At 39.7% G+C, this 72,089-nt stretch overlaps 3 non-coding genes across 3 annotated transcripts; 1 reads left to right on the top strand and 2 right to left on the bottom strand.

Moving 5' to 3' along the window:
• The first annotated feature begins 30,601 nt into the window (after nt 1-30,601).
• On the top strand, nt 30,602-30,707 carry LOC141635906 (small nucleolar RNA R71). The gene has a single exon (XR_012540560.1). It is a non-coding gene; the product is annotated as a small nucleolar RNA R71 (small nucleolar RNA).
• A 29,201-nt stretch (nt 30,708-59,908) lies between these two features.
• On the bottom strand, nt 59,909-60,016 carry LOC141634722 (small nucleolar RNA R71). The gene has a single exon (XR_012539447.1). It is a non-coding gene; the product is annotated as a small nucleolar RNA R71 (small nucleolar RNA).
• A 6,348-nt stretch (nt 60,017-66,364) lies between these two features.
• LOC141637077 (small nucleolar RNA R71) lies at nt 66,365-66,472 on the bottom strand. Its single transcript, XR_012541639.1, has one exon. It is a non-coding gene; the product is annotated as a small nucleolar RNA R71 (small nucleolar RNA).
• Nucleotides 66,473-72,089: the final 5,617 nt, after the last annotated feature.

Genomic DNA, 72,089 nt, shown 5'->3' with positions numbered 1-72,089 from the left:
GAGAGTCACTGGATAGCTGTCAAGAACATCCTTAAGTACTTGAGAAGAACTAAGGATTCTATCTTAGTGTTTTGAGGAGACACTGATCTACGTGTTAACGCATACACGGAGTCGAGTTTTCAAACGGATGGAGATGAGATGAAATCACAAGCTGGTTTCGTTTTCATGCTCAATGGTGGTGCCATTAGCTGGAGAAGCTTCAAGAAAGCTGTGACTGCGGATTCAACAACGGAGGCTGAGTACATTGCGGATCATCGTAGTCATCAAGGAAGTCGTGTGGATCGTGCAATTCACGGAAGGTCTAAGAGTAGTACCTACCGCCAATGATCCCATCACTCTCTATTGTGATAATAGTGGGACGATCTTCCAAGCTAAAGAGCCTAAGTCTAGTAATAGATCTAGACATGTACTTAGAAAATATCATGTAATTAGAGATTTCATTGAAAGAAAGGAAATTGCGATATGTAAGGTTGGGACGGATGACAACATAGCCGATCCGCTCACCAAGCCTTTATCGCAGGCCAAGCATGATGGACATGTTGCGTCCATGGGACTTAAACGTGTACCAAGTTTTTGTTAGATTTTGAAATGAAATAAAAGGGTTGTTTTTGTTCATGTTCATAATCACATTTGTCTTTTATCTTTTCTTTATACATTGTTAAATCCAAAAGGGTTCTAGTGACAAATTGAACCCCGTTAAAGTGAACACGGATTAACATAGTATTCGCCCATAGTCACTTACATGAGGTGACGTCTCGAAGTGACTAAAGTGTGATGCGATTGATGGCAAGTTCAAGTGCCATGAAGTCATGTGAGATGATTAGTCGATCACATAGGCATACTGTTAGGAACACTTTGTCGGGCCTTATGACCGCTTATAGAGTTCTGGCAAATTTATATAGCCTGGTCGTGGCGAGAGCTACTATAGTATTCTAATGAGTCGATTCTTTTGACTAAAGAATGTTCGCCTAAGATGGCACAGTTTCAGATTAACTTTGATTTGTGTTACTACGACCTTCGTAAATGGGGTCAAATGGGCATATTTTGGGTTATGATGGCTGTGGCTAGTCGAAGGGAATGAGTGCGATAGAAATTGTCCACCCCTAGTCAGGGTTATAACAATATCTCAGGGCCACTCGAGGAGTAATGATCTGGAAATGCGTGGCCACGCTCGAAAGGTATTCATGGTAGATGATTCCGGCCAATCAGTTGTTCTCCAGATCGAGGAAACCACTCTCGATATGATCACTTGCAAGTACGACCTGAAAGACACCTTGCATTGAGTGGGAGATAGTAATAGGACAACAGAATTGGTGACGCACACTTGTCGAGGACAAGTGGGAGATTGTTGGAATATGTGTCCTCCGACAATAATGCGATCACAACTGTCGATCATGATGATCACATGTTTAAGTCTCATTTTAAGAATACATGTGGGATGTAATTTTTACAGTCAACTGGTCCACACATATCGGTAATGATTGGCTGACTAGAGTTTGACATTACTGTCATGCGACGGTGGTGATCAGTTGATCCCCTTAGGTTATACCTAAAGGGTAACACTCTTAATTGAATATTTAATTGGTCTTATGACAATACGAGTCAATTAAATTGCTTAAAATTGACGGACGATTTTGGGAGTAATATTTACGTGTCTCGTTGTAATTTGAATAAATTAGACACGGTCTAAGTAATCGAATTGTTTTATTGCTTAGATGAAATTATTGTTTACGGAAACATTTAAACTGAATGAATAATTTATTATAAATACAAGATGTTGTAATTTATAATTGGTAAAGTGTTTTGGTACAAGTAATTGTGAATTACTAAGTCGATTTTGTACATGACGTATTTTATTAATACGTTGATTTTTAATACGTTAAAAATACATGACAATTTTACATGACTTGTGACATGTGACAAATTGACAAATTGACAAAGATAAAATGGAATCCATTTTATCCAATATAGACTGAAATATGAGAGGGAGTATAATCTTTAATTTGTGTTAAATAATTAAGTGGAGAGCATAATGATGATAACTAGCTTATAGCCATGCAAGCCTATGTTTTCTTGGATAGAAAAACTTGCCCATGCATTGGCTCTCCTACTCCCAACCCACCGGTTTTCTAAGACCAATTTAGAGAGTTTTTCCTTTCTAATTTTCATTCATACTTCACACAATTATTTCTATAGTAAGAAATAAAATTTCCTCTCTACATCTCATAAAATTAGAGAGATAAAAACTCCAAAATTCCTTCCTCTATTTACCGAAATAATAGAGTACAAAATAAATATTTTGAGTCAATTTTAGTAAGATTATTATTATTCTAGATCAACTATTATTAATCTATTAAGGGGTTATCTTGGGTATTCATCTTTGGGAGAGATTCTACCTTTGAATCTTTGTTCATCCATATAAGGAAAGCTCAAGAACAAGTAAGAAGGAGATCTTACTTGTGCCCTTTGATCCGAATCTTTAATGTGAGGAAAACGATTTCTTCCCTTTATTTATTTATGTTTGCATGCATAAGATCAATATTTAATTTTATGACTAAATTAATTCATCACATATATGAATATGTAAAGTAATGAGATATAGATTTCTAATAAAGACTACATCCTAGACTCCAACCTCCTGGTAGGACGGCGATCATATCGCAACTAGAGGGCTTATAGCTCACCTCTAGTATTCGATAGGACCAGGACTCAGAGACGGGATTATTAATGTCACATTCATACTTATGGCTTGCGTCTCACCATAAGTACGGATGGGAACATCAATCCCGACGATCATATCGTAACTAGATGGCCTATGGCTCAGTCCTAGTGTCCGATAGGACCAAGACTCGCACAACCGAACAATACTAGACATTATTAAGAATACGACTCACTACAAGTAACTATTTATAATAAATATCTCATACTTGCATTATGTTAATAAATATTTCATTTTATAATTTAACATGCCGGTTAAATACAATATAATAAGCGATAATGACTAATTTACGTTAAGTGAAATCTACAGGATAAATGTGACCAACTCAAGCGACTCATTTATGAGCCCATTAAACAAGTCATAAAAACGCAATACTTGAAGTCACAAGAAATCCATCAAGTTAATCATGCAAAGTCCAACCATGTAATCATGTGAAGTCCAACATTTAAAATATAACAAGCTCAAAAGAAGGAAGTATGTAAATTCCCCATATAAATTATTGTGAACCCAATCTATAAAATATAATGAGCGGTAATGAATAAACGTTTCATTTCTCATTTATCTGTTATTTGAACAAAGTATAAATAACCGATAACAAATGAATTAACTAATACGGAACACGAGGCAAAACGTAAACAAGCCAAAATCCGAACCACCCATAAGCATATACGAGTCAACAAGGGAAAACTTTGGTCATGATACGAATAAAAAGCATAAACAACCATCATACACAAAAGATATATATATTTATAGAACTTGAAACGGTAAAACGGGCGCCATTTACTCATACGGACTCCGAATCGAGTGATTCAAGTGGCTGAACCACCTAATTTTTCGACGCTGGTCCATCTGTCATATTTTCAGTGGCATTGGAAGTCGCACCGATCAGATACGATGGGTTCCAGGCCACCACGAGTCACCCAAAATAGTCTCAAAAATGCAACTTTAGCAAACTAAATGGAACCGTCTCAAAACTGAAACTTTAAGCAAGTAATGATACTAGTGACATATAACAACAACCATATCTAATTACCCGTCTCGTAAGAAAGCCAAAGATACCATCTTTACTCAATTTAAGCAAGTAAAACCTTGTATAAATCCATCTTAAACAACTACACATATAATCTCATAAGAATCACAATTACTGGCTTATAACAACGAAACATAACATATAAACATACAAATGACATAATACCGAGTAACCCATCACCGTTACCTCATTATTTCTTCAAAATGGTAGATTCCGACTCAAAACCATGCTGGTTGCCCAAAAGGAAGCTCAAGAACCGAGTTCCCAAGTAAGACCTCGAAAATCATGTCACAAAAGTCACGGCCAGCAGCAAAGGTGAGGGAAAGTCAAGATCTTTCTTACCTAGGAAGATGGAGGGCGAGGAGAGGAAGAGATAGGCGCAAAAAATCGTTGAAAACCGATAAGAAACGAAGGTTTTATGGCCATTTTAGTGAAGGAGGTGGAAGTTGTGTAACAATGGTGTTGTAGTTGTGTGTTTGTTGCTGAAAAATGAATGGTGGAGGGAGAAGATAGGGTTTAAGCTCTTATATGGGTGGAGGGAAAAGTGTAGGATGAAGGCCCAAAGTTATCTTAGGCTCAAACTATCATTTTAAGTCGATTTTACCCTAAAATACAACCCGGACCTACTACAAACTTAAGACGGATATTTTTTTTATCAACATTAATATTATTTTACATGTAAAGCCGCATTTTTATAAAAATGGTTTTAAAATACAAATAAAATAATAAAATGGCTAAGTAAATTATAAATGCCAACACGAAAAATTCGTGGGTGTTACAACATCCCACCTTTTAAAAAGTTTCGTCCTCGAAACTTGAAAGGTGAAAAAGTAAGACCGCAATGTAGTCAAATATTTCAAAGTCGACCATCCAAAACATTTACAAGATTTTATGACATAAAAATTTAGTGTTTCTTAAAATGGTCTCCTAAAGAATTTTCTAAAAGCCCAAGTTTCTCGTCAAAGGAACGGGAGAGTTCTCGTTGCGCATTCAAAAACATCATCATTCCAAATCGAAGACAAGGTAAAAGACAAAATCGTACGTCGATAAGCGTAGAACCCATTATTAGACGTCTCTAACAACAAGTCCTAACATCCGATCAAACGTTAAAATAAATTAAAAAGATAATCCACTTCAAAGTTTCTAAAGACGTGACAAATTAAAAGCGAACTTTCGTTTCCAAACCCTTAAAATGACTAAAGTTTGCAATAGTAATGTGAGATTTAAACAGAGAATTTCAAACGGGTAACTTAAAACGGGTTGAAGTTGCACAAGATGGAAAACAAGTTCGGCATCATAATCATTAAGTACGATAACGGGGTTCAAACCCAACAGACCAAAAGACTAAGTCGAACTTCTACGGGTAGGAATCTGAGGAAAAAGTCAACGAGGAGGAAAAAGGGTATAGATTTTCATGAGTCACTAGCTTCAAGTCCAAAGGAGAAGCACAGGGAAAAGCGTAAGAGGGGGCACGAACGGTAAGGCTTATGGACAAGGCAGAGAAGAAAATTATGGAGCTTAGAACTGCCACAAACACTTTAGAAATAGTTGCACCCTCATCCAAAATTGTCAAGTCAACAAGTCTCTCTATTATTTCTCCCACAACGGATTCCCAAAGGCAAAATTACACTTAATTGAAACATCATTTCATTACCTCGACTACTCCAACAACTTCAAAGTTTCGAAACCACAGGATCATTAAAGACTTCTCTATACTAAATTTCTCTCAACTCAAAACTCCTAGGAACCAATTCAACAAATTTCAAGTCTTATCCTCAAACTATTTATGGTTATCAACATTCCCCAAAGTGTTTCTTTCAAATTCCACATCTTAGGACATTACTTACCATCAAGCTCTCAAGAATTCAAGGCTTTAGTTGTAACAACACTTCATCATCACTTCATATCTCTATACTCTAATACCACAAGGTGAAACCATATTCACCACTTAATAATTGGTGTCAACTATACCATTACCTCTTATGACTTCCAAAACAAGCGCTAAGACTCTCCAATAACGCAACTTAGTCTCACTCTCATCTCATACCTAGAGTAGTATTCAAATTTACTCACTTACACCGACTAATAATCCAACAACTCCTCTAAGTCGCTAGAAGAGGCTCTACGGTACTCAATTAAGGTGGCCGATGCTCATGAAAGTCCTTCGTAATATAAACGGTTTATAGTTTTGTTTACAAGTAGTATGAGTAAAGTCATTTCCCAATAATGGTATCAACAAAAGTTTTAGCAATAAAATTTCATTCATAGTATTTGTATTATAATCAAAATATTATAATTTAGAGGTAATTGGAAATTATACAACTTGATAAAAAGATTTATTTTGATGAAAACGGAAACTTTAATGGAAAGATAAAATATACCAAATTACATTTTAATTACCAATTTCTTATATAGTTAACACACTTAAGTGTCAATAATTTTCTTACTTAAAAAGATGAAATTTTGTAGGGAAAACTTAGTTTGCTAGTCTATTATTTTAGAAGATAGGGAATTACTCACAAGGTAGTTCTCTCCCAATTACACTCTCAAATCCATGTATGGTCCATAACGTCAACCACAACTTCAAAACTCTAGTCTCACATATAACTCAAACTTTACGCAATCGAATGTTTAGATAAATCACACATAATTTCAAATTAAGCATCTAAACTCTAAAATACCCAAGAACGCCAACTCACTTCCAAGAAGTTAACCGCTCAACATAGGGGTTGGGGTTCAAAACAAAATGCTTTCCTCAAAACACAACTCGACCAAGGTGAACATCTCACAAAGGAAAAAGGGAAGTGCCTTCAAAAGGGTATGATAAGAGGGGGAGATACAAATGGTAAGTTGGAAGGAAAGATACAAAAGTCATTAACAAGGGGCGAGAGCCGAGGTAAGGCCAACAACGATGTCAAAGATAGAGTTTTATAGGTTACCATAATCAAATTTAAAGAAGGAGCACGACGAAGTGAGGAAGAGAGGTATGAACGGTAACACTTATGGTCAAAGAAAAAGGGAAATTATACAACAAGGAAACGTCGGATGCTCAAAACTCAAATAACAACATCATCCTAAACAGTTCCTACAACTTCCTAATAAAATCAATCTTACAATCACATTACCTACAAGGATTCCTCAAGATAACTTACGCTACTTTAAATCTAAGCTAATCTATGAAACAAAGTACTTCACCACACTTGTGATTCAACAATTCCCAATCACTAAACATTCGCAACGACTTCCACAAAACAAGGTCAAAACTATTAACAAGGCTATACTCATACCTGACAAATGTCAAAAGGCAACAACAATCTATGTATGGCTATCAACATCCTAATGGTATCTCTTTCCAAACTCAAATCATAAACATTACTCCATGTTTACTCCTAAAGTAACAGCGCTCAACCTACTAAGCTTTAAAATATCAAACATAAACAACAAAGCCAAGTTCTATAACCTTAGTATCATAGGCAACTCGCACTTAACACACAGAATCCACCAATCAATTAAACTCACTTTATCAAGGAACCAGGTATAAGAATCACTAAGTATGTCTCATCACACCACCAAAGTCCTTCTAAAATCACAACCCCTAAACCAAGGTTATGGGTCGAATACAAACAAACTCCACAAAGCCAAAGTATCCAACCAAGATTAACATCCCACAAAAGAAAGATAACTATCTAAAAGGCGTCAAGGGAGGACAAGCAAGGAACAAAGGACAAGTTAGGAGGGTACATGAGTAGCTTCCAAGGGAAAAAAAGAGTTTAGAAGAAAGATAGGTACCAAGAGGTAAAGAATTAGGCAAGGAACACAAAGAAGGAGGAATATCTTCGAGAAAGAAGAAGCATTCTTTAAAGGTTAAACAAACCTTCAGTTTCCGGCACTAGGCACCAAGTCTTGATCTCCACATAGGTAAGTTCACGGTCATTGATCAAAGGGCACAACAATTATTAAATGACAATGAACAACCATGTTAGAACCTAACAAAGAGCAAACACACTACAGACTACCACCTTTGGTCCTTAAGTCTACCCATCTCCCATTCATTATTCAAGGTCAAATTCAAGTTTAAATTTGGGGTACACGTGTGTGCGTCGGGAGCAACAAAGGCTCTGATACCAACTGTGAACCCCCATTATAACGCGGAAAATATAACTTATAAATTCAAGCGGAAATTAGGAATTTTTTTGAAACTTTTAAAGTTTAAAGCGCGGGTTCATTAAAACCTAAAACATAACTAGAGAATGCGAAAATAAATTTTTAAATTATACAAACGTGGTAGTCAAGGTGAGGGAAAATATATCCCTCGAATGACAAATGATAAAAGGTGAGTATAAGCAATTCTACTAAACTGACTACAAGTCCAAGGTGCTCGCTAGCTCACACGTCTAATGATACGTCTGTCGTGTTCCTATCAAAAATAAACTAACTAAACTAAATATATAGCTAGGGAAGTCAGGTCGATCTCCTCAGGGAGGCAAGATATCTGTAGAAGTCCGTCTATTTGGTCACAAATGGGGGGGGGGGGTGGTTAAATTGGTTTTCTAAACTAAAAGGTTTAAAGGAAAGAGAAGCAAAGATAAGAGCAATAATAACAGGAAAATAGAATTAAACTATCAGATAGAGAAGGGTCATGTCAGGATTTCGGTTTACTACGGTAGTCCAGTGACTCAACTGTAAACAATTTAGACAAATTAATGCGAGACAGATATGGAAAGGTCCTTCCGGTCCACTTTCTACCCTAAACTTCCACTAACTTAACTTCCGTCCTCGTCAGGGTAGTCTACTGTTCATAGCAGGCCTATTTAGTCCAATATTCCGATCCAGGATTAAATTTAGCCAGATTAAAGGGTGACTCAGAAGCGTGCACTCAACTAAGTCGGTAAAATACAGTTAAATTGCTATAGTGACAGAATCTCACAATTAATTCATCTAAACGGCTTACTACATCGTCACATTTCTACCGTAGATCCCCTAATCCCAACATGAATTAGATTTCGCTATTCATATCGCTATTTATACTATCAAAACTAACAGCAGATAAATGACCAGCATTCAACATATTAAAACGATAATTAAATTGCATAAAAGTAAATTAGGGCAGAAATTAAATAAAGTAAAACAAAGTATTAAAGTAAACAAAAGAACGATTATTATTAAGAAAGGATAAAGATATTACAATCGTGCGAATCCGGCTTAAAGAACGACAAAATCCAAGCGAATTAACCCCGAAAGCAAAGTTACAGTGAAGAATGAAAATGATAGATGAAAAACTGAGTAAAAGTGTCGATGATAATAGAATCGATAGATAGCTAATGATCTAGTAACGTAATGCTTAAATAGAAAATAAACTAAGTCCAAAAGCTAAAACAAGCTTACAGGCTAATTAAAGCCCACGCCAGCAGAAACATCTCGATCGAGTAGAATAAATCCACTCGATCGAGCAAAACACCAGAAAATCTACTCGATCGAGTAGATTAGTTACTCGATCGAGTAACCTCTCTTTTCAGCACTTCTTGATCGAGTAAATAACTACTCGATCGATCAACTGAGACCATAAAAACCACTCGATCGAGTAATAAAACCACTCGATCGAGTCTTCTTCCTTCAAATCAACCCAATCTCATCACCGAATGCCTCGTAAACCGTGCCTTCACGCATTCCAATGCAGTATCTCACTCTGGAAAATCCCGTCTCCTCTAAATGCATGCAAAAAGGACGAAAAATGGTACGATTCCACTACTTTCGCGTTCATTTCTACAAAACGAACAAAACGAACCAAAGTAGCTAATTCGGGGCATAATACTATATAAACAGTACAAAAAATGCATGGAAATACGTGCTAAAATAGGCTAAAAAGACTATACAATATGCACGTATCAAATCTCTCCAAACCGAACCTTTACTCGTCATCGAGTAAACTAAAATGCAACTAATGGAACGGAAATGAAAACTCAGAGCTAGCTTAACTTGTCTACTTGAACCAATTTAATGCAACAAAAACTAACAGTTATAACTAAGCAGTCAATACGCAAACGAGTTATAAGCTGTTCAGAAATATAGCCAACCTATCGACCTTGCAAGACCAACAAAATCGGACTCTCTCGTGGTTACTCTTCTCTCATGAAACAAAGGGTGAATGTTATTTGTAAAAGAGAGAAAGAAAGACAGTCACTCACCTAACTACGACCTACATAGCATGGATGCAACAAAAATGAAAGACAATTCAAGTACTAATGCACACACTCCAACCAATAATGTCCGTCACAGCCGAGGGCTTACAAATAATATGGGAATAGTGAGGTTCAGGTGAGAAAAGGCAAAACAAGTTATGGTAATGTGGAGGTAAAAGCGTCAAGCTAGTTCCTAACAGGACCATAATAAACCATTCGAATCTCAACTGACTAAGAAATAAACACAAGTGCCCTTCATTTGGCACACAACTCACTAATCTCATACACAATCTCCTCAAAAATATGGAATAAGAATGGAGGAGTCAGACGGTCACAAACTTTCCTTTTTAACACCGTCTAAATGAATCAAAAGAAACAAATCAAACTTTTCAAACTTTTTTTTCTTTTCTTCGCATCTTTTACTCTTTTTTTTTTCATTTTTTTTTTCTTTCACGTTTTTTTTTTCTTTCTTTTTCTCCTTCCTCTATTTACACCAACTCCATACAAATAAATACGGGCCAAACTGCAGACGAAAAATCATACAACAAAAGACATACTAAACTAGCTTGACTACGCAGGCTCAGTTTGGGATGTAGCTAATGGGTCAAAAAGGCAAGTTTTGGCTTATGTGGAGCTAAATGGGTGAAAAATATAAGGAAAAGGGGTAAATTTGCAAGTACCTCCCTGCATGTGACACCAACCACAAACCCGAATGTGTGCATTTGACAAGAAATTGAATGTCATAAGTGCAAAAATGATGAACATGCTATGCAAGGAGTACTACTCTCGATTCCTAATGAACTGATCATGAATGTCACCAGGTATGGGCTCTAAAACTCATAATTTATGGAGTAGTTTGCCAATTTATCAGGTCAAGTCTAAACAGTCAGCTATATTTGAACAGAAACTCGTAGACTAAGCGTATGACAAAGCTAATAACTATCAACAAAGTGCAAGGCTCAAGTAAAAATGACAAGTTATAGTGCAGTTTCATCACGAAAATCTACCATTCCGACTCAACCTATATGCAAAGATAAACGTGAATATTTTTGAAAATTTGAAATTTTCTAATTTTTTTGGTTTTTTTTTTGATTTTTTTTAATGAAATAAACAAACAATGCAAGCTGAAATAAATAAACGTGAATGCAAAACAAATGCAAATGCAGACTCAAAAGGATGCAATACCCTCCCCAAACCAAAACGGACAACGCCCTCGTTGTCCTCCAAAGATACACCAAAGAGATATATACAGGGGAACGGGAATATACAACAAATAAAGAATAAAAAGCAATAAAATAAAAAGGAGACAAAAATAAAAGAGTAAGATGTACATACAAAATACGAACTTCCCCAAACCAGCCAGAAAAGTGGGGAAGTGAGTAGACCAGTAGCTACTCATCAGCCTCTGATTCCTGTCGTTGTGTGCACCAAAAATAATATTTATAATACCTATTAAAACTAACAGAAGTTAGTGGTAACAGGGTCGAACCACAGAGAGGCGGGGGAGTTTATAGTTGCTTTCAATTTTAGTCAAAGGGTAACAGTTGGGGGGTTTTGATATGATTAATAACTAAACTAAATGCAAATAAAAATAAATAAGACAATAAAAATAAGCAATAAAAATAAAGATGTGAACAAACAATGAAAAGGTGCTAGGATGGTCGGGTCGCTACAGCTACGATGGCTCATAAGTCTAGGTAAGTCTCGAAATACGGTCGCGAAGGATGGGGAATACAAGTCCTCTCGGTCCGTGTTAAATAGTAACTACCTCTCGGCCTATGCTACTAATCCCTAAGTCTCATTAATACAAACTCTCGTTCTTGATTAATGATTCCTAATGCAAACTAAATTACATTATCTTTCGATCCAGCAATCTAGCCGTCTTAAATCGTTAATCTAAGTCCTTCCCGATCTTTCGATCTACGGGTTGGTCAAAACTAAGCATCTAACAAGTCTCCGCTAGGTCTCATTGATAGATATTGCACTTAACGATTCAAACGAAGAAAATCAAACACGAAGTCAGTCGATCGACCAGCTACCCCAGTCGATCGGCCAACCGACTCAATCGACCGACCAGATAAGCCAGTCGGTCGACTAAGCCCTAATCCGAGGGTACCTATTCTAATGCCATCTATGCTAATAGCTCGCCTACATCCTAGCAAGGGTGATTTACCTACACATACTAACAACGATAACAACAATGTAATTTGCGATTAAAGGAATAGAATTCATAATTAAACTAGAAGAACAATTAAATTGCATAAAGCGTTAATGACGGCTTCAGGATCTCTATACTAGCAATTCTAAACTAAAAGGTAAATAAAGTAAACTGTAAATTAAAAGGAATAATAATACCGAAATAGCAAGGCAGATGAAGATCCGAAGCAAAGATTTATTGAGAAATAAAGAATGAATAACAATCTAATGTATTGAATTATTGTAAGCTAATGATAACCTAATAGAAACTGAATCCCGAATACAGGAGAGGAGTATTACGTTATATAGCAAAGTCACGTATTACTCTCCCAAAACCTAATTACATATGGGCTTTAATCACGTCTTTTAAATTGCGCATCAGCATCGTGGAGTGGTCGATCGACCATAGCAGGCAGTCGATCGACCAAGAGTGCTGTACAGTAATGCATTCTGACGATTCCTGCAGCGCGCACCGATCTTAAAACAGCTTCCATTTCTTCGTTACTTGGTCAAATCAGGCGTTCTACGCGGCGTTGGAAAGCCAAGAGGATAAGCTTTCACCTACAATTGGAATAACTCGATTAGCCGCTCTAGAACTCGAGATATTGCCATCTGAAGCAGGCTGCAATATCGTGAAGTGCTTCTTTGCTCGTTAAACTCGTACACACCCATGTTTTTGCTATCTTTAGGCCTTGAAACGTGCACCAAGCTCATTCCTCGAGTCAATACTTCATGTCAAATGCAATGCGAAGTACTTAGGGACGGATTTGGTCCATTTTCCGCCATATTCTTCACATTACTACTCAATTGAGCTCTGAAATGCATGTGAAATGAGGTGCAAAACATCATATATTAGACACGCATCAAGCTTCCCCAAACCAAACTCTTGCTTGTCCCCAAGCAAGAACTAGACTCGATCTTATAACCTAATGGAACGAGTTCAATCTCAGAGCGAAATGCAAACCGTAAAGCCTAAACCAGTTTAATGCTACAAATCAACAATCAATTAGCAACATGAATCATGCAAACGAGTTATGTAGTCGTTAAAAAAAACTACTGGACCGTCAACTATAGAGACTTATCAAATTGGACTCTCACGGGTCGCTCAAATCACTCAAATAAGCACGGGTGAATATATGTAAAGATAGAAAGAAGTAATTTTGTAATGACACTCACCTAACTACGACCTATAAGAACATGTCTGCAATCTAATATGAAAGTGATCTCTACAACCGCACATATGCATTCCAACCAAACAGATGACCATGACACATGCCGAGGTAAATATGGGATATGAGAGGTAATGGGTAAGAAGGGCAAAATAATTATGAGAATTTGGAGGTATAGGCGGCCAAGCTAGTACCCCAAACAAAACCATATGACAACATCCACTTCCTTACTCAAAATCTTCAACAATAAACGGTGCTATAGCAAGCACAAATCTCACAATCTCCATGATAAAGTCAACTCCCCAAATGATAATAACAAAGCATGGGAGCAAAAATCGCCATTTGATAAATACTTTGAATTATGCGATTTTGATTTTTTTTCTTTTCTTTTCTTTTCTTCCTTCTTTTCATTTTTTTTTTCGTTTTTTTTTTCAATTCTATTTTCTCTTCCTTTCTTTCCACCTTTCAACATTCCACCAACCTTCTCGTACAGAGCGATATAACCAAGATGCAATAAACACATTCCCACAACTACCAATACTAGCTCGGACAGGGTAGGCTAAATAAAGGTATGTAGCTTATGGGACGAAAAGGCAAATTTGGCTATGTGAGGCTTATGGGTAAAATGAGAAAAGGGGACCTCTACCACATGTGTCAACAAACCACAAACCGAATGCATACGGGTATTAAGCAGATTAAGTTTATATTTATGCATATTGATGTAACATGTGTTATAAGGAGTAACTACTCACATCCTAAATAAACTGGTCATAAATGTCACCAGTTATGAGCTCTAAATCTCAGAATATAATGTAGTTTGCCAAAATTTTAAGTCAAGTCTAAGGCTCAGCAAGAAATTTAACGAAAACTCGTAGACTATGCATATATGATTCTACTAATAACATGTCAATTAGCAAGGCTTAGGCAAAAACAGATGCAAATGCAATGTCATCATTGAAATACTACCGTTCCGACTCAACCTATATGCTAAAATAAACGGGCAAATTTTTGAATTTTTGAAATTTTTGAATTTTTTTGAATTTCCTGTATAAATAAGAGAAAATAAACAACAATGCAAGACAAAATGTAAACGTGAATGCAAGCAAATGAAATGCAACGCAAAACCCTTCCCCAAACCAAATCGCACAATGTCCCCATTGTGCAAAATCATGTGATGAAATAAAAGGAAAAACGGGAATTTGCGTGAAATTAACTAAACAAAACATGAAGTAAGAACTAAGAAACTCACAAGACTTTAAGCGCAGCAAAAGGAAACCTCCCCAAACCAGCGTGAGCTAGGTGGTTTCAGTAGCCTGCAGTGCAACCAAAGGTACCTAAAAAGACAAACAATACCACGCGTAAAACGAGAAAACAATTATAAAACGCAAAATTATGTGCAGAAATGAGAATAAAGTGAAGGGAATACTCCCTTAACTCTGCAAATCGACCAAACACAGCAGGGGAATGATCGAAAACAGGTACAACAGCATAAGGCGGTCGATTGACCATAGAAGGCACTCGATCGACCAAGTTGACACGAACAAAAGCTCCTGTAACTGTAGCAGTCAGTCGATCGACCAAGTAGGCCAGTCGATCGACTGAAAATCCTGCTGTAAGTTCTGATTTCATCGAATTAGCTCAATAAATTGAGCTAATATGGTCTATAAACCTGCGAATGCACATACGCAAAAAAATTGCGCAAACCCAAAAACATAGTCTAAAGTTTATAAAAATCCTAAGCAAACCAAACTAAGCGAAGTCTCGCGCACACGAAAAACGTAAAATAGTCTAAAAAGCAATAAATTGTCTTAAAAAGGTCTAAGAAACGAATCAACGGAAACTGCGGAAAATCTCCGACCAAGGCTTCTGTCTACATGAAGTAGCGTCCGCAGTGCTCATCTCAGAAGCTGGACTCCACTCTACTCCGACTGGGATGCTCAATGGATCATCCCTAGCATCTTCCTAAGCATGGCCATCATCTTCTAGCTCCTCACACTCGAGATCCGACTCCGAAATTTTGACTGGCTCCTTCTTATTGGGCTCCTCATCTAGCTCCTCGTCAGTGCCATAGCTAAGACATCCAAAACCGCCTCTTTGAACAATGGGCTCCTTCACAGCTGGAGCATTGAGCGGCTCCTCCTTCCCCAAACCATTTCCTGCAATATTCAAAACAATAGAATTGTCCTCCATATTGCTCCCAATTTGGGGCGGAGGTGTCATAACCGGAATAGGTACAGGTAAGGAAGTGGGAATGTCAGAAAGCACAAAATAGGATTTCTTTTCAGAAATCATATTACAGGTCATGGGCCATATGGTGTCTTTCTTCCTAGGGGACTGGGCAAACATAATAGAGTGCTTCCCTACCTTAAATCTCAAAGTTCTTTCCCCTACATCAATTATTGCACCAGCAGTGTGCAAAAACGGTCTTCCTAAAATGATTGGGGTGTTGACATCTTCAGGAATATCCAAAACAACAAAGTCAACAGGAAAAAAGAACTTTTCAATTTGAACAGGCACATTCTCTAAGACTCCTACTGGCTGACTGCAGAACGGTCAGCCATTTGCACAGTCATGTCAGTAATGGCAAATCTAGTCAATCCCAACTTCTTAGCCAGACTCAAAGGCATAACACTGACACTAGCCCCTAAATCACATAATGTCTTCTCGATTGAGAAGGTACCAATATTGCAGGGGACCGAGAAACTACCTGGGTCAGACAGTTTATGAGTAGCAGTGTGAGTTAAGTACGAACTAGACTCTTCAGTTACATGCACTGACTCCACAACATTCAAAGACCTCTTCTTAGCTAGCAATTGTCTCATAAACTTCATATATACAGGTATTTGATTAACTAGCTCTAAGAAAGGAATTTGCACGTTAAGACTACGCACGACATCTTTAAATTTATCGAATGTTACCTCATCTTTGGTCGGCACTAGTCTTTCTGGATAAGGGGCTGTCAGAAGTAGCTTTGTCCTCTCCTCTAGGTCTCTCATACCGGCATCGGTGGACTTAGGCTGAAAATCCACTACTTTGTCTTTGTTGTAACTTGACCCTTCTTCAGACCGTCTTAGATATGAAACATTAATCGACATCGGGTCATACTTCGGAACCGAGACTGACCCATCAGCACTCGGGTCTTGCCTCAATATTGTCGGAGTTGTCGTACCCTGAAACAAGTAATCCCTCAAATTATTGGGCATTGGAGGATGAAATTGTGCATTATCAGCAGCGGCCTCAGTCGATCGACCATGTTGGTCAGTCGATCGACTGTTTTCAATAGTATCAGAAGCTATGTCATTTCGCGGACTGGTCGATCGACTTGGTGATGTGGTCGATCGACCGTGATTACTGTTCATCGTCTTTTTCTCGCCCTTTTTCTTCTTCCCTTTTTCAGCGGCCTTCTCGGGTCCATCGAGAGCAGACCCGCTCCTCAGCGTCATTGCATGTACGGTCTCAATACGCTGATTCAGAGAGTGAAATTGACTCGGTATCTCAGCTGCATTCTTGTCTAATGTAGCAATTTGAGATATCAGCTTCGTGATTAAGGCCTGATTCGCCGCATTGCTTTTCTGTACCTCCACCATAAGCAACTGCACTGGACTCGTCAACTCTACAACTTCGTTTTTCAACTCTTGCTGTGACGGAGTGGAAGGTGGTGGGGCTTCATAAGGAGGCACATATGGTTGATGCAGTGAAGTAGGAGCGTAATTATATGAATTGTCGAGCTGAAGTTGATGAAAAGCAAACATCTTCTCCTTAGGATGCCTGCATGCCTCAGATGTGTGTCCCGTTCCGCCGCATCTCCCACAAAACGGTACCTGCTGCTCCTGAGAATGAAACATGGCTGCACCCTTCTGAAGTACTGCAAATAAACAATACTATAGAAGAAGATAAGAACTGCCTCAAGGTACTCAGTCTTCCCTTGAGGCGAAAAACAGACTAAAATGAAAAACAACTAAAACTAGCGATGCCTCCCCGGCAACGGTGCCAAAATTTGATGCCTGTCGTTGTGTGCACCAAAAATAATATTTATAATACCTATTAAAACTAACAGAAGTTAGTGGTAACAGGGTCGAACCACAGAGAGGCGGGAGAGTTTATAGTTGCTTTCAATTTTAGTCAAAGGGTAACAGTTGGGGGGTTTTGATATGATTAATAACTAAGCTAAATGCAAATAAAAATAAATAAGACAATAAAAATAAGCAATAAAAATAAAGATGTGAACAAATAATGAAAAGGAGCTAGGATGGTCGGGTCGCTACAGCTACGATGGCTCATAAGTCTAGGTAAGTCTCGAAATACGGTCGCGAAGGATGGGGAAAACAAGTCCTCTCGGTCCATTTTAAATAGTAACTACCTCTCGGCCTATGCTACAAATCCCTAAGTCTCATTAATACTAACTCTCGTTCTTGATTACTGATTCCTAATGCAAACTAAATTACATTATCTTTCGATCTAGCAATCTAGCCGTCTTAAATCGTTAATCTAAGTCCTTCCCGATCTTTCGATCTACGGGTTGGTCAAAACTAAGCATCTAACAAGTCTCCGCTAGGTCTCATTGATAGATATTGCACTTAACGATTCAAACGAAGCAAATCAAACACGAAGTCAGTCGATCGACCAGCTACCCCAGTCGATCGACCAACCGACTCAGTCGACCGACCAGATAAGCCAGTCGGTCGACTAAGCCCTAATCCGAGGGTACCTATTCTAATGCCATCTATGCTAATAGCTCGCCTACATCCTAGCAAGGGTAATTTAGCTACACATACTAACAACGATAACAACAATGTAATTTGCGATTAAGTGAATAGAATTCATAATTAAACTAGAAGAACAATTAAATTGCATAAAGCGTTAATGACGGCTTCGGGATATCTATACTAGCAATTCTAAACTAAAAGGTAAATAAAGTAAACTGTAAATTAAAAGGAATAATAATACCGAAATAGCAAGGCAGATGAAGATCCAAAGCAAAGATTTATTGAGAAATAAAGAATGAATAACAATCTAATGTATTGAATTAGTGTAAGCTAATGATAACCTAATAGAAACTAAATCCCTAATACAGGAGAGGAGTATTACGTTATATAGCAAAGTCACGTAATACTCTCCCAAAACCTAATTACATATGGGCTTTAATCACGTATTTTAAATTGCGCATCAGCATTTTGGAGTGGTCGATCGACCATAGCAGGCAGTCGATCGACCAAGAGTGCTGTACAGTAATGCATTCTGACGATTCCTGCAGCGCGCACCGATATTAAAACAGCTGTCATTTCTTCGTTAATTGGTAAAATCAGGCGTACTACGCGGCGTTGGAAAGCCAAGAGGATAAGCTTTCACCTCCAATTAGAATCACTCGATTATCAGCTCTAGAAATCGAGATATTGCCATCTGAAGCAGGCTGCAATATCGTGAAGTGCTTCTTTGCTCGTTAAACTCGTACACACCCATGTTTTTGCTATCTTTAAGCCTTGAAACGCGCACCAAGCTCATTCCTCGAGTCAATACTTCATGTCAAATGCAATGCTAAGTACTTAGGGACGGATTTGGTCCATTTTCCGCCATATTCTTCACATTCCTACAAAATCACACAAAAAGGAAGAAATACACGAAACAAGGGAAATAGTAGCATAAACTACTCAATTGAGCTCTGAAATGCGTGTGAAATGAGGTGCAAAACATCATATATTAGACACGCATCAAACTTCCCCAAACCAAACCCTTGCTTGTCCCCAAGCAAGAACTAGACTCGATCTTATAACCTAATGGAACGAGTTCAATCTCAGAGCGAAATGCAAACTGTAAAGCCTAAACCAGTTTAATGCTACAAATCAACAATCAATTAGCAACATGAATCATGCAAACGAGTTATGTAGTCGTTAAAAAAAACTACTGAACCGTCAACTATAGAGACTTATCAAATTGGACTCTCACGGGTCGCTCAAATCACTCAAATAAGCACGGGTGAATATATGTAAAGATAGAAAGAAGTAATTTTGTAACGACACTCACCTAACTACGACCTATAAGAACATGCCTGCAATCTAATATGAAAGTGATCTCTACAACCGCACATATGCATTCCAACCAAACAGATGACCATGACACATGCCGAGGTAAATATGGGATATGCGAGGTAATGGGTAAGAAGGGCAAAATAATTATGAGAATGTGGAGGTATAGGCGGCCAAGCTAGTACCCCAAACAAAACCATATGACAACATCCACTTCCTTACTCAAAATCTTCAACAATAAACGGTGCTATAGCAAGCACAAATCTCACAATCTCCATGATAAAGTCAACTCCCCAAATGATAATAACAAAGCATGGGAGCAAAAATCGTCATTTGATAAAGACTTTGAATTATGCGATTTTGATTTTTTTTTTCTTTTCTTTTCTTCCTTCTTTTCATTTTTTTTTTCGTTTTTTTTTTTCAATTCTATTTTCTCTTCCTTTCTTTCCTCCTTTCAACATTCCACCAACCTTCTCATACAGAGCGATATAACCAAGATGCAATAAACACATTCCCACAACTACCAATACTAGCTCGGACAGGGTAGGCTAAATAAAGGTATGTAGCTTATGGGACGAAAAGGCAAATTTGGCTTTGTGAGGCTTATGGGTAAAATGAGAAAAGGGGACCTCTACCACATGTGTCAACAAACCACAAACCGAATGCATACGGGTATTAAGCAGATTAAGTTCATATTTATGCATATTGATGTAACATGTGTTATAAGGAGTAACTACTCACATCCTAAATACATTGGTCATAAATGTCACCAGTTATAAGCTCTAAATCTCAGAATATAATGTAGTTTGCCAAAATTTTAAGTCAAGTCTAAGGCTCAGCAAGAAATTTAACGAAAACTCGTAGACTATGCATATATGATTCTACTAATAACATGTCAATTAGCAAGGCTTCGGCAAAAACAGATGCAAATGCAATGTCATCATTGAAATACTACCGTTCCGACTCAACCTATATGATAAAATAAACGGGCAAATTTTTGAATTTTTGAAATTTTTGAATTTTTTTGAATTTCCTGTATAAATAAGAGAAAATAAACAACAATGCAAGACAAAATGTAAACGTGAATGCAAGCAAATGAAATGCAACGCAAAACCCTTCCCCAAACCAAATCGCACAATGTCCCCATTGTGCAAAATCATGTGATGAAATAAAAGGAAAAACGGGAATTTGCGTGAAATTAACTAAACAAAACATGAAGTAAGAACTAAGAAACTCACAAGACTTTAAGCGCAGCAAAAGGAAACCTCCCCAAACCAGCGTGAGCTAGGTGGTTTCAAGAGCGCAGCTGACCAAAGGTACCTAAAAAGACAAACAATACCACGCGTAAAACGAGAAAACAATTATAAAACGCAAAATTATGTGCAGAAATGAGAATAAAGTGAAGGGAATACTCCCTTAACTCTGCAAATCGACCAAACATAGCAGGGGAATGATCGAAAACAGGTACAACAGCGTAAGGCGGTCGATCGACCATAGAAGGCAGTCGATCGACCAAGTTGACACGAACAAAAGCTCCTCAGAATCGAGCGATCGATCGATCGACCAAGTAGGCCGATCGATCGACCAAAATCTGCGGCAGAAGTTCGATTTCTTCGAATTAGCTCTATAAATTGAGCTAATATGGTCTATAAACCTGCGAATGCACATAATAACGCGCCAAAAAATTGCGCAAACCCAAAACCACAGTCTAAAGTTTATAAAAATCCTAAGCAAACCAAACTAAGCGAAGTCTCGCGCACACGAAAAACGTAAAATAGTCTAAAAAACAATAAATTGTCTTAAAAAGGTCTAAGAAACGAATCAACGGAAACTGCGGAAAATCTCCGACCAAGGCTTCTGTCTACATGAAGTAGCGTCCGCAGTGCTCATCTCAGAAGCTGGACTCCACTCTACTCCGACTGGGATGCTCAATGGATCATCCCTATACTAGCATCTTCCCAAGCATGGCCATCATCTTCTAACTCCCCACACTCGAGATCCGACTCCGAAATTTTGACTGGCTCCTTCTTCTTGGGCTCCTCATCTGGCTCCTCGTCAGTGCCATAGCTAAGACATCCCAAACCGCCTCTCTGAACAATGGGCTCCTTCACAGCTAGAGCATTGAGCAGCTCCTCCTTCCCCAAACCATTTCCTGCAATATTCAAAACAAGAGAATTGTCCTCCATATTGCGCTCCCAATTTGGGGCGGAGGTGTCATAACAGGAATAGGTACAGGTAAGGAAGTGGGAATGTCAGAAAGCACAAAATAGGATTTCTTTTCAGAAATCATATTACAGGTCATGGGCCACATGGGGTCTTTCTTCCTAGGGGACTGGGCAAACATAATAGAGTGCTTCCCTACCTTAAATCTCAAAGTTCTTTCCCCTACATCAATTATTGCACCAGCAGTGTGCTAAAACGGTCTTCCTAAAATGATTGGGGTGTTGACATCTTCAGGAATATCCAAAACAACAAAGTCAACAGGAAAAAAGAACTTTTCAATTTGAACAGGCACATTCTCTTAGACCCCTACTGGCTGACTGCAGAACGGTCAGCCATTTGCACAGTCATGTCAGTAATGGCAAATCTAGTCAATCCCAACTTCTTAGCCAGACTCAAAAGCATAACACTGACACTAGCCCCTAAATCACATAATGTCTTCTCGATTGAGAAGGTACCAATATTGCAGGGGACAGAGAAACTACCTGGGTCAGACAGTTTATGAGTAGTAGTGTGAGTTAAGTACGAACTAGACTCTTCAGTTAAATGCACTGACTCCACAACATTCAAAGACCTTTTCTTAGCTAGCAATTGTCTCATAAACCTCATATATGCAGGTATTTGATTAACTAGCTCTAAGAAAGGAATTTGCACGTTTAGACTACGCATGACATCTTTAAATTTATCGAATGTTACCTCATCTTTGGTCGGCACTAGTCTTTCTGGATAAGGGGCTGTCAGAAGTAGTTTGCCCTCTCCTCTAGGTCTCTCATACCGGCATCAGTGGACTTAGGCTGAAAATCCACTACTTTGTCTTTGTTGTAACTTGACCCTTCTTCGCACCGTCTCGGATATGAACCATTAATCGACATCGGGTCATACTTGAACCGGATCGACCCATCAAGACACTCGGGTCTTGCCTCAATATTGTCGGAGTTGTCGTACCCCGAAACAAGTGATCCCTCAAATTATTGGGCATTGGAGGACGAAATTGTGCATTATCAGCAGCGGCCTCAGTCGATCGACCATGTTGGTCAGTCGATCGACTGGTTTTAATAGTACCAGAAGCTATGTCATTTCGCGGACTGGTCGATCGACTTGGTGATGTGGTCGATCGACCGTGATTACTGCTGATCGTCTTTTTCTCGCCCTTTTTCTTCTTCTCTTTTTCAACGGCTTTCTCGGGTCCATCGAGAGCAGACCCGCTCCTCAGCGTCATTGCATGTACGGTCTCAATACGCTGATTCAGAGAGTGAAATTGACTCGGTATCTCAGCTGCATTCTTGTCTAATGTAGCAATTTGAGATATCAGCTTCGTGATTAAGGCCTGATTCGCCGCATTGCTTTTCTGTACCTCCACCATAAGCAACTGCACTAGACTCGTCAACTCTACAACTTCGTTTTTCAACTCTTGCTGTGACGGAGTGGAAGGTGGTGGGGCTTCATAAGGAGGCACATATGGTTGATGAAGTGAAGTAGGAGCGTAATTATATGAATTGTCGAGCTGAAGTTGATGAAAAGCAAACATCTTCTCCTCAGGATGCCTGCATGCCTCAGATGTGTGTCCTGTTCCGCCGCATCTCCCACAAAACGGTACATGCTGCTCCTGAGAATGAAACATGGCTTCACCCTTCTGAAGTACTGCAAATAAACAATACTAAAGAAGAAGATAAGAACTGCCTCAAGGTACTCAGTCTTCCCTTGAGGCGAAAAACAGACTAAAATGAAAAAAAAACTAAAACTAGCGCTGCCTCCCCGGCAACAGCGCCAAAATTTGATGCCTGTCGTTGTGTGCACCAAAAATAATATTTATAATACCTATTAAAACTAACAGAAGTTAGTGGTAACAGGGTCGAACCATAGAGAGGCGGTGGAGTTTATAGTTGCTTTCAATTTTAGTCAAAGGGTAACAGTTGGGGGGTTTTGATATGGTTAATAACTAAACTAAATGCAAATAAAAATAAATAAGACAATAAAAATAAGCAATAAAAATAAAGATGTGAACAAATAATGAAAAGGAGCTAGGATGGTCGGGTCGCTACAGCTACGATGGCTCATAAGTCTAGGTAAGTCTCGAAATACGGTCGCGAAGGATGGGGAAAACAAGTCCTCTCGGTCCATGTTAAATAGTAACTACCTCTCGGCCTATGCTACTAATCCCTAAGTCTCATTAATACTAACTCTCGTTCTTGATTAATTATTCCTAATGCAAACTAAATTACATTATCTTTCGATCTAGCAATCTAGCCGTCTTAAATCGTTAATCTAAGTCCTTCCCTATCTTTCGATTTACGGGTTGGTCAAAACTAAGCATCTATTAAGTCTCCGCTAGGTCTCATTGATAGATATTGCACTTAACGATTCAAATGAAGCAAATCAAACACGAAGTCAGTCGATCGACCAGCTACCCCAGTCGATCGACCAACCGACTCAGTCGACCGACCAGATAAGCCAGTCGGTCGACTAAGCCCTAATCCAAGGGTACCTATTCTAATGCCATCTATGCTAATAGCTCGCCTACATCCTAGCAAGGGTGATTTATCTACACATACTAACAACGATAACAACAATGTAATTTGCGATTAAAGGAATAGAATTCATAATTAAACTAGAAGAACAATTAAATTGCATAAAGCGTTAATGACGGCTTCGGGATATCTATACAAGCAATTCTAAACTAAAAGGTAAATAAAGTAAACTGTAAATTAAAAGGAATAATAATACCGAAATAACAATGCAGGTGAAGATCCGAAGCAAAGATTTATTGAGAAATAAAGAATGAATAACAATCTAATGTATTGAATTATTGTAAGCTAATGATAACCTAATAGAAACTGAATCCCTAATACAGGAGAGGAGTATTACGTTATATAGCAAAGTCACGTAATACTCTCCCAAAACCTAATTACATATGGGCTTTAATCACGTCTTTTAAATTGCGCATCAGCATCGTGGAGTGGTCGATCGACCATAGCAGGCAGTCGATCGACCAAGAGTGTTGTACAGTAATGCATTCTGACGATTACTGCAGCGCGCACCGATCTGAAAACAGCTGCCATTTCTTCGTTACTTGGTCAAATCAGGCGTTCTACGCGGCGTTGGAAAGCCAAGAGGATAAGCTTTCACCTCCAAGAGGAATCACTCGATTATCAGATATAGAACTCGATATATTGCCATCTGAAGCAGGCTGCAATATCGTGAAGTGCTTCTTTGCTCGTTAAACTCGTACACACCCATGTTTTTGCTATCTTTAGGCCTTGAAACCCGCACCAAGCTCATTCCTCGAGTCAATACTTCATGTCAAATGCAATGCTAAGTACTTAGGGACGGATTTGGTCCATTTTCCGCCATATTCTTCACATTCCTACAAAATCACACAAAAAGGAAGAAATACACGAAACAAGGGAAATAGTAGCATAAACTACTCAATTGAGCTCTGAAATGCGTGTGAAATGAGGTGCAAAACATCATATATTAGACACGCATCAGCCTCGTCGTCACGGACGTCCTCCACCGTGAACTCCGGATCCTCCTTCCTTTCTCTCCTCCTCCTATGCTCAGCTCGAGCTCTCTCCGCTGCTGTCGCTGGGTCCTCGTCCTCCTTCTCCTCAGAAGACTCCGGGTACCCCTCAGCTGGGTACCGGTAAAAGGAAGGGTGTGTCCAACCCTCCGGGATCGGACGGTGTCGACTCAAGTGGTACTCGTATAGAGGGAACAAAGTCAAAGCTAAGTCCCGCTCCATACGAGCCTGTCTCTCTACAATCTCAACTAACAAACCGTCATGACACCCTTGGTCCATGACCGAGGACGCCTCAAAGGGTGGTGGAGGTACAAAATTAGCCGGTAGGACCGGCTGTGCCTGTGTCTGGTGAGCGGGTGCGGGAGTAGGAGTTTGAGTAAGAGTCGGGATGGGAGTAGCCGTGGAAGACTGGACACTCTCAGAAGGTGTGGACCCCTCTCCAGTCTCACGTCTACGCCGCTTCTTAGCGGCGGGTAAAGTGGGAGGTGGTCGGAGTGGAAGGTGGTAGTCAGGTAATGGTGGAAGTCGGGCGCCCCTAGCGACAGTAGGCAAAGGGGCTAGACGGGGGAGAGTGTCACAAGGTAGGTCCACGGACAAGGAACCGTCTATCTTCCATGTCCGTAGTCGGTGGTCGCCCATGCCGAGAGTGCATGGCATCCAGGCTCAAGTACCTCTCTCCCCGGAGGTACGGTAAGTCACGAGGCCAGACGGGGAAAAGGGAACGGGCAAGAATGGTGGCCATGTCACCACAGGTAATAGATCCCGTGACCTTCAGCCCCTGGGCCTGGAAGTACTGGGCGATCAGATAGGCGATGTTGAGGGTAAAAGGACCCTCGCAGTCAATGTTCAGGTAACCGCCTAAGATGGAGAGCTCGTTGTTGTTGATGTTGTTTGACTCCTTTCGGCCAAAAATGGTGCTCCCCATCAATCTAAGAAAGTAACGGGTAGGGGGAAGGTGGACGTGTGCGAGCTTTCGCTCAGGAAAGGTGGTTTGGGCCAAGGTCCACCAAAGCTGACGAATGACCCTCCTAGGGGCGGTAGCGTCGCCCGTACAGGAGAGGCCAAGTCTACTACCAAACTCCTCCAAATTCATCGAAAAAGTCCGGTTGAACAACCGGAAAGACACAGAAGAACTAGTGGGAGCAGGGCCGTGTGCCCCAGAGGAGAAGGTGAAGGAGCTGAGGAACTCAAGACTCAGCTCCAGAAAGGTACGGCCACTCATAGTAATGAGTCCGGCCATCCTCGTGCCCCGTAAAAGCTCACAAACTGACTCGTAGATGTCGAGTCTATCAAGTGCCGATTTATCTAAAAACCGGGTAGGTAAAAACTCAGCCTAGGAGGTTATAAAAGCTGAGTGGCCGATTTACTATGAGTGGCCGTACCAAAGCCTAGGAGGTAAAAACCGGGTAGGTAAAAACTCACAGCCTAGGAGGTTATAAAACCTCTTACTATGTACACCGTTAATGAAAATTACCTGCGGGTAGTCGGGGTGAGAGTCGAGGGAGTTGTCCCCTCGACAGTGACCGTGCCAGAAGAAGCAGCTGAAGTGGAAGTGCTAGGAGCTGGCGTAGAACAAGAACGTCCATGACCTCGGCCCCAGCCTCTAGAACCCGAAGTAGAAGCCTGTGTAGTGACGGTGCGAGGAACTAAGGCCGCTCTAAAGGCAGCTGCAACTGTAGGTGAGTCCGCCACAGGTGTGCTCACCGTGGCTGGAGTAGAGGATGTGGCTGCTGTGACCACCACTGAAGAAGAAAGACTAGCAACAGTGCTAGCAGTGGTGGTGGTCGTGATCAAGTAGCGCCGAAACAAATGAGCTAGCAAATGCTAGCTAGGCGGCGTAAAAACAAGATCTCGTAGCTAAAACTAAGACCACAGAAGTGATGGCCGGTGCGGAGACGGTAGTAACAGCAGGGACTACCGTCTCAGACAGAGACAAAGACGGACTAGCAGAAGAGCTCGACGAAGGCATCGAACTAGAATCCATCCTGAATAAATCGGGCAGGGGAATTTAATAAGAATAAGACATGAAACAGCGTGAAACAGCATGAATTCGGCATAAAAATTCCCCTAACCAGTCGAAAAAATTCGACTTACAGCACAAAGATTCCCAACTTTCCTCAAGAAATTCGAATAAAAGCGTGTAAACAGCGATAGAGCAAGGTAGCAGGCATCAAAGCATGAAATTAAGCAACAACTGAGGTAAATTAAGCATGATAGCATGAAAACCCAGTTGACAGTATGAAAACCCAGTCTGACAGTCGAAAAATTTCGATTGTACTGAACCTTTATCGCATATTTCTCGCAAAATTCAAAATTAAACATGTAAAATCAATGAGGCATGAGAAATGATCATCAAGTAATACAAAGAAGGGCAAGCAATGACAATTATAGTCGAAAAACTCGACTAAGCAAGGAATTTCGAAACCCTAACCTAATTCACCTCATAAAAATACGAAATTAAAGAAATTAAAATGCAATGAGGTGTAGGAATTACTTACTTGATGCTAGAGGTCCTAAAAATAACAATTAATCGATAAGAAATAAGCAAATTAGGCGGTTTCTTGATCGAAAACCGCGGAACCCTAATTCTTTCAATAAACCGAGTAAAGGAACACGAATCAAGGAAAAAGTAGAGGGCTTTTGTCAATTAATTAACAATGAACACAATGTAGGAGACGGATTTGGTAAAAGGGCAAGAAAAAAGAGAGATTTGGGGGTTTTTTATCGCAAAATAGGAAAGGGGTCGAAATATTAGGGATGAAATGAATTAAGGATGAAAAAGAGGGAAGTTAAAGAAACTCCCTTCGCGTGATTTCCACTTTTACTCGATCGAGTGGTTTAGAACTGCTTGATCGATTCCTTTTTGTATTAATTCATCTACTCGATCGAGCAGAATTTTACTCGATCGAGAACTCCCCTTTTCTGCTTTATTCGATCGACTGATATGGCATTACTCGATCGAACAGAATCCACTCGATCGAGTACAAAAAGTACTCGATCGAGCTCTTTTTCTCGTGTAAGCTCCTGAATTCGTCATTCTTCCTTTAAATTTGCATAACATTCCCCAAACCTTCATAAAAAAAACTTGCAAAAATATCCCAAAATACCAAATACGCAAAGTAACAGTCTATAGTCTCTATCTACGCTAAAAATTGTCTAAATTCTAATTGTCCTAATTAAAAGCAATAAAAGAAATTCAACGGAAATTCAAAAATTGTTTATACAACTTGGTACACGGGGCATTTCCCCGCTCACTTCCCAGAGCAATTCAGTAGCCCCTTGGAGGGCTCCTGACTGGAGGACGTCACCTTAGCAACATTGATCGTCCTCTTCAGCTTCCATGAGCTTGTACTTGAATCACTAGGAGGAGAATAGTTCACATCCACATATGCGCGAACTTTTCTCACCCTTGCTCCTTTCTCACCGGCTTTAACACTGTCACTCCCACTTTGACTGACATTAATGGCACAATGCCCTTTGACAGCTCCTTCATTGTTTTCATCTATACCTGCAGCAAGGAAAACAGACGAACTTTCCTCCTTTTTGCTCTCAACCTGAGGCGGAGGGGTTACAATAGCAGCACAATGCTCCAAATTTTCATTTGGAGTGTCAATAATACGATCAATAGAAGAGAGGGCATTGCAAGGCTGAGCTTGCATGGGAGCCCTCCGGAACTTAGACTGATGGAATATCAGCTCCTCATCCTCAACCTGAAAAGTTCATGTCTTGCCCCCGACGTCTATTACTGCACGGGCAGTAGATAAAAATGGTCTCCCTAAAATAATAGGGGTATGTGCATCTTCGGGGATGTCAAGTACAATGAAGTCAACGGGAATAAAGAACCTCCCGATCTTAACAGGTATGTCTTCTATTACACCTAGTGGCCGTGATATGCTATGGTCGGCCATCTGAACAGTCATGTTGGTGCAATTAAACTTTGTGAAACCAAGTCTCCTAGCTAGAGACAACGGTAAGACACTCACGCTAGCGCCAAGATCGCATAACGCGTTATCAATAAAGTGGGTACCAATATGACACGGAATCGAAAAACTACCCGGGTCTGACTGTTTGGGAGGTAACTTATTCTGAACTAGGGCCGTCCCTACCTCAGTCAAGGCTACCGTCTCATTATCACTAATGTGCCTCTTACGCGATAAAATCTTTCATAAATTTAAGGTATGAGGGTACCTGTGTCAGCAGTTCGGCGAATGGCACAGTGACCTGCAAGCTTCTCAGGATCTCGACAAATTTGTCGAATTGTTGATTAGCTTCAGTACTCTGCAGACGCCTCGGGAAGGGAACCGTGATGGGTATCTCGAGTCCCTTGTTTCTCTCTTCCAACGTGTCAGCCGGATCAAGCTCTGTATCCTTTGGACACTTCTTTCCTCTCGAACGAGGTCTTTCAAGCGATTTGTCACTCAATCGAGCACTAGCAGGCTCTCGATCAAGCTGTCCATTATCCATACTACTCGATCGACCAAAATTCCCATTCGATTGAGTAGTTTCTTCAACAGCATCACTCGATCGAGCAGATGCATTTTCCTGTTCACTCGATCAAGTAGAAATTCCACTCGATCGAGCACTTTCTTCAGCAAATCTACTCGATCGACCTCCAAAAACTAGTCGATCGAGTACCTTCTTAGCCGTCAGCTCATTTCCTTTGACAGAACACTGTTCATCAGCTATTATTTCCTTCCTCGGGTCTGATTTCAACACTTCCGGTCCCTCATATGAACGACCGCTTCTCAAATTAATTAAATTTACCGTCTCATGTGGATTTTTGTCAGTTTGTGATGGTAAATGACCCGGTTTCCTTGTGGACTGGTTAGCGGCTAACTGGCCAACTCGAGTTTCAAGTGCCTTAACAGAAGCATCTTTTTGTTGGTCGCTTAACTTCCACTGCTTTTTCAAAGACTGCAACATAGTCTTCAACTCACCTATCTTACTTACCCCCTAGAAGGCGAGGCACCTTGATTAGGTGTAGGAAAGGAAGAAGGCTTCTGAAAGCCTTGTTAAGTCTTATGTGGTGGGACATATGACTGCTGCTGGTGTGGAGGAGGGGTAGGATTGAGCACATTTTGACTAGTCCACCTCAAATTGGGATGGACTGCCCCTTGGTTATTATAATAGGAACCCCCCCCTTGCCTGTATTGTTGAAAGTCAAGGACCCTGTTCCTTCTCTGTAAGACAGCCAACAGCAGTGTGACCGTCGTTGCTACCACACCTCTCACATGTGACGGTCTCCCCTCTCGTAAGCATATGGACCGTCTGAGGCTCCCCAGCAGAATGTAACTCTAACTTATCAAATCTAGCATTCATGGCTTCCAGCTGAGCCATAACTTGCTTATCGACTGCATGAACTGTTCTAATACCCTCCCTCGGGTTTCCATATTCAGCACTGTGGTTCGCCATCTCTTCAATAAGGGCCCATCCCTTATCATCGTCGGTATTCTCTTGGAATCTCCCATTAGATGACGCATCAAGTATGGCTCTATGATCATCATACAGCCCATTGTAGAACTGGTTAGACAGAAACCACGGGTCAAAACCATGGTGAGGAAGAGACCTCACCAACTTCTTGAAACGGGACCATGCTTCATAGAGAGTCTCATCAGGTGCCTGCTTGAAACTCGTAATCTTAGCCCTCAGCTGATTTGTGCATTGTGGAGGGAAATATCTCTTTTAAAAGCAAGAGCAAGGGTCTCCCAGTTCGTAACCCCCGCGGTCGTACGGTCTAAATCAGTCAGCCACTCCCTGGCTGCATCGGTCAAAGAAAAAGGAAATAGAACTTCCTTAATCTTGTCTTGAGTTACCCCCTTTGTGGCGGGGATAGTAGAACAGTAGTCCGTAAAGACCTCCATATGCTTCCTCGGGTCTTCACCTGCCACACCTCTATAGAGATTTCTCTCCATCAGATTGATATAGGTAGGACGGATGTCAAATGTATTCCCATCCTCAATCTGGAGATTGAAACCTTTAGGAATATACGATGCTTTAGGCTCCGAGTGACTAGCAATGTTCGGCATCTTTACTGGTTGATTGGAAGAAATAGGAATGTCTTCTTCTAAACACTGGTCTTCTGCGAAAAGAGAATGATGTAGCTCTAGCTCGAAAGTACTCAAGTCTTCCTTTCGTGATTTTCTCTGCAGACGGAGTCTATGCCTGAATAGTCTCTCTGGCTCTGAATCAGCTGAAACTAACTCAAACCTACCTGACCTGGGCATAAACAACACTGAAAGAAAATAAATAAGAACTGCCTCAAGGAATAAAAATTCCCTGAGACGGATAAAATAAATGAAACAAAGACAGATAGGGCAATTTCCTCCCCGGCAATGGCGCCAAAATTTGATACGGCTGTCGTGTACCTATCAAAAATAAACTAACTAAACTAACTATATAGCTAGGGAAGTCAGGTCGATCTCCTCAGGGAGGCAAGATATCTGTAGAAGTACGTCTATTTGGTCACAAATGGGGAGGGGGGATGGTGTTTAAATTTGTTTTCTAATCTAAAAGGTATAAAGGAAAGAGAAGCAGAGATAAGAGCAATAAAGACATGAAAATAGACTTAAACTCTCATATAGAGAAGGGTCATGTCAGGATTTCGGTTCACTAGGGTAGTCCAGTGACTCAACTGTAAACAACTTAGACAAATTAATGCGAGACGGATATGGAAAGGTCCTTCCGGTCCACTTTCTACCCTAAACTTCCACTAACTTAACTTTCGTCCTCGTCAGGGTAGTCTACTGTTCATAGCAGGCCTATTTAATCCAATCTTCCGATCCAGGATTAAATTTAGACAGATTAAAGGGTGACTCAGAAGCGTGCACTCAACTAAGTCGGTAAAATACAGTTAAATTGCTATGGCGACAAAATCTCACAATTAATTCATCTAAACTGCTTACTACATCGTCACATTTCTACTGTAGATCCCCTAATACCAACATGAATTAGATTTAGCTACTCATATCGCTATTTATACTAACAAAACTAACAACAGATAAATGACCAGCATTCAACATATTAAAACGATAATTAAATTGCATAAAAGTAAATTAGCGTAGAAATTAAATAAAGTAAAACAAAGAATTAAAGTAAACAAAAGAACGAATATTATTAAGAAAGGAGAAAGAGATTACAATCGTGCGAATCTGGCGTAAAGAACGACAAAATCCAAGCGAATTAACCCCGAAAGCAAAGTTACAGTGAAGAATGAAAATGATAGATGAAAAACTGAGTATAATTTTCGATGATAATAGAATCGATAGATAGCTAATGATCTAGTAACGTAATGCTTAAATAGAAATAAAATAAGTCCAAAAGCTAAAACAAGCTTACGGGCTAATTAAAGCCCACGCCAGCAGAAACATCTCGATCGAGTATAATAAATCCACTCGATCGAGCAAAACACCAGAAAATCTACTCGAGCGAGTAGATTAGTTACTCGATCGAGTAACCTCTCTTTTCAGCACTTCTTGATCGAGTAAATAACTACTCGATCGATCAACTGAGGCCATAAAAACCACTCGATCGAGTAATAAAACCACTCGATTGTGTCTTCTTCCTTCAAATCAGCCCAATCTCGTCACCGACTGCCTCGTAATACGTGCCTTCACTCATTCCAATGCAATATCTCACTCTGGAAAATCCCGTCTCCTCTAAATGCATGCAAAAAGGACGAAAAATGGTACGATTCCACTACTATCGCATTCATTTCTAAAAAACGGACAAAACGAACCAAAGTAGCAAAATCGGGGCATAATACTATATAAACAGTACAAAAAATGCATTGAAATACGTGCTAAAATAGGCTAAAAAGACTATACAATATGCACGTATCATCTAAACGCCACAAATGGATCTTCACAAACCTGTCATTCATGTAAACATGAAAGCCACAGTCAGTGGGGGAGTAACTCGGGGTTCTCCCAGCCACATTATGTCAAAACGAACATAACAAAGAACATGAACAAATAATCATATTAGATAAGTTATAAGTGAATCAACTTATAACTAAACATGGGATCATACGTGTTTAAACCAACAAGGATAAAAGAAATGATGGAATAAACAAGTAAGTAAGGCATAAGCAACAATAAAATAAATGGGGAAGAAAGACAAGGAAACAGACACGACCACTTAGCCACGAGCACGTATTTTAAGGAGATATGACCAAAGTAACCATCCAAATAATGCAAGACATTTACTACTCTTAGACTATAATTTCCCCGGGTCGGACTACGATAATGATACGGTCCTAGTCTAAATCTGCAGATTCTCGGGTGTACATCCCGATTCGACGTGCGCCAGCACAGCACGCACCCAAGACTCGACTACTCATGGAGATCGAGTACCCCAATCGCCAGAACAGCACGAGAATGGCGGAAAGACTAAGATAAGACTCACTTGCCAACACAGCACAAGTGGCCCAAAACCACACTTGCCAGAATAGCACAAGTAGGCCAAACCCGTACTTGCCAGAATAGCACAAGTAGGGCGTAAATGCATGTCAAGCACATACGATGGTATTATGGCATTTCTACAAGAATACGACTCACAAGTGTAAGACCAACACAAAGTGTAGACGGAGTATCCGACTCAGAGGCTACCTTGAAAGCATGTCCGAGATACCACACACAAGACTACATCCTAGACTCCAACCTCCTGGTAGGACGGCGATCATATCGCAACTAGAGGGCTTATAGCTCACCCCTAGTATCCGATAGGACCAAGACTCATAGACGGGATTATTAATGTCACATTCATACTTATGGCTTGCGTCTCAACATAAGTACGGATGGGAACATCAATCCCGACGATAATATCGTAACTAAAGGGCCTATGGCTCACCTCTAGTGTCCGATAGGACCAAGACTCACACAATCGAACAATACTAGACATTATTAAGAATACGACTCACTACAAGTAACTATTTATAATAAATATCTCATACTTGCATTATGTTAATAAATATTTTATTTTATAATTAAACATGCCGGTTAAATACAATATAATAAGCGATAATGACTAATTTACGTTATGTGAAATCTACAGGATAAATGTGACCAACTCAAGCGACTCATTTATGAGTCCATCAAACAAGTCATAAAAATCCAATACTTGAAGTCTCAGGAAATCCATCAAGTTAATCATGCAAAGTCCAACCATGTAATCATGTGAAGTCCAACATTTAAAACATAACAAGCTCAAAAGAAGGAAGTATGTAAATTCCCCATATAAATTATAGTGAACCCAATCTATAAAATATAATGAGCGGTAATGAATAAATGGTTCATTTCTCATTTACATGTTACTTGAACAAAGTATAAATAACCGATAACAAATGAATTAACTAATACGGAACACGAGGCAAAACGTAAAAAAACCAAAATCCGAACCACCCATAAGCATATACGAGTCAACAAGGGAAAACTTTGGTCATGATACAAATAAAAAGCATGAACAACCATCATACACAAAGGATATATATATTTATAAAACTTGAAACGGTAAAACGGGCGCCATTTACTCATACGGACTCCGAATCGAGTGATTCAAGTGGCTAAACCAGCTAATTTTTTGACGCCGGTCTATCTGTCATATTTTCAGTGGCTTTGGAAGTCGCACCGGTCAGATACGACGGGTTCCAGGCCAACACGGGTCACCCAAAATAGTCTCAAAAATGAACCTTTAGCAAGCTAAATGGAACCGTCTCAAAACTGAAACTTTATGCAAGTAATGATACTAGTGACATATAACAACAACCATATCTAATTACCCGTCTCATAAGAAAGCCAAAGATACAATCTTTACTCAATTTAAGCAAGTAAAACCTTGTATAAATCCATCTTAAACAACTACACATATAATCTCATAAGAATCACAATTACTTGCTTATAACAACAAAACATAACATATAAACATACAAATGATATAATACCGAGTAACCCATCACTGTTACCTCATTATTTCTTCAAAATGGAAGATTCCGACTCAAAACCATGCTGGTTGCCCAAAAGGAAGCTCAAGAACCGAGTTCCAAAGTAAGACCTCGAAAATCATGCCACAAAAGTCACGGCCAGCAGCAAGGGTGAGGGAAAGTCAAAATATTTCTTACCTAGGAAGATAGAGGGCGAGGAGAGGAAGAGATAGGCGTGAAAATCGTTGAAAACCGATAAGAAACGAAGGTTTTATGGCCATTTTAGTGAAGGAGGTGGAAGTTGTGTAACAATGGTGTTGTAGTTGTGTGTTTGTTGCTGAAAAATGAATGGTGGAGGGAGAAGATAGGGTTTAAGCTCTTATATGGGTGGAGGGAAAAGAGTAGGATGAAGGCCCAAAGTTATCTCAGGCTCAAACTATCATTTTAAGTCGTTTTTACCCTAAAATACAACCCGGACCTACTACAAACTTAAGATGGATATTTTTTTTATCAACATTAATATTATTTTACATGTAAAGCCGCATTTTTATAAAAACGGTTTTAAAATACAAATAAAATAATAAAATGGCTAATTAAATTATAAATGCCAACACGGAAAATTCGTGGGTGTTACAACTTTTGTATACTCGGTCGAAATGCTGAATACTGGAGTTCCTCGATTGAGAGCTTTATTTGCTCGATCGAGAGGAAAAGCTGGAGAAGACCTCGATCGAGTGGTCTGAATTCACTCGATCGAGAGGATTTTAGTTTTACACGGGCTTTAATGACCCGGGTTACTATTGTTTTGTTTAAGCTTTGTTTTTCCTATTTAAGCATACGTTAATTAGGTCATTAGATATTTTTTTCATATACTCTTCCTCTACTTTTGCTTCTAAACCTACTGCTTAATCTCTTAATCTCGTACTTTGCTTGTGGACTGATCTTTACGCCGAAATGATTTTAATTGTAATCACTCTTTCTTCCTTGATCTTAATCTTATTTACTTTAATCTTTGTTTTCTCTCTATTATTTCTGCCCTGATTTAGTTTGTGCTTAATTATCATTATTTCATCATGACTTTGATTAGTACACTTGTCATTATTATTGTTGTCACCATTAATATTATGAGTAGCTAATTCCTTTAATGTCGGGATTAGGGAATCCTTGGTAGGATTGTGACGACGTAGCAAATAGACTAGACGATTTATTTGTGAGAACCTGTCCCATAGCAATGTAACTGTAATATCAACTTAGTTGAGTGCACGCTTCTAAGTTACCTTTAATCTGGTTAATTTTAGTCCTGGATCGGAAGATTGAATTAAATAGACCTGCTATGAACAGTAGACTACCCTAATGAGGACGAAAGTTAAATTAGTGGAATTCTAAGATAGAAAGTGGACCGGAAGGACCTTTCCTGTATCCTTCTCACAGTAGATTGTCTAGGCTATTAGCAACTGAGTCGATAGACTACCATGGTGAACGGAAATCCTAGCATGCTTTCTCCTATTTGATTATCTTAATCGTATCTACTATTTTTATGCTCTTGTTTAATTCCTATTTCCCATAATCTTTTATTAGTTTAGAAATCAATAATCAAACCTCCATTTTGTGACCCAATAGACGGACCTTTAGCAGATATCATGGGTTCATAAGGGATTCATGGGATTTGATCATACAAACATGTTTCTTACTAGATGCAAGCAATTATTGTTGTGATGGATCGAGTTGGTTTATATCTTACAAACCTAGGAAGGTTTGGGTCCCGGAGCCGAATCGATTAGATTGTACAACACCTACAAGTCGACTTAATCCTCCATATCCAACTATATGCATGGTCTAATGAGACTCGAGTTGGTTTATGTCTTACAAGTCTCATTGAAAAGATAAGTGATGGCTGTAAATGCAAGGATTCATAGGCTTAGCATTTCATCAAACATAACATGTGCATAAGTTGAAATCACAACAAGCAAGCAAATTAATTATGGAAGCATATTAGATTAAGCATGAATCATTCCTCATGTTTATTTCCCCTAATTACCCATTAATCCAAGCTAAGAGACTACTCACTCATTATCAAGTTTGACATGCTAACAAGGTTGTCAATCATACTAACAAAACCAAACATGATGAACAAGTAAGAAAGATTAACAATAATTAAAACAAGGATTAAGAGAATTATACCTATGGAGATTCCAAAATAATAATGCGAAGAATAATAGAAGAACTTGATGATTGATGGAAGGTTGTCAATCTCCCAATAAACCCAATAATCTTCTAATTACCCAATAATAAACTTGAATTACTTAATAATAAACATGAACAATGATTAAGGAAAGATTAATGTATAATTTGTGAAAAGATTAAATGATAATCTATTCTATTCTATTCCTAATCTAATCTAAGGAAGGATTGATTTAACCTAATGAAAAACTTGATGGTTTGATTATTATAAGTGGGGTATATATAGTAGAGCTTCATTAGGTTAAGCAAGGGTAAAATAGTAAATTAAGAATGCTAATTGTTGGTAGGGAATCGCCGGTCTCAAGAGAGAATCCGGTCTCCTTTTCGCCGGTCTTTGAAAAGTATGCGCATCTCTAGTGGAACAAGAAGAAAACGAAAGTTGCTGTAAGGGAATCCGAGCGGATTGGTCACTGGACGCTCGGATTGTAGCAGGGGAAGACGAGCGGATTTGGACCAAGACGCTCGGATAAAAAGAGGGGAAGACGAGCGGATTTAAGGGGTGGACGAGCGGATTCCTTCAGGGGAGGAGCGTCTTCAGTCTCGGGATGAGCGGATTGGCGAACAGCTTCTTTGTTTGAGCTCGGATTGTAAAACGGACGTCATTTTCTCATCCGGACTCCTATTGGAGTGATTCGCAAGCCTAGATCACTTGTTTTTTTGATGCCGTTCCATATATCATATTTTCAGAGCCAAATGTGCAACCCTTGGTTCGGTTTTCGAGCGATTTCTTCTTGTAATGCCTTCCCTCTCGTCATTCTTACTTTTAACCCTATGATCCTTCTATATACTCTTTATTCCTACATCCTTGGTCATCATTATTGCCTCCTCTTCATACTAGTCCATCTAATATCATCAATAAGCTTCCAAATATGCAATAAACACGGGAATTTCCGCCTTATTATCTTCTTTCCAACAAAACATACGAAATGCACTAGGAAAGCAAAATAGAAAGCATTTGACGGATAAAATGGCTATGGAAAGTTATAATAGTATGCAAAATGGGTTCAATTAAGGGTCTAAATGTGCGCAAATAATGTTCACATCAAATATCCCCAAACCGAACCTTTACTCGTCCCGAGTAAAGAGGTGACAAAAACTAGACCTTTATTTAAGCTATCCTAATAATATAGCCGATATGAGACAATTAGCGGGTCTCACTCCGCCCCTTCAACTCACAACAAGACAACCACGAGGTAGGATACCTTCTTGCAAGGTAAGGTGGGTGTTGCCAAAATGGCGACACATCCAAACATTAAGCACACAAAATAAAGTAATGGATGCATCTACAAAAGAATAGCCACTTTCCTCATCTAAGTGGCGGAAATTATCTACAAGGGAAGCAATTCAAGGGTACACACTCCTTCATAGATACAATTTCTTCAAAGTACTAGGCCTAGAAGGATACCAATAAATCACCTCCAAGTTATGTCAAGCTAGGGTACCTTTGTCCTCAATCGTTAAATGCTTTTGTGAAGAATAGACTCCCTATGGTGTTAGAAACACTGGAGGATCGCGGAATTCCCCCTCTTGCCTAGACAAGAAGAAGGGTCGTCCCCTCTCTACCATTCACAAAAATGGATACGATGGATAAAGGGATCAATAGATATTTGAGTTTCATTTTGGGAGTTTGCTTTTGTTTTTATTTTCCCCCCAATTTCTTGTGGCATATAACATTTGAGAACATTTTCTTTTACCATTTCTTTTGATTTTTGGCTTTTCAACACTTGACAACTTTCAACTTTTTGCATTTTCTTTTTGAACATTTTCAAAGTCACCCCATATGTAGTGAGGGTGCCTTATATTTGAAACTTTAGGAGTCTATTTTTTCTCCTCTTTTCATTTGATGCATTTTGCAAACTTTCTTTCACATTTCTTTTCATTTCTTTGAACTCAAATCAATTTCTTTTTGTGCCCATTCCCTTTGATGGTAAAAATGTGGTAGAACATGGATGATGGATGCATGGTTTCAAGGGCCACCTTGGAATAAACGGTAGCCAAGGAGTTATCACACCACAAGGTACTCTTGACTAGGCCTTAATCCATGGGTCAAAGGATACTAGCATGACACATCCTAGGGTGTTTTACAAGTATTGAAACAAGCAAAATCTTAAGAAGAAAAAGCATCTACTAGGGCCTATATACACTTGTCAAGCTTCCCAAGTAGACGGTTTTACAAAATTTTTCTAACATGCAAACTACATGCCATGATGCAGCTAACATTTATACATCCTAATGCATATGATTCTACCAACTAGTGTGTCATATAAACTAAATGCAACTCCTAACAACACATAGATACACAAACCGCAACAACAAAAGACACCACATCCACCTTGACATGTAAGCCCATCCTCCTCATATGAATAATGAAAAAGAAATGGAAAGGAAATAGAGATTAGAGCGATCATACCAAGCGGTCTTCATTTTCCCTTGCTAATGCCTCAAATGTAGTGTTGTATCTATGTGAGAAGAGAACAAAAGCACAAGTATATACAATTCTACACTACTAAATTAAAGAATATGTTTTTGGTTTTTTAAATTTTCAAATTTTTATGGATTTTTGTTTTAGGAAAATTAAAAGACATATTTTTGTGATTTTTTGAAATTTTTCATTTTTTATGCATTTTTGGAATATAAATTCCCACCCCCCACTTTATTTTGGACATTGTCCTCAATGTACATGTAGGAGTAGGAATGAAAAAGAAAGACATGTTTTTGGATTTTTGATTTTATGGAAATTGAAGTACAAATGCAATGATATGATATGAATGAATGCATCCTCTAACTAAATGCAATTCTATATGACATATATAACAAATGAATGCAATCTAAACTATATTATATGATGCATGATTTCTAGTAAATTATGGTCACTTATGATCAAACCTCCCCAAACCGATTTAAACACTATTTCGAGTGTAGAAATGAATAGGTTTGGCCATTAGTGACTATGCATGAATTCTAATCTATATGCACCTATCTACATGAATCATGTGAGAAATATTACAATGCAAACTATACTAAATGCATATATACAAATTAATGGTTATTGAGGAACTCCATTAAACCAAAGATTATTAATGAACAATTTCATAGAAGATTATCACTAGCACTCACAACACGTAGAAGTCGGTCAAATTCTTGGGAGTGAGAAATAAATAGGCATGGATAACAACACAAAATTATGCAATGAAATAATGTCCAAATAAGAGACCGAACAAGCATGTCAAGAACATTATGACAAAAATTATAAGAGAAATGACGGATGGAAGGAACATGAAATGGGTAGTTGGTTGGCAATTCACTCAACTCATCCTCCAAATAGTCAAAATCACCACATTCAATGCAAGTACTCTCATTATCATCCAAGGTTATTTTAAGGGTGTCTATTTGGGGTTCCCAAACGTCCTCATCATATTCCTCATCCCAATAAGGTCCATTATCAAAGGGGTTGTCGTAACAAGGCTCACCAAGTTCAACACAATTGTCTCCCTCAAATATGTCATCCTCAAAGGGTGAGTTTTCTCTCAAGCTCACATCCATATCATTCTCACTTTGCCCATCAACATCAAATTCCATGGAGGTTAATTTCATTGAAACTCAAGAGGAGTAGGATGACGGCATCCAAGCATTAGTTTCACAATCAAGAATGTACTCCTCCTCATCTAGCACTCCATCTTCCCAAGGTGGGGTAATTTTGTGGGCAAAGTGGATTGGCTCAAGGTTATAGGAAGGTTTCTCATCCTCACAAATCTCATTTTCATCATAGTTTTCCTCAATGAATTTTTGAAATGTGCTTTTTATCGCTTCTATACCTTCCTTGGCACTTTCAAATATGTCATGTATAGTTTGCTTGAGACAATGAATGGTCATGAACTCAACAAATTCCCAAAATTCCTCACAACTCATCTCACAAATTCTACCACCACTCAAGTGAAATGCCAAGTTGCGGGTTTCAAGGTTCATGCCATTATAAACAACACAACATGCTTCATAATTTGAAAGAGTAAAACCATGATGCCAAGCATGAGTCATATAATCTGCAAATCTTGCAACATATTTATCAAATGATTCATTTTCATATTGCCAAAAAGTGAATGTAGACATGTTGAGCATGTGAAATAGAACAAGTACAATAAAACTCAAGAAAAAGAAGCACAATAAAACTAGACAAAAGAACAATTCAAATAAACAACACCATCCCCGGCAACGGCGCCATTTTGATGGGTGATGTCGTCGGGTCACATCCAATCAACCACATTTATAATACTCAACAAACAACTAGTTAGCGGTAAGTCGAGGTCAATCCATGGGACGGTGGGTTACTCAAATTATTCAATCTAATTATGGTTGTGCTAGGGGTTGTCACAATTATAATGGGTTGATGATTCTAATCTAATAAAAGCAATAAACAACCTACAAAAGGAAAGATGTAAACAAATGACTAAAAGTGGTAGGATATCATGGGTTCATAAGGGATTCATGGGATTTGATCATACAAACATGTTTTCTACTAGATGCAAGCAATTATTGTTGTGATGGATTGAGTTGGTTTATATCATACAAACATAGGAAGGTTTGGGTCCCGGAGCCGAATCGATTAGATTGTACAACACCTACAAGTCGACTTAATCCTCCCTATCCAACTATATGCATGGTCTAATGAGACTCGAGTTGGTTTATGTCTTATAAGTCTCATTGAAAAGTTAAGTGATGGTTGTAAATGCAAGGATTCATAGGCTTAGCATTTCATCTAACATAACATGTGCATAAGTTGAAATCACAACAAGCAAGCAAATTAATTATGGAAGCATATTAGATTAAGCATGAATCATTCCCCATGTTTATTTCCCCTAATTACCCATTAATCCTAGCTAAGAGACTACTCACTCATTATCAAGTTTGACATGCTAACAAGGTTATCAATCATACTAATAAAGCCAAACATGATGAACAAGTAAGAAAGATTAACAATAATTAAAACAAGGATTAAGAGAATTATACCTATGTAGATTCAAAAATAATAATGCAAAGAATAATAGAAGAACTTGATGATTGATGGAAGGTTGTCAATCTCCCAATAAACCCAATAATCTTCTAATTACCTAATAATAAACTTGAATTACTTAATAATAAACTTGAACAATGATTAAGGAAAGATTAATGTGTAATTTGTGGAAATATTAAATGATAATGTATTCAAATCTACTCCTAATCTAATCTAAGGAAGGATTGATTTAACCTAATGAAAAACTTGATGGTTTGATTATTACAAGTGGGGTATATATAGTAGAGCATCATTAGGTTAAGCAAGGGTAAAATAGTAAATTAACAATGCTAATTGTTGGTAGGGAATCGCCGGTCTCAAGAGAGACTCCGGTCTCCTTTTCGACGGTCTTTGAAAAATATGCGCATCTAGTGGAGCAAGAAGAAAACGAAAGTTGATGTAAGGGAATCCGAGCGGATTGGTCTCGGGACGCTCGGATTGTAGCAAGGGAAGACGAGCGGATTTGGAGCAAGACGCTCGGACAAAAAGAGGGGAAGACGAGCGGATTTAAGGGGTGGACGAGCAGATTCCTTCAGGGGACGAGCGTCTTCAGTCTCGGGACGAGCGGATTGGCGAACAGCTTCTTTGTTTGAGCTCGGATTGTAAAACGGACGTCATTTTCTCATCCGGACTCTTATTGGAGTGATTCAAAAGCCTAGATCACTTGTTTTTTCGACACCGTTACATCTAGCATATTTTCAGAGCCAAAGGAGTAACCCTTGGTTCAGTTTTCGAGCAATTTCTTCTTGTAATGTCTTCCCTCTCGTCATTCTTACTTTTAACCCTATGATCCTTCTATATACTCTTTATTCCTACATCCTTGGTCATCATTATTGCCTCCTATTCATACTAGTCCATCTAATATCATCAATAACCTTCCAAATATGCAAGAAAGACGGGAATTTCTGCCTTATTATCTTCTTTCCTACAAAACATACGAAATGCACTAGGAAAGCAAAATAGAAAGCATTTGACAAATAAAATGGCTATGGAAAGTTATAATAGTATGCAAAATCGGTTCAATTAAGGGACTAAATGTGCGCAAAAAATGATCACATCAGTCATCAATCCATTGCCACTGTTTTGATCCACTTATTCGTCGCCACGTCATCAAGTGAAATTGTGGTAGAAAACTACCCAAACAATTACCGTCAAAGTAGTTTCAATCCATTTGCTCCTTGAAATGATGAGAATTAATTTCCCCTACAAAGCCGGACTGGCAGAAGTCTCATCAATCACGGCGCTCACTCTCTTAACTACCCTTATCCCCTTCCCCACGTCTTTCCTTCTCAACTTCCAAGACTTTCTATTTTCAACTTCCCTCTCTATAAATACCCCCCAACCTCCCTTGCCTCTCTATTTCTTCTTTTCCAAAAAAACATCCCTTCTCAGGTACTTTCTCCCTCTTTCTTCTCTTTTACTCTTAATTTTCTCTTCACCATGACCAAGAAATCCACTCGTCGCCCTTCTCCTCATCCCTCCCCGCCACAGTCCAACTCCTCTAACTCCTTCGAGACCACTGGAGTTCTCTCTGAGTTTTATTTATGTGACTCCTGCTATGCTCACTCTGATGTTTCAGAGGTGAGAGAGAAATTTGTGTTGGGTGAACAGGTGACGATTCGTCTTCCCCAACCCGGCGAATTGCCTGACTTTTACTGCCCTGGGTAGATATGCTTGTACGAGTATCCATCTCAGTTGGGCTTTTCATTCCCTCTTCCTCCTTTAGTTCAGCGAGTCATTTCTTTCAATAAGCTGGCGATCTTTCAACTTAAGCCACATGCATGGCGTGTTCTCATTTCGTTGTGCATCCTGGATGAGGACTATAATTTGGCTCTGAGTTTTGGTGATCTGGTGGCGCTGTACACCTACCGATCCGTCAAGCATGGTCAAGTGACCCTTAGATCTTGTAACAAGATGAATTCCGGGGTGATCCATCCTCCCAATGTGAGGGATGAGGGTTAGTTCAAGCGTTTTATCTTTGTGAAAATTGACTCCATCTCACCTACCCCTAGCTACTTGTTTGACAAGTGGGCTTCTGTTGAAGGTACTCTCTGTTTGTTGATGTTCTGCTTTACCCTTTTGATCTCACTGTTCTTACTTGCTCTTTCTCGTAGATCTATTGTAGCCGACTCCCACCAAGGATCTTTCTGTTGTGACCAGGCTCCTCAGTCTCCCTCCCCAAGCCAGGACTTTCCCCTCCCTCCTTTCCTCGCAGCCCACAGGCTCCTCCTCTTATTCACTCAGGGTGGATGAAGAAGTAGAAGATCAGGAACCACATGAAGAAGAGGAGGAAGAAACTTCCTCTAACTTAGAAAAGGACCCTGAGACGAAACCGTCAATGTCATCTGGTGAGGCTTTTGTCCTTTGTTTTTTCCGTCTGTTGGGATTGTCTTATACCGTGTAATTGGTGCAATGACCATTTTTCTTAGGTAAAACTCCATTCTGCCTTGACTCTATGATGGGGATGAAGAAGAGAAAGCATGCATCCTCTACCCCTAGCCTGCTCCTAAGAAGAAACCCGTTCCTGCTCCTAAGCCGGAACCAAAATTTGTTCCTATAACACCCCCATACACCAAGGTGCCTTACCAAGACCACCTAATGTGATACGTGCCTAATGAGTAGTCTTTTTAGCCTATTTCAGCACGTATTTCTATGCATTTTCATATTGTTTTTATGATATTTTGCCCCGAATTGGCTACTTTGGTTCGTTTTGTCCATTTTGTAGAAATGAACGCGAAAGTAGTGGAATCGTACCCTTTTTCGTCCTTTTTGCATGCATTTAGAGGAGACGGGATTTTCCAGAGTGAGTTACTGTGTTTGGAAGCATCGTGGCACGAATTACGAGGCATTTAGGCGAGGACGTGAGCTGAAATGAAGTCTAGTCACTCGATCGAGCTGTTTTCCACTCGATCGAGTGGTTTCTACACCCCTAGTTGGTCGATCGAGTAGTTTACTACTCGATCCTTATGCCGCAGAAAGAGCTATTACTCGATCGAGTAACTTTCCTGTCGATCGAGCTGTTTTGGATGAAGAGTTGGTCGATCGAGTGGTTTTAATCCACTCGATCGAGTGGTTTTGATGGGTTTGGGCTTTAATTATCCCGTGTGATGTTTTATTTCGCTAAACTCTTTTCCCTTGCTATTTAAGCACGCTTTACTAGGTTAATTATGATAATCTTTTATATTATCAAACACTCTACTGTAAACTTTAGAACGCTGCTTTATTCCTCTCTACTGTTACCTTATTTCGGGATTGCTTTTACTCGGATTTTGTGTTCTTTACGCCGGATTCGCTTGGATTGTAATTCCTTCTCTCCCTTTAATAATAATTAAACGTTTGTTTGCTTTAATTTATCGTTTGTGTTATTACTTCTTTTGCCCTAATTTTCCTTATTGCAATTTATTGTTTATTTATAATGTTTACTTTGGAAAATTGTTTCTTTGTTAGTTTAATTAACGATATGAGTAGCTAAACTCCCTTCATGTTGGGATTAGGGAATCTGCGGTAGAATTATGACGACGTAGTAAATGAATTAGACGAATTGATTATGAGACTCTGTCACTATGGCAATTTAACTGTATTTATCCGACCTAGTTGAGTGCACGCTTCTATGTCACCCTTTAATCTGGCTAAAATTAATCCTGGATCGAAAGATTGGACTAAATAGGCCTGCTATAAACAGTAGACTACCCTAATGAGGACGAAAGTTAAGTTAGTGGTATTTTAGGATAGAAAGTGGACCGAAAGGACCTTTCAACATCCGTCTCACATTAGTTCGTCTGAGTCATTTACAGCTGAGTTATTGGACTACCGTAGTAAACCGAAATCCCGACATGTCCCTCTCTTATTGATAGTTTAAACCGATTTTCTGCCCCTATTGCTTTTGTTTTTATTTCCTTTTCCGTTCAAACTTCGTAGTTTAGAACCAAATTCAAACAACCCCCCAATTGTTACCGTAGGATTAGAATTAGACAGCTATAATTACATTACCTCCCTGTGGATTCGATACTCGACTGCCTCTACTATATTTTAGTTGAGACCGTTAGGTTTTATCTTTGATAGGGTTGCGATAGCCGTGTCAAATTTTGGCGCCGTTGCCGGGGAGGCAATTGTTCTAATTTTTGGTTGTCTTTATTTTAGTCTGTTTTTTAGTTTAAGGGACACCCGTTCCTTAGACTATTCTTATATCCTATTTGTAGTTTCTTCTTATGCGCAGGTCACAAGGTGGTGAATTATTGCCTTATAATCCTGAGCTTGAGAAATCTTTGCGCGAGTTGAGACGATCACAAAGGGTATTACCGACAGAGGAAGAGCTAAGTACTCTGTCAAGCTTTCATGAGAACGAGCTGTTCGAGGAAGATCCACCTTCATCTCCAGTTTCCAATTCATCTGCTGAAACAGTCACTTCTCCGGACTTTCTAGAAATGGTCGAAGAAGCAACCATCGCCAGTCACTCCGAACCGACAGCAGCAAATCTCTATAAGGGATTTGTACTACCAGGGGAGGCAAGAAAATTTGAACCAAAGCCTTCTTATATCAACTTGGTTGAAAGGAACCATTCGGGGAGCCGCAAATGAAGATGCAAATAAAAGCACATGGAGACCTTTATCGATTATTGCTGCTCCATACCCCCACCAACTGGCGTGACACCGGATCAAATAAAAGAAACCATGTTTATCTTCTCACTCCACGATGCTGCAAGGGAGTGGTAAAGGGATTTGGACCGGGCTGCTCACGATGTAACTGACTGGAATTCACTGTCTTTAGCATTTTATAAGAAGTACTTTTCTGCATCGAAGACTATTGCCATTAGAGCTCAGATCACGAGCTTTAAACAAGGGCCTGACGAGAACTTTCACGAGGCATGGGTCCGCTTCAAGAAGTTGGTGCGAACCATTCCGCACCATGGGTTCGAAAAGTGGAGTCTATGCAATCAGTTCTATAACGGGTTGTATGACGATCAGAGGGCTATTTTGGATGCTGCAAACAATGGCCGATTTGCTGAGAATATGGGAGAGACTAAGGGGTGAAAGATCATTGATGATTTGGCCACCCATAAGGTTGAATATGGGAACTCCAGAGGTAATCAAAGAAGAGCTGCAGAATCTTCTTCTGTCGCTGCACTTGAAGCTCTCACTGCAAGATTTGATAAATATGAGCTGGGAGGAGCTTCCAAAGGAGGGATGTATCAGGTGAATGTTGTGTCAGACGGTCCTTTCGTCTGTAGAAGATGTGGAGGAGAGGGACATGTCTCAGATCATTGTCCCAACTCCTATGAGTCTTGTGCCGCCTTCCAACATTACAGGCAGAACAACACTTATTACGAGCCGAACGTCCATCCCAATTTGAGGTGGAGTAGTCAGAATGTGCTCAATCCCACTGCTCCTCCGAATCAGCAGCAGCCGTATATTACTCCACACAAGAATCAACAAGGCTTTCAGAAGCCTCCTTCTTTCAATCCTCCTAACCATGGTGCATCATCTTCCGTTGGGGTGAATGAAATAGGAGAGATTAAGTCTATGTTGCAATCCATTTTAAAGCATTTGCAGCTGAATGATCAACAAAATCAACAGAAGGACGCGTCATTTAAGGCACTTGAGACTCAAGTTGCCCAACTTGCTGCAAATCAATCCTCGAGAAAGCAGGGTCATTTACCGACTCAAAATGAGAAGAATCCACATGAGACGGTAAATCTGATAGAATTGAGAAGCGGTCTTTCTTATGAGGGACCGGAAGTGTCAAAATCAGACCCTAGGGAAGCTAATGCTGATGGTGAACAAAGATGTATCTTTGTCGAGAAAAAGGGCTCACGACAAAGCAGTTGCTCGATCGATCAAATCGTGTTCGATCGAGTAGAACTGAAGATGAAAGTCTTCGATCGAGTGGTTTTTCCACTCGATCGAGCGAACAGGAAGAACAGGTTGGTCGATCGAGTAGTTTATCTACTCGATCGAGTGAAGTAGAAAGTGGAGTTGGTCGATCGAGTGGAAATTGTACTCGATCGACTGACATTGATGAAGAAACTGCTCGATCGAGTGAGCAAATTGGTCGATCGAGTAGTATAGATGACGGGAAGCTTATTCGAGAGCCTGCTAGTGCTCGATTAAGTGAGATATCACCGGAAAGACCTCGTTCGAGAGGTAAGAAGCGTCCAAAGGATACAGAACTTGCTCCAGAAGACACTTTGGAAGAGAAACAAGGGACTCGAGATACCTATTACGGTTCCCTTCCCGAGGCGGCTGCAAAATACTAAAGTTAATCAACAATTCGGCAAATTTGTCGAACTTTTGAAGAGCTTGGAGGTCACCGTGCCGTTCACTGAATTGCTAACTAAGGTACCCTCTTATTTAAAGTTTATGAAAGAAATTTTAGCGCGTAAGAGGACTATTAATGACAGTGAGACCGTGGCTTTGACTGAGGTGGGGTCAGCCCTATTTCAAAATAAGTTACCCCCTAAGCAATCAGACCCGGGTAGTTTTTCAATTCTGTGTCATATCGGTACGCATTTGATTGATAATGCGCTATGCGATTTAGGCGCTAGTGTGAATGTCTTACCTTTATCTCTGGCCAAGAGATTTGGTTTGACAAAGCTGAGTTGTACCAACATGACTGTTAAGATGGCCGACCGTAGTTTATCACGGCCGCTGGGTGTAGTAGAAGACGTACCTGTTCAGATCGGGAAGTTTTTTATTCCCGTTGATTTTGTTTTCTTAGACATCCCCGAAGATGCACACACCCCTATAATTTTAGGGAGACCATTTTTGTCCACTGCCCGTGCAGTAATAGACGTTGGGGGGAAGACTTTGACCTTTCAGGTAGGGGACGAGGAGCTGATTTTTCATCAGTCTAAGTTCCGGAGAGCTCCCATGCAAGCCCAGCCTTGCAATGCTCTCTCTTCTATTGATCCTAGTATTGACACTCCAAATGAAAATTTGGAGAATTGTGACGCTATTGTTAACCCTCCGCCTCAGACTGAGAGCAAAAAGGAGGAAAGTTCGTCTGTTTTCCTTGCTGTAGGTACAAATGAAAGCAAAGGGGAAGCTGTCAAGGGACATGGTACAATTATTATCAATCAAACTGGAAATGTTGACGCTAAAGCTGGTGATAAAGGAGCAAGGACGAGGAAGGTTCACGCTTATGTGGATGTGAACTACTCCCCTCCTACCGTTTCGAGTGATTACTCATGCTCATGGAAGTTGAAGAGGACAGTCAATGTTGCTGAGGTGACGTTCTCCAGTCAGAAGCCCACCAAGGGGCAACTGAAATTTGATGGGAATTAAACGGGGAATGCCCCGTGTAACACTTTGTAATAGATAATTTTTGAATTTCTTTTGAATTTGTTTTATTGCGTTTTAATTAGGACAATTAGTTTTAGACAGTTTTTAGCATAAACGTAAGACTATAGACTGTGCTTTTGCGTATTTGGTATTTTGGGAAATTTTTGGATGTGTTTTTATGCAGGTTTGGGGAAGTTTCACGCATCCCGAGGAGGAAATGACGGAAATTAAAGAGCTTACATGAGAAAAGAGCTCGATCGAGTACTTTTTGTACTCGATCAAGTAAACATGTGGTCGATCGAGCACCCTATCCAGTCGATCGAGCAAAGCAACAAGCTGGACTAGTCGATCGAGTAAAATTTACTCGAGCGAGCAACAGGAACATCAACAGTGCTCGATCGAGCGGTTTAAAACCACTCGATCGAGTGGAAATGAATAGACGCAGGGAGTGTTTTCCTTAAAACTCTTTCTTTGTATTTCTAATTCATTTTTATCCCTAACTTCCGTCTAACCTTCCCTTGTGCGATCATTTTCATCCCCAAATCCCCATTTTCTTGCCCAAATCTCCAAATCCGTCACCTACAATCTCTTGTTTGCTAATTGATCTTCAAAAGCCCCTTATCTCCCCCTTAATTTGTGTTGATTTTCACGGTTTTCAAAGAGGGTTAGGGTTTGCGGTTTTGAGCTCGAAAATCGCTTGTTTTTGCTTGATTTTTGAAGATTAGTTGCATATTGTAGGATTCTTATCATCAAGTAAGTGTTTCCTTCACCTTCTTTGCATTTTAATTTCGACTATTTGGAATTTTATGAGGTGAAAGTCGAATTTAGGGTTTGTATATCCATTGTTTGTCGATTTTTCGATTTTAATTGAGTTTATTTCCCTTATTCTTCTTGCTTGATGATCATAATTCCCCTTCCTCGCTGTTTTACATGATTAGTTCGATTTTTACATGGATTTTTGCGATTTGGGTGCTGGATTGTCGATTTTTCGACTGTCAATTGGTGAATGCTGCTGTTTTTCTGTCTAAATTAGCTTCTTTGTCGCTTAATTGCTGCTATTTAGACTGCTATCACACCCCGTCGATGCCTATAATGTTTCCATTCAAACTTGTGCAAAATTCTTGCGATTAGGGCTGCTTAAGTCGAATTTTTCGACTGTCAGACGGTTTGTATACTGCATTGTCTTAATCAACTTCAGTTGTTGCTACCAGCTACTGCTGTTAATTGCTATCCCAGTCTCCCTATCGCCAATTGCATTCTGTAATTCGAAACTTTTGAGGAATTGTTGGAAATTGTATGTTCTAGGTCGAAATTTTAGGCTGGTAAGGGAGTGTTTATGGTTTCACATGCTGATTTTCTGTTGCCTTAGCCTCTGTTAACCATTTTTTTCCTCTCCTATCCCTTACCCTATGTTTGCAGGATGGATTCTAGTTCTTTACCCTCCACTAGTTCGTCCTCCAGCCCGTCCTCGAGCGAGTCAATGGCCCCTGCTGTTGCCACTACCTCTGCCCTAGTCACCACTGCAGCCCCAATTTTCCTTGTTTCAGCTGCAGGGACGGTCTTTGCTCCACCCCCACTGAAGCCCGATTCAGTGCCCACTTCCACTACGGTCACCACCACGGCTAGCACTGCTGCTAGTTCCTCTTCAGTGGTGACCACAGCAGCCACTACGTGTACACCAGCCACCACTGCTACACCTGTGGCGGACTCACCACAGCCGCACGCCTTGTAGCGCCCCGGTTCCTTACACGTCCTAGAACGAGCCGCTTGCCTTGCGTTCCAGAGACCGAAGCGGGTCGTGAGATGTCTCGAGCTACGCCGGCTCTGTTGCATCTATTCTCGCTCCTAGCACTTCCACAAACGCCTCTGTTTCTACTTCACCGCCGCTCCGTCTACTTCGAGACGATTCGGATCCGAGGGGACACTTCCCTCGACTCCCACCCAGACTACCCACTGGTATTATTCTTCAACGCTGTCCATCGTACGAAATTCTTTAACTTGGTCAAGTGTGTACATGTGCCTTCCCGATTTTTGGATAAATCGGCATTAGAGAAACTCGATATTTACGAGTCGATCAGAGACTTTATTACGGGGCACGGGGATGCCTGGCCTCATTACCATGAGGGGCCGTACCTTCTTAGAGCTGAGCCTCGAATTTCTCAGCTATTTTACCTTCTCCTCAGGGGCATACGATACTGACCCCGACTGTCTTTCAGTCTCCTTCCGGTTGTTCAACCGGACTTTCACGATGCCTCTAGCGGAGTTTGGTAGGCTGCTTGACCTTACCTCCTCGGGTGTGACATCAGACTCGAGGAAGGTTTACCGTCAGGTTTGGCGGTGCCTGGCCCAGACCCGTTTCCAGGAGCGAAAGCTCCACCAGGTCCACCATTCCCCCGTCCGTTGTTTTCTTAGACTGATGGGGAGCTCTATTTTCGGCCGAAAGAAGCCGAACAACACTACCAACACCGAGCTCTCTATCCTGGGCGGTTATCTGAACGTCGACTGTGAAGGTCCTTTTACCTTCAACATTGCCTACCTCACCGCCCAGTACCTCCACGACCAGGGGAAGAAGGAGGCGGGAACCATTGCCTGCGGTGGCATAGCCACCATTTTTGCCCACCGACTTTTCCCCACCTGGCCACGTGACTTGCAGTACCTCGAGGGAGAGAGGTCACTGAGTCTGGCTGCCATGCTCGCTCAGCATTGGCTAACCCCAGACTACCAGACTTGGAAGATTGACGGCCCCTTGTCTGTTGACTTACCTTGCGGCGCCTCCCCCGTCTTGAGCCCTTACCCCTCGTGGTAAAGGGCCACCGTCTGCCTGCCTTGCCTCTACTTCACCTTCCACTTCGACCATCTCCTGATGCACCCGCCGCGAAGAAGCGGCGAGTTGAGACTGGAGAGGGGTCCGCACCTTCAGGGAGTACCCAGCCTTCCACGGCTACTCCCGATCCGACCCCTCCTCCCACGGCTACTCCCGATCCGACCCCTACTCCCACTACTACTACCGCTCCTACTCCTGCTCCACCTCCCACTGACCAGACCCAGACTGAGCCGGTCTTCCCGGCTACTTTTAGACCACCTCCTCCCTTTGTAGCGCCCGCGGTCCAGGACAAAGGGGCGCAGTTTACGGTTTGTTGATCGAGCTTGCAGAGCGTCAGGCTCGTATGGAGAGGGACATGGCTCTTGCCTTACACCCTCTCGTACGAGTACCACTTGCGGTGACACAGGGCCGATCCCGGGTTGGCCACACCCTTCCTTCTTCCAAGACCCGGTGAGGGGTACCCAGTTTCTGACGAGGAGGACGAGGACCCAGAGGTGGCAGTGGAGAGAGCTCGGGAGGAGGAGCGGAAGAGGAGAGAGGAGGAGAAAGACCCGGAGTACAAGGTGGATGAAGACGACGACGACGAGTAGCTACTGGTCTACTCACTTCCCCAGTTTTCTGGCTGGTTTGGGGAAGTTCGTATTTTGTATGTATCTTTCACTCTTTTACTTTGTCTCCTTTATTTTTTTTATTTTTATTTTGTTGGTTATATACTCCCGTTCCCCCATATTTTTGCTGGTGTATGCTGGAGGACAACGAGGGCGTTGTCCGTTTTGGTTTGGGGAGGGTATTGCATCCTTTTGAGTCTGCATCTGCATTTGTTTTGCATCCACGTTTATTTTTCAGCCTTGCATTGTTTTAATTCATTGAAAAATCAAAAAAAAAAAAAAAAAAAAAAAAAATTAGAAAATTACAAAAATTCAAAAAAAAAAAACAAAATTCACGTTTATTTTAGCATATAGGTTGAGTCGGAACGGTAGATTCCCATGATGACAATGCACTATAACTTGTCTTTTTGCTTGAGCCTTGCACTTTTATTGATAGTTATTAGCTTTGTCATACGCATAGTCTACGAATTTTTGTTCAAATATAAGCTGACTGTTTAGACTTGACCTATAAACTGGTAAAGTACTTAAAAATTCTGAGTTTTAGAGCCATAACTGGTGACATTCATGACCAGTTCATTAGGAATTGAGAGTAGTACTCCTTGCATAGCATGTTCATCACTTTGCACATTCATGACATTCAATTTTTTGTTAAATGCACATATTCGGGTTTGTGGTTGGTGTCACATGCAGGGAGGTGTTTGCAAATTCCCCTTTCCTTATACTTTTCACCCAATTAGCTCCAAATTAGCCAAAACTTGCCTTTTTGACCCATTAGCTACATTCCAAATTAAGCCTGCCTAGTCAAGCTAGTTTAGTATGTTCTTTTGTGGTATGAGTTTTCGTTGCAGTTTTGTTTGTATCTCATTGTATGGAGATTGGTGGAAATTATGGAAGGAGAAAAGAAAAAAAAAAGAATTGAAAAAGAAAAAAAAAAGAAAGACGTGAAAGAAAGGAAAAAAAAAGAAAAAAAAAATGAAAAAGAAAGACGTGTAAGAAAGAAAGAAAAGAAAAAGAGAATGTGAAAATGGAGGAAACAGACGTGCCCCTCTTGTCTGAGTTGAGAAGATGTTCGAAGATGTACAATCGAAAAAGGTTGTTTTGGTTCAGTTAGTTATTTCAGACGGTGTTTAAAAAAGGGAAGTTTGTGACCGTCTGACTCCTCCGTTCTATCCCATATTTTTTAAGGAGATTGTGTTTTGAGTCTAGTGCTTTTTGTGCCGAATGAAGGGCACCCGTACTTAGTCTTTTAGTCAGTTGAGATTCGGATGGTTTCATTATGGTCTTGTTAGGAACTAGCTTGACGCTTTTACTTCTACATTTCCATAACATGTTTTGCCTTTTCTCACGTGAACCTTACTATTCCCAAATCATTTGCAAACCCTCGGCTGTGACGGACATTATTGGTTGGAATTTGTGCATTAGTACTTGAATTGTCTTTCATTTTTGTTGCATGCATGCTATGTAGGTCGCAGTTAGGTGAGTGACTGTCTTTCCTTCTCTCTTTTACATATAACATTCACCCTTTGCTTCATGTGAGAAGAGTAACCACGAGAGAGTCCAGTTTTTTGGTCTTGCAGGGTCGATAGGTTGGCTATATTTCTGAACAGCTTATAATTCGTTTGCGTATTGACTTTTTAGCTTTAACTGTTAATTTCTGTTGCATTAAATTGGTTCAAGTTAAGCTAGCTCTGAGTTATCATTTCCGTTCCATTAGTTTAGTTTTGAGTTTACTCGAGGACGAGTAAAGGTTCGGTTTGGGGAGATTTGATACGTGCCTAATGAATAGTCTTTTTAGCCTATTTCAGCACGTATTTCTATGCATTTTCATATTGTTTTTATGATATTTTGCCACGAATTGGCTACTTTGGTTCGTTTTGTCCATTTTGTAGAAATGAACGCGAAAGTAGTGGAATCGTACCCTTTTTCGTCCTTTTTGCATGCATTTAGAGGAGACGGGATTTTCCAGAGTGAGTTACTGTGTTTGGAAGCGTCGTGGCACGGATTACGAGGCATTTAGGCGAGGACGTGAGCTGAAATGAAGTCTAGTCACTCGATCGAGCTGTTTTCCACTCGATCGAGTGGTTTCTACACCCCTAGTTGGTCGATCGAGTAGTTTACTACTCGATCCTTATGCCGTAGAAAGAGCTGTTACTCGATCGAGTAACTTTCCTGTCGATCGAGCTGTTTTGGATGAAGAGTTGGTCGATCGAGTGGTTTTAATCCACTCGATCGAGTGGTTTTGATGGGTTTGGGCTTTAATTAGCCCGCGTGATGTTTTATTTCGCTAAACTCTTTTGCCTTGCTATTTAAGCACGCTTTACTAGGTTAATTATGATGATCTTTTATATTATCAAACACTCTACTGTAAACTTTAGAACGCTGCTTTATTCCTCTCTACTGTTACCTTATTTCGGGATTGCTTTTACTCGGATTTTGTGTTCTTTACGCCGGATTCACTTGGATTGTAATTCCTTCTCTCCCTTTAATAATAATTAATCGTTTGTTTGCTTTAATTTATCGTTTGTGTTATTACTTCTTTTGCCCTAATTTTCCTTATTGCAATTTATTGTTTATTTATAATGTTTACTGCTGGAAAATTGTTTGCTGTTAGTTTAATTAACGATATGAGTAGCTAAACTCCCTTCATGTTGGGATTAGGGAATCATGGGTAGAATTATGACGACGTAGTAAATGAATTAGACGAATTGATTATGAGACTCATTACTATGGCAATTTAACTGTATTTATCCGACCTAGTTCAGTGCACGCTTCTATGTCACCCTTTAATCTGGCTAAAATTAATCCTGGATCGAAAGATTGGACTAAATAGGCCTGCTATAAACAGTAGACTACCCTAATGAGGATAAAAGTTAAGTTAGTGGTATTTTAGGATAGAAAGTGGACCGAAAGGACCTTTCAACATCCGTCTCACATTAGTTCGTCTGAGTCATTTACAGCTGAGTTATTGGACTACCATAGTAAACCGAAATCCCGACATGTCCCTCTCTTATTGATAGTTTAAACCGATTTTCTGCCCCTATTGCTTTTGTTTTTATTTCCTTTTCCTTTCAAACTTCGTAGTTTAGAACCAAATTCAAACAACCCCCCAATTGTTACCGTAGGATTAGAATTAGACAACTATAATTACATTACCTCCCTGTGGATTCGATACTCGACTGCCTCTACTACATTTTAGTTGAGACCGTTAGGTTTTATCTTTTATAGGGTTGCGATAGCCGTGTCATAATGCATGAGAGTACTACCATATGGTTTGCCCGAGGCAATGAATATCAAATAGACCATAAGAGAACGTACTTTAAGTAAATAAGTTTTAAGTGATTACATGCCAAAACTCAAAACTGCAAAGTACTATACAATTGTTCCAAAAACCAAACCAACTAAAGTAAATAAAATGTTCGACATAACAGAGGAAGACTCCTAGATGACTCATGGTGACTCATGCCAAACTAATCCCTCGCGTATCCAAATCGTACCTGCTCAGCAACTGCTCACCATCCCCGAATGGATCACCACAGTTTTTAAAATAATTAAACGGGGTCAGTTAATGCTTACACAATATAAGACAATACAACAACAATACACAAATACAATTCCCAACACCGTCACATTACCAATCACCTGGCTAGCCTGAAGGTCTAGTCCTGCCAGATTACCAGTCGCAACCAGTAATCCACTCCGCCAGTGGGGGACCGCAGCCGTTCCCACCTAAACCACGCTCATCTTTACCGAGCGCAAACCCATGTTCCTAATGTGCACATCCCCTCTTGTGGTGGGTTCCACAAGGGGCAAATCAAGGGCGTGAAGCCACTCCTGCAAGTGACTCCACACAGCCGAGGGCGCACCTTGCGAACCACAGACCAACAACCACAGCTAATTCCAATATCAACAATACCAATTCAATTACGATATAAACAAATGCCATTAACCAAAAACCATCAACCATCTCATAATCATGTAAAAAATAACTGAGTAAGAAACCCTACCTGGGATACAATCACCACAATCGACAGAACAACAGGTCAAAAACGCTCCTCTATGAATTTACCTCCTATCAACATATAATCATACAATCACAATCTAATACCAATAATACTCCCAAAAATTCCCAAATTACCCAATTAGGGTTTAAACCAACATTAATGAATCAACATAAAAACTGTAGTAGGATCTTACTCATAATACGACGGTCTCAAAGGTGTAAAGAACTCTGCAATCCGATGACTTTAGCCCTTTGGATTTGATAGCAATGCGAGAGAAGATTCAACAGAGTTTGTTCTCTTGTGTAAAATATTTAAAATAAAGTAAAAAGTAAAAATAAATTGGTGAAAATACTTTATATACCATTCTCGCATTGCTATCAAAACCCGGCCAAAAACCTATAAAAACCCACGTAATCGATCGAGTAACTGAGGTACTTCATCGAGTAAACTTTACTCGATCGATTTGCCCCTACTCGATCGAGTACCCACCAGACAGAACACTGTCCATAATGCAAAACTCACTTACTCAAAAGAGTAAGCCTGACTCGATAGAGTACCCATACGCTCCTAAAACCGTAGTATTACAAGTCCCCCTATGGCGTCGGTGAATCCTAGGGTGCCCCTGCCCAACTCAACGACCCTTCTTCGTTTCCCTCGTGGTTACGGTGGTGATGCTGATGTTCCACTTTGGCCCCATGATAAGTGCATATTTTATATACTTTCATCCCCTATATTAGCTCCATTTTATTTGGTTTTTAGCACTTATCATAGTGTCATAAGCTAATATCTGTTGTTCTAGTGTATTTGCTTGTCTTAACATGTTTTTGTAGGAATCTAAGCATTTAGAGGCTTTTTTCTATCATTTTATACACTAAGTTCATTAAGCTAAACAAGACCAAGTGTTGGACTAAGCATGGAGCACTGGATTGGGTTTTGCATGGAGAAATTGATTGATTATTATGTATAATGCAAATGTTGCCAACAATCAAAGTCAAGCCCAACTTCAAAGTCCAAGTCAAGGTGGAAAAGATAGGATTCCAAGCTACCTAGGATGCCAAGAATTAAGGTCTTAACTGGGTGATTAATCGCACAATTAATCACCAACATAGGATTCTCCAAGCAATTAAGAGGAGGATTAAGGCAAAGGAGCTGGAAACACACGACCCCGATCTGGGCCATGCAACCCCGATCAGGGCACAGTCCTCTTGATGTTTTACGTTATGCTCTCCTCTCCTATAAATAGAAGAGGTGTTCCCAAGCTTTAGGCATCCAATTTTTACGTCCAAGTTTAGTTTACAATAGCCTTAAGCATTATATTTCTCTCAATAGTTTTCATATTAGTTTACAAATTAGTTAATCTTGTAGTTCTTCAAACATTTGGTTCTAAGTTATTTCAAGCATTTGGTTTTTATTTGTTCTTCCATACAAGTTCTCTATTATTAAGGTATTTCTATTTCTAGTTGGCAATTCTACATTTCTATTTTAGTTACCACATAGTTGATAATCAAGTATTCCATTTTACATTAGCATCGTTCTTTTCCCATGTTATATCATCTAATTAATATAAATCTTATAACCATGTTTAATATTTCTTACAATTTAGTTTACAATTTACATTTTAGTATGAGTAGCTAAATTTCCTAGTCTAAGGGCTAGGGGAGCCATGCATAAACTTAATATATAAACATGATAAAATAAGTTAATAATAATATTGATCATATTGCTTCTATCACATGCTTGTGCCACAATGTTTAATCTTTGTTTAGGGCCCTATTCAATTGATTAAGTTTGTTTATTCGTTCTATAAGTCGAGAGGCACGGAATTGAATTAGACTAAGCACGTATAGTAGGACGACCTAGTCATGGACGAGAGTTTCTCTAGGACCCGGTCTAAGGTTGACACTAATATCGTAAGGTGGGTGTCTTTAAGCCTAAGCAATTGACAATGTTATTAGTACCGCATTTATCATGATCATATATTTACCCTTGCATGTGTGACCCGAACCCCTTAGACTCTCTTTTATTATATAATTTACATCATTTTTGTTATTAATCATCAAACAACCAAACCAAACCAAATCGTAATCGACCTTGATAAAAATCCACCCATAGCAATTCACGACGTAATTCCCGTTTCCTTGTGTTCGACCCCTATTACTACATTAACTTGTGTCTAGGGAATTTATTTTTGCATAGGTACGCGATAAGCCTATCAAATTTTGGCGCCGTTGCGGGAAACGTTTTATTGCTTTTTGAATTGTCGATTTTTATCTTGTTTTCCTTTGTCTTGGGAACACTTGTTCCTTGAGACCGTTACTTATCATTTTCCTAGAAATTGTTGTCTTATGCCCAGGTCCTCTCGTAGTGGAGAATTGCTTTCACCGGATTCCGAGCCCGAGAAAACCTTTAGGAGAAGACGACGATTTTGGAAGGAAGTTAAAGAAGCCACTTCTCCCGTACAAGTTGAAAGTGCTAGAAAGTCTTACTTAGACGATCTAGAAGCCCTTGAAGAGTAGGAGGTTTCATGTTCATCATCTCCACCACCACCACCATCTACTACCAAAAAGATGGTGAGACTTTCCGATCACTCAAAGCCCACCGCGGCCATGCTACCGGCCGGTATCACAACTACTCAAATCACCGCACCGGACTTCGAGATCAAACCGGCTTTTATTAGCCTTGTGGAGAGGAAGCAATTTGGAGGAATTCCTTTGGAGGATCCCAATTTGCATGTGCAAAACTTTTGTGACTATTGCTCCATGATCCGTCAAACGGGCGTCACCCAAGCCCAAATAAGGGAAATACTTTTCCCTTTCTCTTTGAAGGACAAGGCCAAGCTTTGGATCAATAGCCTTGACCGCACCACCTTGGGACTCACCAATTGGGAGACATTGGCTCTTGCTTTTTATCAAAAGTTTTTTCCACCAGAGAAAACTCAAACATTGAGGAGCCAAATTACCGGATTCCGTCAACAAGCTCTTGAGAGCTTATATGAAGCTTGGGAGAGGTACAAGGAGTTGCAAAGGCAATGCCCACATCATGGGCTAGATGATTGGTTTCTACGAATAACATTCTACAATGGATGTTGTGCCGAGTCCCGAAGGATTCTTGATTCCGCCAACAATGGGCGGTTTGATCAAATTGACACCGATCTTGCTCATTCCACGATCGAATCTATGGCGATCCATGACGCCCAATATGTCAATTCCCGAGTTGTGCCACCCAAAGGTAAAGAAGAATCCTCTAACAACTTCGTTTTGCTAGCTCAAATTGCCTTGCTCCAACAATAATTGGCGGAGAGAAATGATAAAGATTCCATCCAACAACTCAATGTTGTGTCTTCAACGAGCCAAATCATCGTTTGTGATGGATGTGGAGGTGCGGGCCACTATGCCGCTCATTGCCGAGCTCCTATGGAAGAGGTAAATGCTTTTCAAGCTCTAAGACAAAGTTCATATCCACCGGGTACATTTTCCAACACATATAACCCGAATTCAAAATTTCATCCAAACTTGTCTTACACTAGCAATAATGTGCTTAACCCTCAACCCCCACCACAACAAAATGCCTATGTTCCTCAACAACAAAAGTATATCCCTCCACCGGGTAATCAAAATCAACAAAGGCCCCCACAAAACAATTACCAACAAAATCCACCACAAAATGGCCAACAAAACAATCAAGGAGTTGGTAAGCTCGAGGGCATGATAATCCAAATGCAAAGGGAATTATTGGCTCAAATTCAAAAGAACGATCAAGCTCATAGTGCCGCGGTCAAGATGTTGGAACAACAAGTGGCTCAACTAGCCACTTCTAATTCTCAAAGGAAGAATGGTCAACTACCTCCCCAAGGTGAGCAACCACATGAAACCGTTAATTCTATTTCCTTGAGAAGTGGTTCAAGCTATGATGGGCCATCCATGACTTTGGATGAAGAGGTGGTTGTTAAAAAGGCTAAGCTTGGGGGAAATGACAAAAAGAAGGCTAGTAAAGAGCCTATTGTTAAAGATCGTGTGCCTTTTCGTCATCGATTGTTGATGCTAAAGAGGAAGAGCAAGCTTGATGCCAAAGATGTTGGGTCTCCTATGCCGAAAGAAAGTGATGAGGTGGTTATTGAGGAAATCTCTCCTAATGCTAAGGAGAGTGATGTCATTTCAAAGAAAGTGGATGCTCCTAAGGAGAATGAGAAAGAGATAGTGAAAGATGTGGAGGATGCTCCTCCCAAAGAAGTTGTTCAAGTAGCATTTCCCCATCGTCTAGCAAAGCACAAGGAGGAAGGTAAATTTGCTAAATTTTTAGAAGTTTGTAAAAATTTACAAGTCACCATCCCGTTTATGGAATTGATTACCCAAGTCCCTTCTTATGCAAAGTTTATGAAGGAAATCCTCTCAAAGAAGCGATCCTTCAATGAGGTTGAGACCATTGCTTTCACCGAAGAGTGTAGTGCACTCTTACAAAACAAGTCTCCCCCGAAACTTAAGGACCCCGGTAGCTATTCTATTCCTTGCACTATAGGCAAATATACCATTGATAAGGCCCTTTGTGACCTAGGTGCTAGTGTAAGTGTCATGCCCTATTCCCTTTGTGAAAAACTTAACATGGGTGCTTTAAAATGCACAAGTACAACATTTCAAATGGCGGACCGTTCTTTAAAGCGACCCTTAGGTGTCTTAGAAGATGTACCCGTCAAAGTTGGCAAGTTTTTCATACCCGTTGACTTCCTCATACTTGATATGGCTGAGGACTCACAAACCCCAATTATATTGGGTAGGCCAATTTTACGCACTGCGGGTGCGTTAATTGATGTGAAAAATGGGAGGTTGACGTTGGAAGTGGGTGATGAACGGGTTTCCTTTAGCAAAAACAACACCGTTAGAAGCCCAATGTTATAAGAGTCTTGTTATTTATTTAGCACTGTGGACTCTTCTTTTGCCTCTACTATGCTTGGATCCTCACTAATGGATCCGTTAGAGGACGATATGGGTGTTGTTTGCTTTGTAGGTGATGATGCTAAGGACGCTATTGCTAAAAGTGGAAAAAGGAAGAAAGGGAAATTTTATTTGAAGAATTTCAAATGGTTGAGAAATGCAAATATAGCTATGAAATGGAGCTTGGTTGGTGGCGAGCTCAATGACAAAACTTGAATCAAATAGCTTCTTACGTCGTGCGGGACGTTAAACCAGCGCTTCTTGGGAGGCAACCCAAGCTTTTTATTGCTTTTATTTTTTTTTTGTTTTTAATTTTCTGCAATTTATTGTTTTTCGTAGATTAGTAATAAAATGTTCGACTTGATGATGTTTATGTTTTGTGATTTTTAGATGAAAATTGAGTAAGGAGGTTTAGAAGTGAATATGGCACGCTTCCCTATGCAGGAACCCCGTTCGGGGACGTGGTTTTCAAAAAAACAAGAAAAGAATTCACTTCCATAGACAAGCAAGTCAAACACGGGAAGAGGAGGTCAACCCCGATCGGGGTTGGGTGGCCCCGATCGGGGTCGTGGTTCTGTGACTTTCCAGCCTTTGCTTTATACGGGTAAAAAAAAAAAAAGATAGATTTCTTTCTATCATTCAAGCATACCCGACGGTACTCATTTCCTCCTTTCTCTCTCGTTTCTTCACATTTCTTCACTAAAGATCACAAAGAAACATCTACATCCCCCGAATTCATGCTAGCTTGGGGGAGATTAGCAAATCGAGTAAGTTTTTAATTGCTTTGCATATTAGTTTAGATCTTGCAACCCATTAAACATAACCTCTAGTCCTTCCTGTTTTGTGCTTTGAGCCATTATTATGGTTTGATTGGGTGATTTGGATAGTTACCACATTGAGGACAATGTGATGTTTAGCTTGGGGGAAGATATTGCATTTGCATATAGTATAGTTGCATATAGTGTAGAAATTTTGAAAATTTTTGAGAGAAATTTTTGCTTTGTGCTTGCTTGTTGCCTACTTTTCTCTTTGCTTATCCTAATAATGGCTTGTTGCTAATGATTTATTCTTTAACGATGGGATATTAGCTACATGGGGATGTCTTGACATTGTAGGTAGGAGATGGAGAATGAACCAAATAGGCTTGATCTTGACTTGCGGCAAGCTACAAATTGGTAAGGTAGAGCCTCTTTTGACCGATGCATCCATATCCGGTCTCTCTTAGGTGAGTGTAGGTGTCTCCTTATAATGTGTGTTACATCAAAACGCACAAGTATGGTTCTCATGTCATCTCTTGGTAAGCATGCATTCATTTGTTATAGCATTTTGGAGCCATTCACATGAATATAATTGCCTTCTTGACCCCTTCACAAACAATTTTTCCCTAGCTACATTATAATTTGCCTACCTTGTTGAGCTAGTAGCTTTGTTTGGTCTTGTTTGGGTGCTCAATTGGGATTTGTTTCAATGTTTGAATATCATGTGAGCTTGGTCTTAATGCTCAAGAAAAAAGAAAAAAAAAAGAAATGAAATGAAAAAAATTGAAATGAGAATGAAGAAATTGAGAAAAGAAAGAAGAAAGAAATGAAAAAAGCATGAAAGAAAATGAAAAAAAGAAGTATGAATTAAAAAAGAAAAAAGAGAAGAAGAAGTTGATGTGAGAAATTCTCATACATTATTCACATATTTTGGAGAAATTTCTTTGGTTTGAATTGAAAAAATTGGGTTAAAATTGGGATTGAGCATCCTTACATTTTGGTAGTTGCTAGCTTGACTTAGCTCCACATTACCATAATTCATTTGTTCCCCCTTTCTTACCCATCACATATTGCCTTCTTCCTACTCATTTCGCTTCTTTATCATGCTTACATTTGCTTGTTTTCGCTTACTAGATCTGACATGTTTACCATATTAGATTGCGGGCACATTATCATAAGTCGAGGATAGTTGAGTGTTTATTCACAAAATTTGTCCCTACACATATAAAAGAGTTTGAGTGTCCCGTGAGAGTCCATAGGTCGAAAGATCATGCAAGAGCTTAAAAGTTCATTCAAAGTTTTCTATGCTACGCCGTCGTGTAAATCTCATCCATGTCTTGCTTTATCCCTTGCCCATGTTGTTTCGGGTTTTTAAATCATTATGCTTAGCTTGTTGGGATATTGCAATTGATGGGATTTGGTTTCTTGCTTGGGGACAAGCAAGGGTTTAGCTTGGGGGAGTTTGATAAGTGCATATTTTATATACTTTCATCCCTTATATTAGCTCCATTTTATTTGGTTTTTAGCACTTATCATAGTGTCATAAGCTAATATTTGTTGTTCTAGTGTATTTGCTTGTCTTAACATGTTTTTGTAGGAATCTAAGCATTTAGAGGCTTTTTCCTATCATTTTATACACTAAGTTCATTAAGCTAAACAAGACCAAGTGTTGGACTAAGCATGGAGCATTGGATTGGGTTTTGCATGGAGAAATTGATTGATTATTATGTATAATGCAAATGTTGCCAACAATCAAAGTCAAGCCCAACTTCAAAGTCCAAGTCAAGGTGGAAAAGATAGGATTCCAAGCTACCTAGGATGCCAAGAATTAAGGTCTTAACTGGGTGATTAATCGCACAATTAATCACCAACATAGGATTCTCCAAGCAATTAAGAGGAGGATTAAGGCAAAGGAGCTGGAAACACACGACCCCGATCTGGGCCATGCAACCCCGATCGGGGCACAGTCCTCTTGATGTTTTACGTTATGCTCTCCTCTCCTATAAATAGAAGAGGTGTTCCCAAGCTTTAGGCATCCAATTTTTACGTCCAAGTTTAGTTTACAATAGCCTTAAGCATTATATTTCTCTCAATAGTTTTCATATTAGTTTACAAATTAGTTAATCTTGTAGTTCTTCAAACATTTGGTTCTAAGTTATTTCAAGCATTTGGTTTTTATTTGTTCTTCCATACAAGTTCTCTATTATTAAGGTATTTCTATTTCTAGTTGGCAATTCTACATTTCTATTTTAGTTACCACATAGTTGATAATCAAGTATTCCATTTTACATTAGCATCGTTCTTTTCCCATGTTATATCATCTAATTAATATAAATCTTATAACCATGTTTAATATTTCTTACAATTTAGTTTACAATTTACATTTTAGTATGAGTAGCTAAATTTCCTAGTCTAAGGGCTAGGGGAGCCATGCATAAACTTAATATATAAACATGATAAAATAAGTTAATAATAATATTGATCATATTGCTTCTATCACATGCTTGTGCCACAATGTTTAATCTTTGTTTAGGGCCCTATTCAATTGATTAAGTTTGTTTATTCGTTCTATAAGTCGAGAGGCACGGAATTGAATTAGACTAAGCACGTATAGTAGGACGACCTAGTCATGGACGAGAGTTTCTCTAGGACCCGGTCTAAGGTTGACACTAATATCGTAAGGTGGGTGTCTTTAAGCCTAAGCAATTGACAATGTTATTAGTACCGCATTTATCATGATCATATATTTACCCTTGCATGTGTGACCCGAACCCCTTAGACTCTCTTTTATTATATAATTTACATCATTTTTGTTATTAATCATCAAACAACCAAACCAAACCAAATCGTAATCGACCTTGATAAAAATCCACCCATAGCAATTCACGACGTAATTCCCGTTTCCTTGTGTTCGACCCCTATTACTACATTAACTTGTGTCTAGGGAATTTATTTTTGCATAGGTACGCGATAAGCCTATCAAATTTTGGCGCCGTTGCCGGGGAAACGGTTTTATTGCTTTTTGAATTGTCGATTTTTATCTTGTTTTCCTTTGTCTTGGGAACACTTGTTCCTTGAGACCGTTACTTATCATTTTCCTAGAAATTGTTGTCTTATGCCCAGGTCCTCTCGTAGTGGAGAATTGCTTTCACCGGATTCCGAGCCCGAGAAAACCTTTAGGAGAAGACGACGATTTTGGAAGGAAGTTAAAGAAGCCACTTCTCCCGTACAAGTTGAAAGTGCTAGAAAGTCTTACTTAGACGATCTAGAAGCCCTTGAAGAGTAGGAGGTTTCTTGTTCATCATCTCCACCACCACCACCATCTACTACCAAAAAGATGGTGAGACTTTCCGATCACTCAAAGCCCACCGCGGCCATGCTACCGGCCGGTATCACAACTACTCAAATCACCGCACCGGACTTCGAGATCAAACCGGCTTTTATTAGCCTTGTGGAGAGGAAGCAATTTGGAGGAATTCCTTTGGAGGATCCCAATTTGCATGTGCAAAACTTTTGTGACTATTGCTCCATGATCCGTCAAACGGGCGTCACCCAAGCCCAAATAAGGGAAATACTTTTCCCTTTCTCTTTGAAGGACAAGGCCAAGCTTTGGATCAATAGCCTTGACCGCACCACCTTGGGACTCACCAATTGGGAGACATTGGCTCTTGCTTTTTATCAAAAGTTTTTTCCACCAGAGAAAACTCAAACATTGAGGAGCCAAATTACCGGATTCCGTCAACAAGCTCTTGAGAGCTTATATGAAGCTTGGGAGAGGTACAAGGAGTTGCAAAGGCAATGCCCACATCATGGGTTAGATGATTGGTTTCTAACAATAACATTCTACAATGGATGTTGTGCCGAGTCCCGAAGGATTCTTGATTCCGCCAACAATGGGCGGTTTGATCAAATTGACACCGATCTTGCTCATTCCACGATCGAATCTATGGCGATCCATGACGCCCAATATGTCAATTCCCGAGTTGTGCCACCCAAAGGTAAAGAAGAATCCTCTAACAACTCCGTTTTGCTAGCTCAAATTGCCTTGCTCCAACAATAATTGGCGGAGAGAGATGCTAAAGATTCCATCCAACAACTCAATGTTGTGTCTTCAACGAGCCAAATCATCGTTTGTGATGGATGTGGAGGTGCGGGCCACTAAGCCGCTCATTGCCGAGCTCCTATGGAAGAGGTAAATGCTTTTCAAGCTCTAAGACAAAGTTCATATCCACCGGGTACATTTTCCAACACATATAACCCGAATTCAAAATTTCATCCAAACTTGTCTTACACTAGCAATAATGTGCTTAACCCTCAACCCCCACCACAACAAAATGCCTATGTTCCTCAACAACAAAAGTATATCCCTCCACCGGGTTATCAAAATCAACAAAGGCCCCCACAAAACAATTACCAACAAAATCCACCACAAAATGGCCAACAAAACAATCAAGCAGTTGGTAAGCTCGAGGGCATGATAATCCAAATGCAAAGGGAATTATTGGCTCAAATTCAAAAGAACGATCAAGCTCATAGTGCCGCGGTCAAGATGTTGGAACAACAAGTGGCTCAACTAGCCACTTCTAATTCTCAAAGGAAGAATGGTCAACTACCTCCCCAAGGTGAGCAACCACATGAAACCGTTAATTCTATTTCCTTGAGAAGTGGTTCAAGCTATGATGGGCCATCCATGACTTTGGATGAAGAGGTGGTTGTTAAAAAGGCTAAGCTTGGGGGAAATGACAAAAAGAAGGCTAGTAAAGAGCCTATTTTTAAAGATCGTGTGCCCTTTCCTCATCGATTGTTGATGCTAAAGAGGAAGAGCAAGCTTGATGCAAAAGATGTTCGGTCTCCTATGCCGAAAGAAAGTGATGAGGTGGTTATTGAGGAAATCTCTCCTAATGCTAAGGAGAGTGATGTCATTTCAAAGAAAGTGGATGCTCCTAAGGAGAATGAGAAATAGATAGTGAAAGATGTGGAGGATGCTCCTCCCAAAGAAGTTGTTCAAGTACCATTTCCCCATCGTCTAGCAAAGCACAAGGAGGAAGGTAAGTTTGCTAAATTTTTAGAAGTTTGTAAAAATTTACAAGTCTCCATCCCGTTTATGGAATTGATTACCCAAGTCCCTTCTTATGCAAAGTTTATGAAGGAAATCCTCTCAAAGAAGCGATCCTTCAATGAGGTTGAGACCATTTCTTTCACCGAAGAGTGTAGTGCACTCTTACAAAACAAGTCTCCCCCGAAACTTAAGGACCCCGGTAGCTATTCTATTCCTTGCACTATAGGCAAATATACCATTGATAAGGCCCTTTGTGACCTAGGTGCTAGTGTAAGTGTCATGCCCTATTCCCTTTGTGAAAAACTTAACATGGGTTCTTTAAAATGCACAAGTACAACATTTCAAATGGCGGACCGTTCTTTAAAGCGACCCTTAGGTGTCTTAGAAGATGTACCCGTCAAAGTTGGCAAGTTTTTCATACCCGTTGACTTCCGCATACTTGATATGGCCGAGGACTCACAAACCCCAATTATATTGGGTAGGCCATTTTTACGCACTGCGGGTGCGTTAATTGATGTGAAAAATGGGAGGTTGACGTTGGAAGTGGGTGATGACCGGGTTTCCTTTAGCAAAAACAACACCGTTAGAAGGCCAATGTTACAAGAGTCTTGTTATTTATTTAGCACTGTGGACTCTTCTTTTGCCTCTACTATGCTTGGATCCTCACTAATGGATCCGTTAGAGGACGATATGGGTGTTGTTTGCTTTGTAGGTGATGATGCTAAGGACGCTATTGCTAAAAGTGGAAAAAGGAAGAAAGGGAAATTTTATTTGAAGAATTTCAAATGGTTGAGAAATGCAAAGATAGCTATGAAATGGAGCTTGGTTGGTGGCGAGCTCAATGACAAAACTTGAATCAAATAGCTTCTTACGTCATGCGGGACGTTAAACCAGCGCTTCTTGGGAGGCAACCCAAGCTTTTTATTGTTTTTATTTTTTTTTTTGTTTTTAATTTTCTGCAATTTATTGTTTTTCGTAGATTAGTAATAAAATGTTCGACTTGATGATGTTTATGTTTTGTGATTTTTAGGTGAAAATTGAGTAAGGAGGTTTAGAAGTGAATATGGCACGCTTCCCTATGCAGGAACCCCGTTCGGGGACGTGGTTTTCAAAAAAACAAGAAAAGAATTCTCTTCCATAGACAAGCAAGTCAAACACGGGAAGAGGAGGTCAACCCAGATCGGGGTTGGGTGGCCCCGATCGGGGTCGTGGTTCTGTGACTTTCCGGCCTTTGCTTTATACGGGTAAAAAAAAAAAAAAGATAGATTTCTTTCTATCATTCAAGCATACCCGACGGTACTCATTTCCTCCTTTCTCTCTCGTTTCTTCACATTTCTTCACTAAAGATCACAAAGAAACATCTACATCCCCCGAATTCATGCTAGCTTGGGGGAGATTAGCAAATCGAGTAAGTTTTTAATTGCTTTGCATATTAGTTTAGATCTTGCAACCCATTAAACATAACCTCTAGTCCTTCCTGTTTTTTGCTTTGAGCCATTATTATGGTTTGATTGGGTGATTTGGATAGTTACCACATTGAGGACAATGTGATGTTTAGCTTGGGGGAAGATATTGCATTTGCATATAGTATAGTTGCATATAGTGTAGAAATTTTGAAAATTTTTGAGAGAAATTTTTGCTTTGTGCTTGCTTGTTGCCTACTTTTCTCTTTGCTTATCCTAATAATGGCTTGTTGCTAATGATTTATTCTTTAACGATGGGATATTAGCTACATGGGGATGTCTTGACATTGTAGGTGGGAGATGGAGAATGAACCGAATAGGCTTGATCTTGACTTGCGGCAAGCTACAAATTGGTAAGGTAGAGCCTCTTTTGACCGATGCATCCATATCCGGTCTCTCTTAGGTGAGTGTAGGTGTCTCCTTATAATGTGTGTTACATCAAAACGCACAAGTATGGTTCTCATGTCATCTCTTGGTAAGCATGCATTCATTTGTTATAGCATTTTGGAGCCATTCACATGAATATAATTGCCTTCTTGACCCCTTCACAAACAATTTTTCCCTAGCTACATTATAATTTGCCTACCTTGTTGAGCTAGTAGCTTTGTTTGGTCTTGTTTGGGTGCTCAATTGGGATTTGTTTCAATGTTTGAATATCATGTGAGCTTGGTCTTAATGCTCAAGAAAAAAGAATAAAAAAGAAATGAAATGAAAAAAATTGAAATGAGAATGAAGAAATTGAGAAAAGAAAGAAGAAAGAAATGAAAAAAGCATGAAAGAAAATGAAAAAAAAGAAGTATGAATTAAAAAAGAAAAAAGAGAAGAAGAAGTCGATGTGAGAAATTCTCATACATTATTCACATATTTTGAAGAAATTTCTTTGGTTTGAATTGAAAAAATTGGGTTAGAATTGGGATTGAGCATCCTTACATTTTGGTAGTTGCTAGTTTGACTTAGCTCCACATTACCATAATTCATTTGTTCCCCCTTTCTTACCCATCACATATTGCCTTCTTCCTACTTATTTGGCTTCTTTATCATGCTTACATTTGCTTGTTTTCGCTTACTAGATTTGACATGTTTACCATATTAGATTGCGGGCACATTATCATAAGTCGAGGATAGTTGAGTGTTTATTGACAAAATTTGTCCCTACACATATAAAAGAGTTTGAGTGTGCCGTGAGAGTACATAAGTCAAAATATCATGCAAGAGCTTAAAGGTTCATTCAAAGTTTTCTATGCTACGCCGTCGTGTAAATCTCATCCATGTCTTGCTTTATCACTTGCCCATGTTGTTTCGGGTTTTTAAATCATTATGCCTAGCTTGTTGGGATATTGCAATTGATGGGATTTGGTTTCTTGCTTGGGGACAAGCAAGGGTTTAGCTTGGGGGAGTTTGATAAGTGCATATTTTATATACTTTAATCCCCTATATTAGCTCCATTTTATTTGGTTTTTAGCACTTATCATAGTGTCATAAGCTAATATTTGTTGTTCTAGTGTATTTGCTTGTCTTAACATGTTTTTGTAGGAATCTAAGCATTTAGAGGGTTTTTCCTATCATTTTATACACTAAGTTCATTAAGCTAAACAAGACCAAGTGTTGGACTAAGCATGGAGCATTGGATTGGGTTTTGCATGGAGAAATTGATGGATTATTATGTATAATGCAAATGTTGCCAACAATCAAAGTCAAGCCCAACTTCAAAGTCCAAGTCAAGGTGGAAAAGATAGGATTCCAAGCTACCTAGGATGCCAAGAATTAAGGTCTTAACTGGGTGATTAATCGCACAATTAATCACCAACATAGGATTCTCCAAGCAATTAAGAGGAGGATTAAGGCAAAGGAGCTGAAAACACACGACCCCGATCTGGGCCATGCAACCCCGATCGGGGCCACACTCCTCTTGATGTTTTACGATATGCTCTCCTCTCCTATAAATAGAAGAGGTGTTCCCAAGCTTTAGGCATCCAATTTTTACGTCCAAGTTTAGTTTACAATAGCCTTAAGAATTATATTTCTCTCAATAGTTTTCATATTAGTTTACAAATTAGTTAATCTTGTAGTTCTTCAAACATTTGGTTCTAAGTTATTTCAAGCATTTGGTTTTTATTTGTTCTTCCATACAAGTTCTCTATTATTAAGGTATTTCTATTTCTAGTTGGCAATTCTACATTTCTATTTTAGTTACCACATAGTTGATAATCAAGTATTCCATTTTACATTAGCATCGTTCTTTTCCCATGTTATATCATCTAATTAATATAAATCTTATAACCATGTTTAATATTTCTTACAATTTAGTTTACAATTTACATTTTAGTATGAGTAGCTAAATTTCCTAGTCTAAGGGCTAGGGGAGCCATGCATAAACTTAATATATAAACATGATAAAATAAGTTAATAATAATATTGATCATATTGCTTCTATCACATGCTTGTGCCACAATGTTTAATCTTTGTTTAGGGCCCTATTCAATTGATTAAGTTTGTTTATTCGTTCTATAAGTCGAGAGACACGGAATTGAATTAGACTAAGCACGTATAGTAGGACGACCTAGTCATGGACGAGAGTTTCTCTAGGACCCGGTCTAAGGTTGACACTAATATCGTAAGGTGGGTGTCTTTAAGCCTAAGCAATTGACAATGTTATTAGTACCGCATTTCTCATGATCATATATTTACCCTTGCATGTGTGACCCGAACCCCTTAGACTCTCTTTTATTATATAATTTACGTCATTTTGGTTATTAATCATCAAACAACCAAACCAAACCAAATCGTAATCGACCTTGATAAAAATCCACCCATAGCAATTCACGACGTAATTCCCGTTTCCTTGTGTTCGACCCCTATTACTACATTAACTTGTGTCTAGGGAATTTATTTTTGCATAGGTACGCGATAA

This window comes from Silene latifolia, chromosome Y (assembly GCF_048544455.1).
Source record: "Silene latifolia isolate original U9 population chromosome Y, ASM4854445v1, whole genome shotgun sequence".
NCBI classification, from domain to species: Eukaryota; Viridiplantae; Streptophyta; class Magnoliopsida; order Caryophyllales; family Caryophyllaceae; genus Silene; species Silene latifolia.
Note: the sequence above shows the minus strand (reverse complement) of the source record. Positions and strands in the feature narration are given on the sequence as shown.